This window comes from Cydia strobilella, chromosome 17, assembly GCF_947568885.1.
Source record: "Cydia strobilella chromosome 17, ilCydStro3.1, whole genome shotgun sequence".
Classification (NCBI taxonomy): domain Eukaryota; kingdom Metazoa; phylum Arthropoda; class Insecta; order Lepidoptera; family Tortricidae; genus Cydia; species Cydia strobilella.
The window spans coordinates 27,008-99,096 of record NC_086057.1 but is presented as its reverse complement, the minus strand read 5'-3'; the positions used below and the strand labels follow the sequence as shown (position 1 = coordinate 99,096).

Sequence of the window (72,089 nt, the reverse complement as noted above, 5' to 3'; positions counted from 1 at the left end):
TATCTAGAAAATGTCAAGATATTTGGGGTGATGTCTGGACTATTGTCAGTATATTCTGTTTTTTTTTTTCATTCATATGGCAACCCTATTAGAGGGTGTACTTTAAGGAGGGGATACTTTTGGTGCTGACTGTATCATTGAAATTATTATCGTAATATAATGTAATATTGTGTAATAATGTTTCTGTTTATTTCAATTTTCAAAAGGGCAGGTGACAGCTGCGGGATACAATTTTATTTTTGTTTATTCGTCGTAATTAAATGTTCACGTCCGTTTCAATGACAATTTATTTCGTAAATTGGAGCCGCTCCGATATATCTGACGGCGACTAGACGATGAACCGATATAGATACAACAGTCGCCATCAGATATATCGGAGCGGCTAAGGTGTTCACAAATATTTGAACAAAGCCTCAAGCCGCTAGAGTGCATGCTCGGCGGATATTTTTGACCACCTTGGCCGCATCAATATACCTGATGGCGACTTTACCTACAGAAAACGCTTAAAAGAAACACCACATCTACGAGTATAAATAAAAAAACTGTCAAAAAAACAGATAGCGTGTGTCAGAGCCGAAAATATTCAATTAGGCTTCAATTACGCAGATAGTATCGGATGAACATAATTCCCCCGTGATGACGCTATGGTACCGCCTGCGCCTGCCGGTGCCGATGCCGGGTAATCAATACGCTTGTGTGGACGCCGCATTATATTATGGTGCCCTATTTTATGTTGAGATTAAAAATGAATCTGTCAATTTTGCCTATCAGATTATGGTTGCACTTTGTCAGCTGTCATAACACTTTCCGCACTTAAACATACCTTCCGCACAGAACAATTTTATAAACTGTAACAGATAGTTTTGAACCCATCAAGTTGTTGAAATGTATCTCTAGTTGGAGAAGTATTCCAGGGTGGTAGATACTTTTGGCGCGTTGTCTCACTACTACTGAGACTGACTGTACTCCAGTCTAACTTTTATCCTTCAATCCTTACTTAGGTACTGTATTTTTTTTAAAACGGTGTTTATTGTGGAACAAATATGTAATAACCTATAGAAGTTTTTACATTTTAACCGACTTCAATATTTGGAAGTAAAAGGTTGTCAAGGTTGTTTAAATAGTTGATATAAATTGTCAAAAGGCAAAATTCTTCAAGATAAAACACATTTTGTAAGATGGCGGTGTGTCCGGGCCGGAGCTCCCGGCGCTTCGTTTTCTATGGAAAGCATCACGTTATCACCTGTCATGTCATAGAAAAGTATGCGCCGGAAGCTCCGGCCCGGACACGGCCTGGTCTAACGTGAGTCATCCTTTAAACGTGTTAAGAAATTTGATCGAAATGTGATTTTCATTGAAGATAAACATCCTTCTAATGGAGCATGTACTAGGATATCAGCATAGAGTAAGGTATCATCTTCCAGGCTTCTAAGAGCCATTAGCCTAAGTGGGGGCGTGGCGCCGGCGCCGCCGCCCGGGCGGTTGTCAATGCGAAATTAGTCTAGATTATAGCCCATAATACGTGACGTAGTAGTAGTTCTAGCTTTGTACAATAGGGTATTTGACTGTATTGAAAATAAATTATTTTACACCATGCATGAAATAAAGCACCAGAAGATTAATAGAGAAACGTAGACAGCAGTTGTTTATAGACACAATTTCTATTTTAAAACCCGTATAAAATTATAAAGAGTAGGTAATTTGATTGTGACGTCACATGCTAGTCGAATATAAACTGTTGTGAGACATACCTACTAACATTAAATAATGCATAACATGTCGCGCGAGTGACTTAAACAAGTAAGTCTAAACCGTGAAATTGTTTAATGTTCACATGCTAGTGTTTCATATAAATTCCATAGTAGCATAATGGTTTTCGCAGTTCCAAAAAAGAAACTGATTTGACTAGTAGTCAAATACCCTATTGTACAGGTACGAGTAGGTATTACCTACTGTACTGTAGACAATGTCTGCTACTGAAGTGGTCATTAGCTCAGATTCATGCGGGAATTGGAAGGCAATTATGGTGAGTGTCTGGTTGAATATGTGATTTTGTAATTATCTTAAATGTCTCCTAGCCTGGTCGGTAGTGACTCTACGTACGTAGCTGAAGGGCCTTGGTTCAAATCTCGGTATGGGTATTTATTGTGTGAGTGTTTATCACGAATATTTTGTTCCTATTTAGTTATAAATGTTTTCTTTGTAAGCATGTATTTATTATCTATTGAAGCATGTATAACATCGCCTACTACCCATATGTTATGCTGCGTCTTACGTACGAGTAAGCGAATAACTCGCGAACGCGAAGCGAAGCGGCGCGGCGCGCCGCTTACACTTCTATAGGTATCTAAGGATTGATTTACGTTCGCGTGTTGTTCGCCTACGTAGTACACTGCGTTAGTATGGGGCTAGGACGACCAATGTAATAAGTAGTCAACTGAGAAGTCTGAGAATATCCCCAAAATAACTATTTACCTATTTAATTAATTGGTTTTATTTTAACTTATGGAACAAATGGCCAATTCCAATTGAGATTGAATATAAGTACAGTCATGTAAACATGAAATATGGCTAGGTAGGTATGAGTAGGTAAGTTACTTAATCCTATGAGAGCGAGTATATTGTCTGAGATGTTGTCAATGTCGTCAAACACAGTGACTTGTAGTTCGTGACGGCTGCCTACTTCTATACTTGTTGTTATACCGCCTACTGTTATAGAAATAAAAAATACTTTATTTAGCTTCGAAGGATATCACTTAACGTTACTGTATCCCGGTAGAGTACTTACCAACAAATTTAAAATGTCAAATGAATACACACAGGTACATAACCAGGATATGGAAGGGAACCTTGCACATGCACGGTTGAGTTCTCAAACATCTTTACAATACAACGTTCCATAATAAATAGTAGGTATATTATGTAATGTTGAAGGCTAATTAGGATTGTTTAAGTACAAATTAACATTTACACTTATAATGAAACAATTCTGCTGAATTTATTTATTATAAAGTAGGAGTGTAATTTGAAATAACAATTTGCGTAGATTGCGTAGGTTTTAAGCGGTAAAGGTTCTCTTAATTTGACTCTGACTTAGAAAAAAATTGTTACAGACTGAAAGCTTATTAGAGCTTTGAAGTTTTTAGAGTTTTGGTGTTATAAGTCTAGTGAAAGCTTATTGGCAAAAAGTTATTGCGTTATTTTTATTTTGTCACCCCACCTCGGGTTGTTTTAGAGCGTTTTCACACTGGACATTCTCTACCAGCTGCTGTTCCGCAAGGATCATCGAGCTGACATCCGATATCGGTCGGACAGTGTATAAACGCTTTTACATGTAAAATGTAACTAATATTTGAAAGGCGTTTCGTATTTCCTTTCCAGCTAACGTCAGCATTTCTTTCTGACCCGCATCACCCTTGACACTTCATCAATCAAGTCATCGACGGCGACGGGAGATCGACGCGAAGGACGTGTTAATTGAAATGGCTGTAACATCGGGGTTAAAATGTCACGAGTTCAAATCTCACGATGTTTTATAAAGTGATATAACTGCTGTTCCCACACCGCACCATTAGATACAGAACATTCCCATACTAGAAGGGTTTGCATTATTTTGTTAGGTAAATAAGTTTTTATGAATTTTGATGATAATTTAACTTTAACTTTGCATTATCATTGAAACAACGTTTCCAAAATGCTCAAATAAAAATCAATTACCGTTTATCACATTTTATAGAAATATGTATATCATCTTAATGACCACTCTGTAAACTATACATCAGACATTTATTCAGCAAATAGGCCACAGGGGCACTTTTGCACGTCAATTTTTACAAGCATTAAAATTAACCAAAAATTACAAAAAACAATTACAAATATGGAATCAATAAAATATTAGATTCTTTGTTAGAGATGTATCCAGTCTAAATGTCAAATTACACAAAAAAAACTAATAATGAGATAAGTCTCTAGGTGTCAGTGATAAAATATATATAATAAAAAAAAGATCATCAAATTATCCTTAGAGGTGTAAAGGGTCTCCAAGACTTGAATTGTTATATAAGTATACCTACTTTAAATTCTATAGACGCATCCACGGAGAGACTGTGGAGCCACACTGTGCAACAACTAGGTAGGTACCTAAATACCTAAGTTATCTAATGTTACCGTGTTGCTCCACAAAAGTTAACTTGTATTATATTTATGATGTATTTGTTTTGCATTGTGACACTGAAAATTGACCTAAAATTATGTAGGCTGACGTAAGTAAACAAGATTCGGCTTTTAGCCCGCCCCGAGTATACAAAACAAACTAGAGTAAAGTAGGTACTAGTACAAGGCACTCACTGGGGTTTCAGTATACCCTGTGGATCACTAAGCTTTCTCTGAAACCGGCCAAGAACATATCGGGCTATGCTCATAGTAACAAGCTCTAACTAAATATTTAAATCGTCTTTTCGGTAAAGGGTACTGTGGTATCTAACACCTATAGATAATAATTTGACTGAAACAAAACGTTTAAAGCTAAATATTTAGCAACAACTGCATAATTTATATCGGGAGCTCACAAATAATACAAAAGGTAATCACGGTCTATATCCCGGTCAATATAAGTCTAGTGAAACTAACCGTGAATCATTCAAAACTCTAATTTATATGAATTTCATGTTCACATATATTTTTTGTACAATAAAGTGATTTACTACTGCTACTACTAATTTGCAGGTATCTACAACATTTTGATATTCCCTCTACCCATACAATTACCCCTGAAGTAGCGTATAATTACATTAATTACTATTTTACCCATAATTACCAGCGCAATGATTTGATTTCTTTCTCGTCAATCGTTTTGCGATTTCGGATTAAGTCCTATAGTAAAAGTAGTTTTTTTAAATGGCATAGGAGGTAAATGAGCAGACGAATCGCCTGATGGTAGGCGATTACCATCGCCTACGGTCACCTGCAAGTCTTGCAACACCAGAGTGGTTGAAAGAAGGTTGCCGGCATTTATGATGGGAGTACGCTCTTTTCTTGCAGGTTCTTTTCTTTTTCTTGTTTTTTCTTTCTTTTTGTTTATTATTACATACAATATTCACCTCGCGGAGTACGGCTAAGGTTTGAAAAACACCTTATACTCGAACGACCCATTATTTCAAAGATCTCGCTCACAGGTGTCAGGTGCGAGGAGTGAGTAAATCATGGTGATTTATCCGAGGAATAAATCGCAGTCTGACGCGCGCCGACTAGACTCCCAACAAACTACCTCCGTGTTATACTTAGTTTTGTACTTGGCTTGGTTATAGGTACACCAGTTATTTATTAGTCTACGTCTAGGGACTTCTCCAAATTATCGCTAAAGGATAAGGTTTTAAGTAGGTACGTATAAAATGTTCAACACATATCACACACTCTCTTAGATGCATTCAAAAACCGAAAATTACGGTCAACATGATAAGAGTGGGCTGCTTTTTAGCGTAACTACCTATACCCTTAATTTGTATCTCAATTATTGATCATTGACCTCAATTTGCTGCTTTCTGATTGATAACATGCATGGCTTATGGTTAAGGGTACTTAACATAGCGATGTTAAATATATCAATCAATAAATTCATCTTTATTGCAGATAACAAGATCCATATTACATTAAAATCACGAGCACAATTAAAATAACAATAAATAGGTACCATTAAAAATATTTAAATCAAAATAATTAAATTAAAATTTCAGTCATTAAACAAATAAAAAGTCATAAAGAGTTAAACAATTACAAAATATAACATTTAAAACTTTCGCAGTTTAAACACATATTAAATCACATTTAGAAACGGGTCTATCGCGAATTTATTTTGTTACCTTTATTTACCGACGTTTCGACACAGGTTTCACTGGTCGTGGTCGCGGCTAACTGACGTCCCAGCAAAATGTCTAAACAGAGATTTGTGTGACTACCCCACGAAAAGTGCATTTAAAGTTCGAGGTAGACATCACATTTTCAAACCACCCACTACACATAAAAGTTAATTATTGTCAATAGTCCGACACACAACACTCACAACATCCGCGCACACATCCGAAGATAGATCCCTTGGCTTTAACTTCTGGATCACTGGTCCCCAAGTTGCCGATAAGTTAAAACCATCTTCCCTATTAAAATTACAAAATAAATATTAATAATGGCTAAAATATGTAACTACCGCAAATATAGTAATTCAGTGGCAGCAGCTGATGATGTACTAACTAAAAACTAACATTTACCACTGCATTACCTAGTTTTTAGCAGTGAATTATTATTTATAAACAAAATAGGTATAATGTTTACACAGTTACTGGTGCAAAACAAAAATAATCAAAAAAGTAAAACGACCCGGTTATAGTAAAAAATGTTAATGTCTGGATCAAGCTTACATATCGTTATCTTCACCGTACGGGTATATTAGGGACATATGGAGAAACTTCACGAGCGACCGGTGAATTAAGCAATAAGTTAAAAATATAACCTTCATAAAGGCGACTCCTCGAGGTGTAAATAACGAATGAATATTGTTCCGGCTGTATTAATGGGCTCTGTTTAACGTTAAACGACCGGAATTTAAACAAAGTTAACCGGAATTTATGTTCAATGACGAAATGATTTTCGTTTGCCGTCGCGTTGATAATAGATAAATTAAAGTAATTGCTTTTCAGTCCACATTGTGTCCATCCATAAGAAAGAACAATAATAAGCTATACTAATATAAATGCTATAGGTTATACTCAAGGTAAAGAAGTGCCTCAGCCCTTTAGTGCATGAGGCAGGCTTCAATCTCAATTCGGTATTAGTGGCTAAGGCCACAATTTCTCTACCTTTTTCGTAATTCCGTCCCTGTCACTTGATTAATGCAAGATCGAAAAAAAATGAAGGTTTGGATACCTCGTGGATACCTCCTACCAGTGCAATTCCAACCACGCATTTTGTGATAAGCGGCCTTTTAAACCTACTTCTTGTCCAAATCCGAAACTCGAAAATAGTTTGGCAGTATTTTGCCTCCTGACCTGAAGTACTGAATCGTCATCATCTAGGTACTATTAAAATGAAACTAAGTATAATGAAAATTCCACCATTGTTCCTTTTTGTATTTATGAAATCTGACAGCAGTATTGCAATATATTCCTGACAAATCATCAGCATTCCTATTCCTAGTATATGAGGCATTTTTCATCAAGTGAGAGAAACCCCTGTTATGTGGTCACCCTACGCGTAAGATTTATACTAGCAAACAAATCTGCTCTCCGTTTAATCATACTCTATCATGTGAGCTCAGGGCGTCCGCTACCGCTAGCTGGCGCCGCCGCCGGTGAACGGAGCACTGCGGAAAAATAGGTTTGAGCAACGCCAACTGGTGGTGGCGCGGACGCGGACGCGTGCGACGGATTTTAGCTAGTTACAATATAATATAGCACCCGCGTGCGTGCGCCCGCTCCCTTTGGCTTTCATTCATTCTTTCTTCCAATTGGTACATAATTCATTAGTATTTTAGATATTTATAACGTACTTACAAATGTGATACTGCTATCCTGCTTTCTTAATAACACAAAACCATGCACAAAACTTTTTAACTTACCGTAAAAAGTATGTAAAGAATATTACATTGTTGATGTAAAAAAACCCTAACGTGATGTTATTATGCTCATTATTTGATTGACTGTTTTCTTTTAATAAGCAGGTTTGAATGAATTTTAGGATTTGTCGTGCGATTCGTGATTGCGAGCCGTGTCAAGGTCGTAATACCTACATATGTAATACTATTAAAACTTGACAAATTGTAAAATCGCGGTATAGTTTTTTTTTTGATGACGCTCGCGCGAAATGCACTAAATAAGACAAGGTCATATCACAACAATATCAAAACATGAAGAATTTGCAGTCAATACTCGCTACTGCTCCAGTATATGTGACGTTTTCAACCAAAAGGTACCACATTGTCGGTTGTCGATTAGGTTGATTTCAAATTGAAGCTATATGGAAATAGCGCCTTATTGACAACCGACAATAAGTACCCTTTCGATTGAAAATGGCAAATATGCGTCGTGGGCATTGTGGCATTCCTGGACCGGTATAACAAAATGAAATGCCGCTCGATTATGTTGGCCTCACATTTTCCTTGCATTCCAATTTTATCACATCAGGACTTTATCGAGCTCACTTCATTTCGTCACTGCAAACACAGGTTACTCATTTACTACCCCACCCCATACAACCAAAATGAACCTTGCTTGTTTATGAAACGGTTGAATATCGCATGTGCTCTTCCCGAGGGATGCGGGAAATCTCTAGGACCAAAAGGTTGAAATATAGCTAGAAATTTAAAAGTTATACAGCGTTTTGGAATGGGAAAGTTGTGAAATTTATAACAGTTGGCCGGGTTTTAATCAAGAAGCGAGTGCAGTAATAAAGGCTTGCCCACTTTTGTACAAATTAAAATATTTAGAGTTGAATGGACTAAGTTGGTAATCGTTGATGATGATGACAGGTGAAAAGTAATGATTAACAAAGACCTTTTATTCAAGCTGGATATCGCATATAAGTATTTTTATTGAGATATAAAATATGACCTTGGCTGCAGCAGAATCTATAATAGTAAATAAATAAGACTGACAACCCCTATATGTAACGCCGCGAGAATCCTCATAATTGTGTAGAGGCGCTAAATATTATTTATACATTTAGTTACCTATTTGTGTATGAAACCAGTCCCGTCTTACCCTTACATCATCTTGTTTTTTTATAATTTCAGAACGTAAAATTAGACTTGTTGATAATTCAATGGTCTCTGGCCGCAGGATGACTTTCTTAAAGGCAGATTAAAAATAGATATATTCTCTTGAATGCAGTTTCAAGAGAATCACTTCGCAGCAAGAGATGTAAAATGATGTTATTAGACTTATTGGGACTCAAAAGAAAGGCCTCGCCGAAACACCCAACTTAAATTAAAGGTCCTTGATGTAATATGGACCTAAATTAAAACCTGACAGACGTCAGATTCAGGACATGACATGATGGAGGTAACTAAGAGCATAGAGTAACTTATACTAGAGCGGTACTGTCATAGTAAATTTTGTAACCCCAGTAAATTCACTGCCATCTGTCGACACACTTTAAAACTAAAAATAAATATTTATAAAAATACGATAAAATGTATTTAAATATGGATAAATGATTTTTTTTATTTGCATTAATTATTTTTATGATTTTGACCCATGTTCTTTCACTGATATGCGTTAAAATTGTTAAATAACAAACGAAACCGTCAACGCCATCTATACGACTGTAGGCCAAAACTAGTAGCGCCCTCTGAACGAGAATCAAATTTTCTTGATTTTCGAGGCACGTTTTTTCCTTAGACTGTATCCATCTATTACGGAGTTATATATATCTTTGCTAAGAGGGTTACAATAAATTGTCGTAAGTATATCCTTTTACAAAAACATCGTATATGTCCAACATAAAGTCTCGTTTATGTTTGTATTTAAACACCACGTAACCCAAATTAATCGTCCATGAACCAAACTAAATTGATTGAGAATTTATTTGTATGGACAAGCGTAAATGTTTTGGTTTATCTGGCTATTATTTTAATAGAATAATATGTAGATCACGGTTGCTGCGGGACCAACCCAGACAACGAATGTTCTGTATTTATTCATTCTGTATGACTCAGACGAGAGGCGGCCGCGGCCTGTGCCCAGCAGTGGTACGTATAGAGGCTGTTATATTATTTATTTACGTATATGACATCTCTCTCCCGGCCGCAGTCTTGACACAATTACCAAAATTCAGGTATTTTGGAAATGTTATCGGAAAATTCCTGAAACCTGATAACCCTACCACTGGAAGGCTCCAGTGGTACTTACTAACGTCTATTAGTATAGGTAGTAGTAATAGCACTACTACCACCTAAAAGTGACCACTGGAGGGCTCCAGTGGTAGACTTAATAACGTCTATTTATTTGTAGTGCGACTATTAAAAACCCCAATCAAAATATTTAATAAAATAATTTGATTTGTTCCCAAATTTTAAACAAACAATACAGTCCGAAACGCCTCAAAAATATACCTATATATATTTATGGAAATATTATGGAAAATGATGAAAAATATTATAATTATGGAAAATATCACCAGTGAAACCGAATTTAGAACACATTGTATTGTGTGTTTTCCGTGCATAATCGCTTTGATGTTTCCACCTCAGCGATCTGATGTTGATACCTCTTTTTTGCGTGTTATGAGAAAAGGGGACGGCCGTTTTTCCATACAAACGTAGTCCCCATTTTCCTCTCTGGATATTGACATTATGGAACATAATGGATGTATATTAACCATAGTTATGGTAGAGCTAACGTAGGGGACGTTTGACTTTTTTCGATTTTTTGATTAAGGTAAAAATTTGAAGTGAAAAACAGATTTCATACAAATTTTTAAATGCTCCTAACTCTTAATTAAAAATTCGAAAAAAATCTAACGAGTATAGCTGTGATTGGTATACAACAAATTGTGTCAAAATATTTTCAATAATGTTAATATCCAAAGAGGAAAATGAGGACTACGTACGCGGCAGGTTCTCCACTTTCGTCTTAAGTACGCAATCATCCGTATAATCCGTCCGATTCCGTCCTAATGGAAATTCATCTGAACACAATTATATCTATATTACGTTTTTTTTAATGAAGTTAATCTTGTTTATAAATCGTTTCAAAAACGCGTTATTATTCTTGAAAATATGTCTAGATCCCCATTAAGCCCATGGTTGTCAATGAAATACTTATGCCTTATGGGAAACGGTCGAAGAGATAGTTCAGATCCGGAAACCGCTACCAAATTTTAGTATGTTGTTGGGCATGGTACTGGGTCTCCAAAACTGCCGGGAGACAGCGGCGCCGACCATCTACTTCAGCGGAATGACGTCATCAAAATGACTCCCGCCTCGTTGCGAATATTGCATTTTGCACCCAAACTATGCATTGCACATACACGTGTGTGGTATTAAACGAAAGCCAATAAAATATTATATATTTCATTAATACACTATGTACCAAAATATATAATAGTTTAAGAGAAATTTAAAAATAAATAAAAATTATGAAAAAAAAAATTCGATTATTTGGGTTTTTCAACCAAACCAAAAGTCGGAAGTTAAAGCAATGTACTACAAAATTTAAGCTGATGTCTCAAGCCATACACTGATATCAAAATAATCAAAATCAGATCAAAAATGTGAAAATTATGCATCAAAATGTAGGTATTTGCTAGAACAAATGCATTAAAGTTAAAAAAAGCGAAATTGGTCATTTTCAGGATAAATTGCATAAGCTTCTAGTATGTTATTAGCAATATAAAAAGGACCATAAAACTGCTGGGAGACAATCTCTATAGTGCCTGGGTAACAAATAATGGCGTCATACATGTGACCGCTGCCGAAATTTAAATTATAACTATACCACGAGTCATACATACACGTGTGCTATATCAAACGAAAGGTTATTAAATATATTATGATTCGTTAATACATTATTTATAAGAACATTGTATATTTTAGGAGCTACAAACAAAGAAAAACCACTTTTTTTGAGAAAAGTTCGTGTATATATATTTTATAGCTCAACTAAAAACGTTATAACAATGCTGCGTCTTATATAAAAGAAACCAGTTAGTTTCTAGTCCTAAAAAAAATTGCCCATATAAATTAAATTAAATTAATTTATATCCCATGTATTTTTTCATACTGTTAACTGTCTTTAGATAGAGTGCGAATTGAGGATCAACGTGAATTTCAGTGAATGTAAATTGTTAAATGATCATTTATTGGTCATACACAGATTATAAAACAAAGTTGTCTGCTCTGTAGACCAAAGCTGTTAACAGCTTGTATGCATATAAGTAATAATTTTTGATACAAAGGTGTATACGAGTTTCTAGCTTATTATCTCTCATTCCGAGGTGAAACTCTTAATTTGACCGGGTTAATAGATTGTGTCATACTTATAAAGGGTTACATATAAGTAGTTGGTTCGTGCAACCCCAAACAACCAAAATGTGTGTGAGTGCAACGCAACGCAGTGATAGTGGATTAATCCGGATTCGTTCACCATGCCCCATGGATTTCTGTTGCAATGTCTATCCAGTCAGTATCACAGAATATACCTATTTTGTAGTGTATTGTTCCATTAAGTAGCAAGTAAAAAAAATGTGAATATGTATACGTATAATCTTTTTGAAATGTTTCTTTAAGTACCAACTGTTTGGTATTAAAACCTTCACGCGCCTTATGTTATTCGTTTTCTACTTAAAACAATTAGTAATGTCACTTTTCCGATTCATTTTGTACTGAAGCACGTTATTTGATATTAATAAAGAAGCATTGGAAAATATGTATTTAAATCAATAGATTTCAATATATATATATATATACATAAACCACTTCACCAACTAATTGGTGCCAATTGGTCAAATGAAACGCCTCAAAATTCTGTTCAAGTAATTTGGTAACATCAACCTTTTAGGCAAATAATTACGTGTCTAGAATTATGCATACGCTTAAAGATAATTAAAGTGTGCAAAAAGGAAAGCCATCACGTAAACGAATACTCCATGAGTGCCGCTTACTACCGTTTGAATGTAGGCAGTGAACCGAAAAATACGGAAAACTGTGTATTCAGGAGATACGATGGGTATACAAAGGCAAATAATTACGCAATCACTTCCTGAATTCAATACTTCCAATGAGCGAATGACATTTGACATCATTCGGATTTTGGTCGCACTTTTGACAGGCAATCTTATACCTACATACATTTCAAATCTGTGCAAATTACGTAAATAATGGCAGCACGCGCCTGAAAATTATAATTATCATTGGAACTGGACAAAAAAGGACACCGCAGCAGCCGCAAAGCACTCGTTTCGCGGTCTCGAGCAGAATGGGGCAATTCCCGCCCGCTGCCGATGACTGCCGTAAAATTTAAACTACCAGTACGCCGAGCACATGATTGGCGCGACAGTATCTCGCCGCGAGATAGACTACCCGTCTTTTACTAACTGTATGAATTAAAGAGGGACGGGTAGTCTATGTCGCGGCGAGATACTCTCGCGCCAATCATGTGCTAGCCCGGCTGGAGTTCTAATCGAATTTAAAAAAATGTCTCAATCCGGAGGTATTCAGAAAATATTTTTATAGTTATTAATTAGTAATGGATACGATCAGTATCTGCAAGAACGATATTTGTAATAAATACAAATTAATAGCAAGAAATTACTATGAATGGATGTAGTCTCGTATAACTTTTGGCAAATACTCGCAAGTATTTAATGGGTTGTGTTGCTTCTCGTACTCGGTCGCAGATTTCAGCGCTCAGCTAATTGTGGCACAAACGCGACGAATTCACTGAGATAGTGAATATTTTAAAAGACTATTCCAATCGATTTCAGCTGTGTCTGGTTGTTGCACCTTGTTGTGTGAGCAGTGGAATGAATAACGAAATTTGAAACCCTTTCCTATCCATCTATACTTCTAAACACACACCGTAATCTCCAGAAAAAAATAATGCATAACCTGTAGCATTTGTCTTAATTTATGTTTTAATAATTTAATAAAAACAAAACTAAAAAAAGGATCTGTTCAGCTTCGCCGAACGACTGTGTCGCTTAACTTGAAACTCCTGTAATTCCACTCGACCCTCTTAGGCTTAGAACGCACTGTGGTTTTTTCAAAAGCGGTTCTGCAACCGCTAAAAATGTAACGTACGGCATGCTTTATAAGTGCACGCAGTTAAAAAACTGAAACCGCAAGAAATTAGACTGAAACCGCAAGAAAAAAACCGCAGTGCGTTCTTAGCCTTAGGAAGGAAATATCTACCCTATTACCTTTTCCTAATACCAAAATCGCTAAATCTGACAGTTGGATTTACCGAGTTTGAAGTTAAGCGACTCGACTGGAGTTTACTTCTTTAAGCGAGGTTTAGACTAGCAAGAACTTGCATGCAATTTAGGTTACATTGCTGACTACTAAGGTAAACTGCATTCAAAATGTTTATCAGATACCGCAATGTAAGAAAAATTGCATGCATGTTCTTGCTAGTCTAAACCTCGCTTTACGAACGATTATAAAATACATTATAAACTTCTGACAGTTGTTATTTGTTGACATTTCTAAGCTAGGGGACGTGCAAGTTAGGTAAAGCACGATAAGGTTTGATTTTATACTCCCCATAAATTGTCATACCAAACATTAATTCAAAATTTGGAAACTACACTTTTTTTAAATATTATACATAATTTTATCGCAATGTGAATGTGCGATGTCGCCAGCTACCGGACAAAAAACAAATAACCGAACTCTTGTCTGTCGCAGACAACATACCGTCGGAAATCAAAAATCCAATTGATGTGGTTCCTGCCTCCATTTCCTGTTAATTAAATACTTCGCTGTTCGAACAACATGCTGCTTTGCGAATGTTTTGTTTGGCTGCAGTTGAAATGGTGTGTATGGTTATTAAAACACCCCCACATTCATTTTGGATTTTTACCCACCTACGGCGAAGCCAAAAGGAAGGGTTATAATTTAAGCAGTCTGAGAGTGTAAGGAATATGAACTCCTTCTACGTGTGACAACATAGCATTGAAAATATTCAGACGATTTTGATTATAGTTAAATATATTTATAAGTTTTAATTTTAAATGGATTATGAGTATGACGATTAGACCGCGAGCTTCGAACAGATTTCTATGACCGATCGCCACCCGGGCGATAACTTCGTACAGTGGTTAACGGCTATGTATGATGATGTATGATGAACCCTCGTGGACGTCAGCTGCCGCTCCGTTGGTGGGTTGAGTAATGGAGAGAAGGGATTAATGACTAGGAAAAATTTAGTCATTGCCCTTGCTATGATAGTTTAGATGCTATTGTAAATTAAAAAAAAACGTCAGCCGGTTGTATCGCGATGGAAAGACCGCGATGGTCGTATAAACATGTAAAAAAATACGTCCCGTAGGTACCTCGTTATGATAGTGGTATCAAAATCATGGTTAAGGTCGACCATAGCGGAGACCGAAGTGAGTTGTGACAAAGGAGAGTTGTGACATCGTCGATTTTTGGGAATCTATTAACTAATAACGAGTTCGCAATGGCGCGCGTTTAATAATTCAAGGTACTAGCTAACAAACGCGCACTGTTGCCAGCTCGCTAACAGTTAATAAGTTCCAAAAAATCGTCAATGACACAACTCTCCTCTGTCACAACTCACCTGGGTCTCCCCTATACAACGTATCCTAGGCTATACAGTCCGTGTTCGTATACGTTGAGGCTTGACATGCGGGGCCGGAAATAGGGGCTATTCGACGCTCTCCGGTACGATGTCGGGGAAGTATATTCCGTTCCGGTATTTTACCGGCTCGTAATAATGAAGATAATTATGTAATAACAGCATCAATACTCGTAGTAGCGGATGTAACTACGCATCAGGCGGAAATGTTTACCTTGGCTACCATTAGTTTGTCCACCGATTTTACTATTATTGTTTCGATGTTGAAATTAATTGAAATTTTAATTGTTATTCCACTAATTGTAATTGTATTTTGACGTGTTATATATGTGTATATTATTAATAAATATGAATATGATGGACAGTTAAGAGTGTTGCTGTTTGCACTGACAGAGCTGTGATAACAACGTCACCGTCTGATTCACTTCAAAGTGAACTATAAATTATAAAAATACAGAAATGTCAACATATTTATTCGGCTTCTGAGAGAGTCGCTATCGTCGAATCATTATAAGCTCAGTTGAGTTTTATTAAAGACTGGCATCTGTCCAATGTGACAATTTAGCCAGTATCAAGGTTGGAGGAGCAAAATTATGCTCGTAAGTAAAACGTGTGTTCGTAGATCATGACGTTGTACGTTGTACCGTACGGTGCCGGTGGTAAGCTCTTAGTAAAGCAAAAGCTGGAATATACAAACAGTCACGATGGACTGCCGGGTGTTGACTTGACTAAATAATAGTTAAACGAGTTTCAATTTAAGACTAATTTAATTCTTCATTAGCTGCACACTTCCACATTAGTTTACTGCATAATAAGCTATCAATATTACACTTTAAATAACATTAATGAAGTAATGAGCAAAAAAACAAAAAACTATATATTGACGAGACGCCATCGCCATTGTTAATATCAACCCGAAATCTCATTTATACAATTTTTTAGTTTATAAACGCGCATACGTAAACGTTGTGAGCATTCCAATTCGAAAAAACTGATTTATGAAAATTCTAAATTAAACGAGAAACGCGCGAACCTACATAAATTGTCTGCATATATATATATATATAGAACCGAACTACAAAACCGCCGCAATAAGATTTGTACATTCCAACAATATTTAATGATAATTATATTAAGAGACCAAAAAAAGAACAGCACGGGATGTTCTCTAAAATACATAAAAGATTCTTTGTTAAATAAGAACCCCATTAGTCTCTAAAGAACAATAGGGGTCCTTTTCGCACGCAACTTAGTACCTCTTACTGGGAATCCCATCATTAACTTAACACAGTACATTGAACATTCGTAAACCTTATTACAAAGGGTTAAGGTCAATTTATGGTTTAGTTAAGTTCGTAATTACATAAAACCCGGTCTTTCCTTAGAGGATATAGCCACACGGAGACGCCTTGTCTGTAATTTTCTATGCAGAAAAAGTCTGTCGATTTTTGCGGGGGAGGGGAACGTCAAATCCTGCCGCTAGTGTTCTATTGAAAAGGCGCAAAATAGTACTTTTATATAACTTGTATTTTTCAAGAGTGTCGTAATATTTTTACGACTATTTTGCTATATGAAGAAACTTAAACAAATGAGAAACCTAAAATGAGTGATTATTACATAATATCCTGTTTATTTAAAAAAATATTTCATTTTAAATTAAGGTGGGCCTTATATGCCTCACTTACCTTAGGTATAGTGAATAGAATACCCTATTTCCAATATTACCTAGTTAGTCCCGTCATAATTTCATAAAAGTTAGGTCGGTTTATAGTTTTGATATTGTTATGGTACGTACATTACATACTGACAGCGAGATTCCTTGTGAGACGACACGCAGTGCATTTAAAGATAATCGTATTAAATAAATATTAAAACCATAACAGACAGTGAAACCTGAATACCGCTTCTATACACGTGCCCCGCCTCTGAAAGAAGTATCATAACTTTTAATTGAGTAATTTCTGAACAAGCTTAAGCGGATTGCCGGCGGGTCTCCGGATACCGGCCCGAGTTAAGTGTAAAGTACTTTTTTTACATAACTTTTGTTTTTATTTTTAGTCTTAAGCCGCGTTTCCACTTAGTGTTCTGATCAGTTCTGAGCGAGCAATCGTTCGTTCGTTCGGTTAATGGAAACACTTGTTCCAATAGTAAATGGAAAGAGCAAACATTTACTCAAAACAGAATGTTTGTTCGGTAGACTAAGTGAAAACGCGGCTGTTATATAATTGCGAGCCGCTTTATTCGAATAACAAGTCGTATTAAATAAATTTAGGACCGCTGCTAGGCTTCGCAAGTAATGTTTAACGTAGCTTATAGATGTTACTGCCGCAACTGATAACAATGTCATGAATCGTTTTACGTGAGCTGTAGCTGGTGCCATAGACATTAGACATACGTATGTAATACATACATATGAATGCTCGAAAAATGTATGTAACCCTTCGTTGGCGTGGCGTCAATGTCGTGTTAATCATTCCTCGAGTCCATTATTAAATTGTTGATCTGTTTTTACCCGTCTGCCTAAGGAGGGTCAAGTTTCTTGAGCAATATGTATGTATAAATGACTGTTTAAGCCTGGTGTAACTTTGTTGTCAACTGAGTGCACATTGAGTCGTATAAAAATGTAACCAGCAATATTTCCCGTCTTTACATTATAGAAACACTCGACATACAATTCTTTAACTATCAGCATTCCTAAAATACACATCACACCCAAATAAATTGTATTTTAGATTTATTAATTGTATTTTCAAGAGTGAATAGGCTGTTACTGAACCGGTGAGCTCCATCTTAGGCCCTGTCTTCACTTTCCATCAGGTGTAACTAGGGCCAATCGCCGATCAGTTTATAATAAAAAAAAAAAAAAAATATTTTTAAACAATACACTAATGTCTATTTTTATACAATAAGGCATACTTTACCCCCTGGGTTGTAAAGTCAGATGGCAGTCGCTTTCGTTAAAACAAGTGCCTACGCCAATTCTTGGTATTAGTTGCCAAGCGGACCCCAGTCACCCATGAGCCGTGGCAAAATGCCGGGACAACGCGAGGAAGATGATGATGGGATATTTTAATCAAAAATGAAATCAGGCAACGCGTTAAATGAGGATTTGATCATTGTAATTAAATTAAGCTAAATTAAATGGCATTTCAAAAAAATTGCTTTTGTGTAGTTAGAACAGGATATTAAATCACATTTACAATCGGGTCTGTCGTGAATTTATTTTGCTACCTTTATTTACCGACGTTTCGACACAGGTTTCACTGGTCGTGGTCGCGGCTAATTAACTGACGTCCCAGCAAAATGTGATTTAATGTGTTCAAAACGCGAAAGTTTTAAATGTTAGAACAGGATGTTTTATTTATTTTATGTGATTAAAATTAAGACTGGAAAACTAAACTACTTAAATAGTAAATAAAATTGCGACTAAATTAGTCAGGCTGGTATTGCTGTTCCTTTATTTAAAAAAAAATAGGTAATTACTTAAACTTTATGCTTTTAGCAAGTAATTAAGTGCAAGTAAAAAAACTTACCTTTCAAAATGAATTAGTTGACAATTGCAATTGAATTCCGGTTCACTGAAGTCACTGAACTTACATTTTCGAGTGAAGCGAGTTTTGAGCGAGGTTCGTAGCCGATTGCGGCGGGAGCGAGCGGCGTGCGTGCTACGCCGTAGGCCGGAGGAGACTGGGATACCTGTGGCGTCGTAGCGCGTAGCTCCAGACTGTCAGAGGTCGATTCTCATATAAAAAGTCAATTAAAAACTTGTGTTGTTTTGAAACTGGTTTTGATACGACCTTGACGGTCGCCTTGGTGATTGGCGTGAATCTCATGCATGAATTTCACTTCATTTCGCATGCACCAATCAGCGTGAGCGATCTTCAAGGTCGTATCAAAATAAGATTAACACAGACGTAACAGGCATAAGCTTGCATAAGCATTTGGTCTGTATTTGTTATGACGTGATCAGTCAGTGTCATAGGTTTAATCAGAAACGTCACGTTTGACACTGACAGATCATATCCGTAACAAATCTAGTAAAAATTCATAAGTAACCTTTTATTACATTCAAAATACGCCTCCCGGAGGACTTATCGAATTTTAAAAATAACAACCTTATTTTTAATATCATTCGACTTTTTTAGACTTGGAGGATATAACCGACGGAGACGCCATGTCTGTAATTTTCTGTACAAAAGTCTGCCAATTTTTGCGGGGGAGGGGAACGTCAAATGTATACGTATAGCCATGTCAGATAAACGTCAGTCCATGCATTATGTATGACCATTGGCCGACTATTTTCGACAGAGGGGAACTCCTGTTAATGGCTACACCGTTTGGATATATCCTCTAAGTTTATAGAGCATCCGCCCGCCCCGGCTGCGCACGCGCACACACACACAACCTTCACACATTATAGAGCACTATGAATTTTTCCATTTTATTTTACTCCATATAAAATATAATGAAAAACAAAGAAAACAACAAAAACTATTCAAGTTTTACAAAATGTGGTCATCGAACAAGGGGAAATAACTTCCCACCAGAAATCACCCCCTGCCACTTACCCAATCCACTTGTTACATATTTTTTCTGAATCTAGATGTCAAACTTACCTACCTATAAAATCGACCCCAGTTTCTCATCGCACAAAATAGATGCTCTGTCATAGGCGGGCTAGGAGCGTAACCTAATTAGTAAGTATTTGAAATTTTCCAACCGCAATGATACACATATCATCACACGTGTCTTGTCTTGTGAAGTTGTGACAGTTCAATAAACAAAGTAGTGCTGAATTATTTTGTAAGGAGAAATCAAAGTCGTTAGGGTTAACATGAAACATCGTTCATAAGGCCAATATGAGGCCAATACTAACTATCCTTTAAATATCAATCGTATCAAAAATACACGCTGTATAAGCAAATCTTGACGATTATTATGTAAATGCGTATACATTTCCTTGTTTTTTTATCCGTGCCTATCATAGTTACAGCCTGCATTAAAATGGTAAGGAAATTCAGGAAAGTCACTGGGAACTCGATTAGGGCGAGTTGAAACGTGTCAGCTGTCGTGTTCCAATTTGCGACGCGGCGGAAAAACGATTCGACTATTCACTTCCACCGGATATCCGGATATCAACCTGTCAAAATGACAGCTGGCGAGAATTTCTTCTGTTTTGTGGTTTTGGGTTCCGTTCCTAGAGGGCCATTCGAATTTTAAAAATCACGCATCAATATTTACATCTCTGTGTAGGAAAGAATAGCTCCATCAAGCCTCTTTTATATCGCGAAGTGTTAAGACGTTCCATGTTTGAAATTTGTAATATGACGTAAGGGCCGGTACAGAGGGACTGCAACCCGACTGCAACTTCAATGTGAACTGCACGCCAACGTTGCAGTTGGCGAGCAGTCGGTTAAGGTTTGGGGAGTCTTTATTTACTTTGTGAACAAGTTTGATAAATACTATAGTAAAGATAGGCCCGTTCAATTAATTCCGACCGACCATTCTCGTGTGGTGTGCCTGGGTTTCCACCCATAACGCGATTAGTTGATGAGTTCGCATCACGCGCGCGATTGGTCGCAAGTCGCGACTCGCAACCAGTTGCGTTCTTAGACAACACGATTGGCTAAAATTCGTGCGTGACACCTAAAATGTCACCGCTGAACTGACACCATTCTTAGTGCCCGTAAGGCCCGTTTTTACGAAGTAACCTATAAGTCAATGATTCACTTATGTTCACTTATGTCCAGTAGGCTAGATAGCAAGTTTTTATAATGGTATCAGTCGATCCGGTATGGGACCCATATGGCATAACAAAGGGAATTAATTATTTTCCCACTTGAACCAGTTGGACCCTGCAACTTCAAAGGACATTTATTGGACAAAGCAATAGTTTCAAACAGTATTTTGTATGCTAAATAAGTAGTACCTATATAATATATGATAGTGAATAGCATGTTTTGCCATACCCTTCCAGGGTTCATTATGTACCTGTATGTAACATACTGGTATGCAAATAAAGATCTTTATCTCTAAACAATAAACTTAATTTTATTACCTAATCGGCTAATTCTTTTACTATGAATCCGGAGACATCGCCTACAAACACGGTTTTTAGGGTTCCGTACGAAAAAGGTACAAAAGGAACCCTTACGGTGCGACTGTCCGTCCGTCCGTCCGTCTGTCTGTCACATTGCTAAATATCTCGAGGACTACTTTGAAATTTGGAATAGTAATAAAGAACGCTTACCAACCAAAAATTATGAATTTTTTACACAATAATAACATTATCATAAATATTACAGAAAAAATAAAATTACACCGCTATCTTAATTATCAAAATCATTTTGTAATTTAATTTGCATTTTAAGCCCCTTTGCGGGTGTTCATTATAATTGAAATATCTATGAGATTACACTAAAACCACAATTACGCTTATTACTTATGATTCTGGTCAAAAGTCTTTCATGATTATAGTTACATGACAAAATTTAAAGTTTCTACGGAACCCTCGGTGCGCGAGTTAAACGAACTCGCACTTACAATATTTTCACCACTTGTGACTGACATTGACGTTTATTGACAGATGAAGTCTGAGTAAAAAGTGTTGACAGTAAAATAAATCTAATATTTACCAAGGGTCTAAAACCGTATGGTAAGATTTGTTGAGTGTTGCTATTTATAAACCCCACCCGGGTTACCCATCCCATTTATAAACCCCACCCGGGTTACCCATCCCATTTATAAACCCCACCCGGGTTACCCATCCCATTTATAAACCCCACCCGGGTTACCCATCCCATTTCGATAACTGCCTAAAAAGGCCTGAAATAAACAAACGTTAAATTGTTTAAAAATATACATCGATTTTATACGAATAGACCAAGTGGGAAATAACATCCCCTTGTATTGATAAGGGTTAAGTTTAATTTAAACGTTTCTTTCTAAATCGTTTCCTGGCTCTCAAACCTACGTCACGCGGTTTTTCTGATTATATTAATACACGCTGTATACGTACCTACACATTTATTTATCCTGTATAAATGGATTACGGAGGCCAATGATGGAAAACAGTAAAAATTACTAATTCCCGGTCCCATTGTACGTTGAACATTGTACATTGTACTTTGAAATGCGATGAATAATTAAAAGTAATTGTAGTTTGAGATAAAATAAAATAATTTACAAATTAAACTTTTTCCCCAACCTGCTTGGTTTCTCCTGCCACTATTAGACGAGCAATATTTGTATCCTGTGTTTTTTATCGGGTTTATAAAAAGGCGTTGTTTTTCCCGCGTTTTAAGCTAGAAATCCAGAAATAAATATGATTTTAAAATCAAACGTCAATATGTCTGTACGCGGTCAATAAGTTTGAACGTTTTCTAATAATTTGTTAGACGAAGTAGTGAAAATGTTACAGTATGTTATATATTTGTGATTTACTCACAAATCCCTTTCATTTGATACCCCACATGTTATGATAAAAAAAAAGTTAAAAACTTTTTACTGCCGACTTTTTGACGTCACAGTAACTACCCCCACCACTTTTGCGCTTGCCATCTCATATATTTGTGTTCAGGACATCACACTGAATGCACTGATAAAAAAATGTCCATGTCTGCGACGACATGAGCGAAAAGTAACCTAAAGCCTGTTCCGTCAAGCCACTATATGTATTTTTGTAGATTTCCAACTTTGATGTTTTCAGCGTCGTCCGGCAACATTTCTGTTGTAGAAGTGATTGGAGAATCTGGCGTTTCTTTTCAGAACAAAAACCAGTTACATTTTTTTTTATTAATTTAGGCAACAAACAGTTATATACAAAAAAATACCATACACATACACATACATTGTACCATAATTCTACACTGCATTGGGTACGGTCTTGGTGGCTCAGACGGTAGAGCACTGTACTAGTGATCTAGTGGTGGTGGTGGGTTCAAGTCCCACCCAAGACAGTGAATTTTTCCACTTTTAATTTAAGTGAAGTAATTAAACTATCGAACTCGAATGCAATGGCAAGGTTAGCCACTCGATAATGCCTGCCGGGCGCCGGGCGGTTGACTAAGTGGCCTTCTATCATTTAGGTTAACGCTTAAAATACTAGCCATTAAATAGGTACAGGAATAACATAGTCATGTACACGTGGAAATATGTCTTAAAATCTTCACTTCATTACTTAAAGAACCAATCAAAACCACAAGAAACTGCGACAACAACCAAGGGTGGTCTGGCCAGATTCGAACCCGACCCGGCCGCGGTCGGCCGATTCGTAATTTTTATACACGACACACACGACTATGGACTAGTATGGACCAACAAATTACTCATTACCAGGGAACTAAGGGCCCATAGATAGATTCCTTTAAACTGGAATTAGATACCTACATTATAAAAAAAATTAAAACAAAAACGAAATTACATCACATTATGGCTGCGATAAATTATGTAGCTGCGGTGTCATGGCGTCATGGGGCGGCCGGGATCGTTGAAACTACTTAGACATTAGACACCCTTGCCGTCAAAACTTTTTCTTGGTGAAAATAAGAAAAACCAGCGAGAAAAACAAATGTAAATAACGGAACAAGAAACTTTTCCTTATAATATAACTCTGTATAATATTGTGAAGGCAACAGAGTTGGGCACTAACATTGACGTACGCGTTGCATTTGTAATTTTGAGAATATTGAGATTTTGTCTCTTTTGAGCGAAGGCGGGCCTCAACCCAATGCTATCGAGGTTTATAATATTGTCTAAACGAAGCTTCAAAGAGGTGAGTTGAATGACGATACATATTACGTTACGTTATTATATTACGTTATAAATTTTGCCCATTTTGCGTTATAAGGTTATAAATTGTATGGAGGTGATAGCTGTCACCGTACCCAAGCTATGTGATTAAATACTATAACAAATCTGTTATATTTTTACTTTTTTTAAACTTTCTATCGATTGCCGTTAGCCACCACGCTGTATAAACTTTGCTATTGGCACTAGTCGTCGACGAAAACATTTTTTTTTCAACCCCAGTGCTGCCCTCTTAAAACAATTGGCGGTAACTCATTTTTAGACATTTCGAGATATTAGAGAAAACGTGAAAATTGATTTCGCGTCACCTTAGAGTAAGATAATTTTAACTGCGAAGAATTATTCATATAATAATTTGTCTTTATTTATTATATTTAGGGTTGTTGTCATAAAAATATTATTTTTTGTCGTTTATTTGAGATACCGCTATTACGCTACGTAGGTACCATTATGGTCAATGACGGAACCTTTATCTTTCGAGGCAAGAACCCGCGTCAGTGCAGAGTCCGTAACTTTACTTCAAGGTCAAATAATATTTACAAAAACTCTACCGCTGTTAAATAGTGTGAAGTTAAAATATTTCATAATTCCCATCCAAAACACCAAATGAATTCAAGTAATCAAAATACATAAGTTCAGTTTAAAAAAATCGGCCAAGTGTGAGTCGGACTCGCGTTCCAAGGGTTCCCTACAGTACACGTTTTAATTGGTCCCGTTCTACCCTATTAGACGTTGTTCTTTTTTGATTTGGAGCATAGTTAGTACCCACCGGGTAGCAAAGAAGGACCATTGTACGGTTGTCAAATTCATGCAGCAACAGTCATATATAACTACCATTGGAAAACCACTTTAATTTTAATTTGTTGCACGACAATTCGGTAAAAAATTAAATAAGTTTTCCTAGCTATGGCAGTTTCCTATGTGGACACACTGATATAAAAATCTGAATATTATGACTATAGGCTAGATGACAATTTTTTATTAATGGTAGCAATCGATCAGGTTTGTTTTTGGGATCGAATGTCTATATGGGACCCATTGCAATAAAGCAATACACAAGTCAGAAACGATAGTCAAAGTCCGACAGTCGTACTTCACTCGCGAAACGCTTCTAACAAAACGATAAGTGAACGTGACGTCAAGGTTACTGAGAGTCCATCTTGATTGTATGGAAAATACGTAAAATTGCGATTTTGTCGGTGTAATATGGCGTTTATGCACATAGTTGCCATACAATCTGTTTTTGGATTAAATCGAATGGTATCTTTACTTTATTCCTTTTTGGAAGTTAAAAAAAGTTCAATTTTGAAACTTTTTAGATCCTGTATTTTACCTATTGTTACTAACATATTTAGTTTTAATTTAAGATTAGTTATTTCATTTTAAATGTTAGTGTAATTGTATATGGAATTTTTATTCTGAAATAAATTATTTGAATTGAATTGGATTGAATTTTTTTATCATTTCCATAAATTTATTTGTTATATCCACATTATTGTGGTAAGTTGCTCATTTGTTATTTGATATGTATTTTACTAGATTTTGTTATAAAATTCAACATGTGTTATCATCCCTATTAATGAGTATTAAATCGTACCTTTCTGAATAAGCCTACCACTGGTCGTCGAATCGGTCAAGGCGCCGGCCTCGCTCCGCGCCGCGTCCGCGACACCCGGCACCCGCTACACGGCGCGGCGCCCATACCTCTCACATACACCTACCAACATAACCTGTCCTCGCAACACCTAACAACACTGCGATAGCAGAGCCCACGCTTACACTGGTTGTTATGAAGTGGTCGGTTTGTGAATATTACGTGCGTTATAAAATCCGTTACACAATTTTCGAGCTTACTCTAATAAGAAGCGGCTTAGTTCTCTTTCGGTCAAAGTCGTTTGGTTGACATTATGAGATTAGACTGTTTTCGTATAATTATAATTATATTAACTGCTATTATTATATACGGACGCAATTTTTACATTGCAACATGTTTATTTATACAATAAATTTCATGCGAAAGTAAAAGTGAACGTAGTGTATTGCGATACTTATGACTTTGGGTTAGATGCCGGAAAATACAATGAAAAATATTCTAAATCCAGTTCGGAATATTTTGTTTAGAGATATTGTTGTAGAGAACCTACTAATAGTCGTAACATGATTGTGTACTTTGAAATTTAATACTTAAGACTCATTTTGTTAAGGCGATAAGACTTCTATTGTGTAAGTACTACTATTAATTTATAATTAAGTGAATAATTAAAAATTGATTAATTTTGTCCTTCGCTGCCTGAAACACAGGAACTCCTAGTTCAGGCATTTGTAAACCACTTTCCTCTACTAACAACTCTTAGTCTTTAAGATGAACCTCTGTACAATACTTTTTTCAATAAATTATTTGTATTTGTATTTGTATTGTTTTGACAAATACTTATTTACACTGCATTAAATATTTTCGTCATATTATTCTATATTTTGACATTTAAAATTCTTTAAACTAGATATGTTTATTTCAACAATTTGACAATTTACATATAATGGGAAGAAAAACATCCGTCTTTGTTGACCTAGGTGGTTTAGGTTTGTCTAAATTAAGAAGATGTCGCTAGAGCCTGCCTAAGGCTCATATACTCGTATGGTGGAAATATTCGCTGTATTGGGTAAGGTGTTGGTAGCTCACATGCTGCCATGCCAGTGCCAGTGCTGATCAGATGAGCCCTAAGCTGGGCTAGCGATCCCGTGGTCGTGGGTTCAACGTCGGTCGTGATTTTTTCCACTTTTAATTTGATTCTAAGCTTAATACATCGTTCTCAGATGTGTCTGCTTAATACAAAATTAATTTAAATTAAGAAATATCTAAACAACCTACTTATATATTATGTATATAAAATGTGCAAATAATACAAATATAAAAAAAATAAATAAATAAATAAATAAACGTTTATTCAAAGATCTTACTTACAACTAAATACCTATTTTCTTCTGCCAAACCACACAGTGGTTTGTTGGCAGACGAGGCTCCTTTGCGTTTGTGCTGTTGATATGCAACTTAACTTTATCTTAAACCTAAACTTACCTACTTAACCCTTTACTGCACGCGCAGCCTTATATGGTTGTTATGTTTTTAGCTATTAAAGTTTACTTTTAACCAAATACTTATTTTATTTTTGACATGAAGTAAGGGGTTAACTTTCCAATCTGAGCGTACAGTTTACAAATGTAATGTATTATAAGGGTTATGTATTGTAATGTATTTGACCCTTTATTTTATTTAATAAAAAGTAACTTAGTTTCTTTTTAAATGTTTGTTTTGTCATCCTTGTGGTCTTTAAATCCGACGGCAACTCGTTACAGATCATAGGGATTAAATATTTTCTACATCTTTGGCCAAAGTAATTCGTAAACCTAGGTACCAGCAATTTATTACTATCTCTGTTTCTCGTTAACCTTTGGTTGACAATAGGTATTTTAAACTCATCATTACACATTTGTTCCAAAGCTAATAATAATGTGACTTGTTCATGGACTGTTAAAATTTTACATTCTAAGAAGAGTTGTTCATAGGTAGTACTTTTACATTTAAATTTAGTTTTTTCGTCAACCATTAATTTCATGAATCTAATCTGCAATGCCTTTATCTTATCTAGATACGTTTTAAATGTACGGCCGTAGCTTGACAGCCCATACGACAAAAGTGAGTCCACTAGAGCATAGTACACTGCATACATAGTAGCCCTATTTAAAACGAACTTCAGATGGTGGAATTTTGCAAGTACTGCTCTTAGTTTATTGCATAAGCCATTTACATGTGGCTGCCACTGGGGGCAGCTGCTGCTGGGGGGTCGATGTTACTCTGCGTCCGTAGGAAATACCTTAGATAACCCTACACGTGATCCCCGGGTGGTGCTAAAAGAGTAACAAACTTGGCAGCTGCACTGTCCCATCAGGACCTCGCAGCGCTCACTGGATTCCTTCATATGCTTTCCCACTACTACCCTCCGAGAAGATGCCAATTAAAGCCGCTATAACCAATACGCCACAGAACCAGTCGACAATGGATATAGGACCTTCTGTCCGAGTCTGTTCCTTGAACATAGAAGGGATAAGTTTATCAAAAACAGAGTGCATGCAAAAAATCCTGTTCGACCAGGATATCGACGTTGCCCTTATTCAGGAAACCCATGCCAAAGATGCCACTGAGTTGTCACGCAGAGGAGCACTCCAGGGCTATGATATGATTGCTGCCACATACCATGGTCAATACGGCACGGCTATTTATGTCCGGCAAATGCTCGCACCCACTTGCTCCATAATAACAAACGACATAAGTACAGACAACATCGCCACAACAATCATAAAACTTAACGACATGCAGATCTGCAATATCTACAAACCACCAAATAGTAAATGGCCAGACCCAGCCCTCCCTAAACTCGCCCACCCTGCCCTTTACGTCGGAGACTTCAACAGCCACCACACAAGTTGGGGGTACAAGAAAAACGACAGCAACGGTGATAAAATCACAGAATGGGCTGACGCCGCAAATACATTTCTCGTGTTCGACAGCAAGAGTAGGGGGACTTTCAGATCCGCGCGCTGGGAAAAGGAATACAATCCCGACCTGGTCTTCACCACAAAAGATGCCCTAGATAACCCAGTGCCAATTCGCAGAACTGTCCTCGGAGAATTTCCCCACAGCCAGCATCGTCCAGTCTTACTCGACATTGGCCTTAAAGTCCCCATCGTGCCATCCTACCCTGCCCCCAGATGGAACTTCCAGAAGGCGAGCTGGGAAAAGTTCAAAAATAAACTGGACAGTAGTGTCAGATGGATTCCACCAATTCCAGACAACTACGACCGTTTCAGAAAACTCATCCTAGCTACTGCGAAGGAATTTATTCCTAGAGGATTCCGTCGAAGATACATACCCTGCTGGAACGAGAACACGGAAGCACTCTGGAAAGACTTCCAAGCCACTGGAAATCGCGACACAGCACACGAAGTCATCGCATCACTTGACCAGGCACGAAGAGATAAATGGGAAGAAACCGTCCAGAAAATGAACTTCACACACTCTAGCAAAAAAGCATGGCACTTGGTGAGAAAGCTGACCGATGGCTCTACCACGACGAAGGCTAAACCTATTGTGAGTCCCAACGCTATCGCTGACAGGATGGTCAAGCTGTCTAAGGCACCCAACCACAAGGCCCACTCGAGGAAGATACGGCTAGAACTTTCGGCACTCAAATCCAGCGCCGCGCCTAAGAGTGATTACAGTCGACCTTTCTCCGCAGATGAAGTTACCCGGGCATTGAGTCACATTTCTGCAGGGAAAGCCTGCGGGGAGGACGGAGTCTTTCCCGAGTTCATGATACACAGTGGACCAAAGACCCGTGCATGGATGGCAAAATTCTACACGGCTATTATGGACTCTGGTAAGATGCCTTCTACACTCAAACGGTCTAAGGTTATTGCCATTCTTAAGCCTGGCAAACCTAATGATAGAGCAGACAGCTACAGACCGATTGCCCTCCTCAGCGTTGTCTATAAGCTTCTGGAGAGATTGGTGTACCACAGGATCCACGACACCATAAATGCAATAATTCCGGACGATCAAGCTGGTTTCAGGCCGAACCGAAATTGCTGCGACCAAGTATTGGCACTCACAACTCATATAGAGAACGGGTTTAACAAACAACTCAAATCGTCAGCGGCCTTCATCGACCTAACGGCAGCGTACGACACAGTCTGGCGCCAGGGATTGCTCTACAAGTTGCTGAAAATTATTCCTTGTATGAAGATATATCGGCTTATCGAAAACACTTTAACTAATAGGCCAGTCCAAGTCTTCCTTGGAAAAGAAAGTAGCAGTGTTAGAGTTTTAAATAACGGCCTTCCACAGGGCTCCGTTCTAGCGCCCCTACTCTTCAATCTCTATATGCATGACCTGCCTGATACCTCCTCCCGGAAGTTTGGATACGCCGACGATCTAGCTCTTATCACACAACACCGAAACATAGACGCGTCAAAACCAATCCTCGAGAAGGACCTGGCTGCACTGGATGACTACTTCAGCCGATGGCGCCTGTGCCCTAACCCAACTAAAACGGAGGTGTGTTGTTTCCACCTGAACAACAGGCTAGCTGGCGAAACTCTTAGTATCAGGTTCAAAGGTGCAATCTTGAACCACAACCCGAACCCAAAATACTTGGGAGTTACGCTAGACAGAAGCCTAACATACAAAGTTCACCTACAGAAAGCTGCAAGCAAACTCAAGACCAGGAATAACATAATCCAAAAACTCACGGGAACCACTTGGGGAGCCACTGCATCCTGCCTTCGAACTACGGCTCTGGCTCTGGTTTACTCAACGGCTGAGTACTGCGCCCCAGTCTGGATGAACAGTGCACATACTTCAGCTGTCGACACGCAACTAAACCAGACACTCCGACTAATTACCGGATGCTTAAAGCCTACCCCAGCCCACTGGCTCCCTATTCTGGGCAACATAGCTCCTTCACACCTCCGTAGGAACAAAAGCCTTCACCAAGAAGCCATCAAAATGCACAGTTGCTCTAACCTTCCCATCCACCGAGACCTCAACGAGATGAGCATAAAAAGGTTAAAGTCCAGAAACCCTCCTGCCCTACAGATGCCCAATCAACAAACCACTTGGAGTTTGGCGGAGGCGTGGCAAGCGGAATGGGAGCACCATGGGGACCAAATAAACCCTCTCATCCATCTCTCACCTCGAACACCTCCTACCGGCTTCAAAGAGCCCCGCCGCGTATGGTCCGCCCTTAACCGCTTTAGAACCGGAATTGGTAACTGTGCACACCACTGGCACAAATGGGGCTGGAGCGCCTCGCCTGCCTGCGACTGTGGATACCCAGACCAGACCATCGAACACATAGTGCTGGAATGTCCCCTCACAAAATACACGGGCCATGTGAGTGACTTCAATATCCTGGCTGAAAAAGCGGCTGCTTACCTGAGTAGGGCGAAATTTTAATTTTAAGTTTATTTTTGTATCCAGTGACATATAACGAAGCCATACGATAAATAAATGTGGCTGCCACGAGAACTTATAATCTATAAGCAAGCCCAAGTACTTGTATTGTTCCACCACCTGGAGCTCGGCACATCCGCACGCGACCCCAGCCGGCGCCGGCCGCGCACTGTGGAGGCAGTCGAAACTGTGCCCCACAATGCACGGCGGTCTGTACTTATCTCTAGAGTAGGGCGACCGTATACACATACATTTTGTTTTTGCAATGTTAATAATAATCCCATTATCATGTGACCATTTAATAATGTTAGTTAGATCTTCCTGTACTCTGTTTTCTATTAGGCCTAGGTCTTTATCCGCGTATATAAGGCAGGTGTCATCTGCATACATGTAGACATTACAATTTTTGACAACATTACACATACTGTTAACATGAACTATGTACCCAACAGGCCCGGTTACCGAGCCGGTCGGCACGCCGCAGGAGACGTGAGCGGGCGCGCCGCACTCGCCTCCTACGGCCGTGCGCAAGGTTCGACCCTCGAGGTATGCGCGGAGCCACCCGTGGAGTGGACCCGCGATTCCACACTCTTCCATTGCCTGAAGCAGCTGATTGTGGCCCAGAGTATCAAAAGCTTTTTTGAAATCAATAAAGACCACAACCACCTGCTTCCGCTGGTCCAGAGCCTCGTTGACCTCGTCAGTAAACCGAGCCAGCGCGGTCGCCGTGCTGCGCCCTCGACGGAACCCATGTTGCGACTGAGTTATTATATTATTATTTTCTAAAAAACTACTAATTTGTGCTGTCACGTACTTTTCTACTATTTTATTAATGACTGATAAGATGGCAATAGGGCGATAATTTGTATAATCAGTATATGATCCTTGCTTATATATAGGCCTTATTATTGCTGTTTTTAATAGCTCTGGGTACATAGTTTTCGTTACACACAAGTTAATAAATTTCGCCAACACCGGACTAATTTTTTCACTTAAATATTTTACATCTCGAACCCTGATCTGGTCTAATCCAGGCGACTTTTTTTCACTTAAATTATTGATAATTTTCTTTATATCGTTAGTTTGCGCCTTAACAAACCTTAGTGATACTTGACTATTGCTTACGTACTGTGACCTATCTAAGAATTTCACATTACAATTATGCCTTATATCTAATATTTCCTTCGTGAAAGTTTCCGAGAATTTATTACAAATATTCAAGATGCTATCATGCTTTGCTAAATGTTTTTGTATTATTCTATCTATGCTCAATTTTTCCGTCCCTGTCCATAAATTAATTTTTTCCCATATTTTTCTAGGATTGTTATTACAGTGTTTTAACTCTTCCTGTCTAAACTTATTTTTAGCTTTGTTTATACATTTGTTGACCCTGTTTCTATATCTATTGTATAGTAATCTTAAGTTCATATCGTTAGGACTATTTTACACTTTTTAAATAGCTTATCTCTTATTATTAACATTTTTTTAATACTTTTATTAATCCACGTTTTATCTTTGCGCCTACCAGGCAGCGTTTTTTGTACTTTAGTCATTGTAAACACAAGAAAAAGCTGAGCATAACTTATCATACAATTGTAATGGACAATCGCAGTAAGCCAGTTCGTTCCAATTAACACTATCAAGTTGGGTTTTAACTGTTTTTTCACATAAAATAGTCACAGGTGCTCGCTTACCAGTCTGTGCGGGGTCAACAACCTCGATGCTCACTCCAATAGGATAATGGTCAGATACCTTGGTGGTGAGGACGTACGCGGACACCGGCCGCCCGCGCCGGGTGCGCACCCACGCATGGTCGATGCAGGTGCGCGTCACGTGGCCGCCGTATACCTCCTCGCGGGTCACGTCGCTGATGGCGCATTCTAATCCTAACTCACACATATTGTCCCTGTACTGGCTAATGACGTTGCCTGAACTGACCTCATTCATGAGATCTATATTTGTATCGCCGATCATTATTAACTCCTGTCCTGTAGGTATTCTCGAGAGCACTTGATGTATATCTGTCACAAATCCATGTTTGTTTGTTTTCGGCGGTCTATATACGACGAATAAGTGGGTCAGCTGTTTTTTACCCTGGGAGAGTTCTCCGTATATTATCTCACTGTAGTTAGATTTAATTATAGATGCCGTGAAGCTAATACTCTTCCTTACATATACCAGTATTCCCCCTCCCCTGGATGTCTCTCTTGTCGTTACATATGTATCATAATCCTTCAGTTTATACATCGGCAATTCTTGTTCTTTTATATTCACCTCTGTAAGAGCAATAACATCTATTTTCTCCATACACCCGCTTAGTAATAATTGTAGTTCGTTAAAGTTTTTTCTTAATGACCTTATGTTGATGTGAATAATATGTAGACTTAGTTTATGTAGGTTTATTTCATTGTTCCATACTTCTAAGTTCTCGTACTTTTTGTAACTTATGTTAGACGTAATATGTGTAGATTCGTCGTTGAATTTAAAAAAAATACATAACATCCTAATTACATAATGTTAAGATATATGAGAGGAACCGTTTCAGATATATGCGTAAGTACGTCACTTCTCATCATTTAGAAATGAATCAATGTCGTTTAGGGAACGGACCACTTTTATCTTCGCGTCAGCTGGGTCATCTTTCCTTATCAGCACCTTGCCGTCCTGCACCCATACGTATTTATAAGTAGGTTTTAATTCATTCTTTGCCGTCCACAACAAGTTACGTGTATACTTAGTTAAATCCTCATTTATGTATATAAAGTCTTTGTTGCCATTCTCGAATACGTCATCATTGCATAGCTTAACTGTTTTTCTAGCGGCCAGCCACTGGTCGCGAGCCGCCCGCGTTGCCATGGTGATAACAACGGGCCGCGGGCGCGGCTTGCTCGAGCGACCCTCAGTTTGCTTGTTGGCGGTAGTTGTTTTAACCGCGGCGGGTTTCATGCCTACCCGCTGTATCTCGCGAATTTGCCCGTCATCTACTCCAAACTTGCGGGCTAACTGCTGTATAGTGTTTTCCAGCATGACGCCGTCTTTCTCCTCCAGTCCAGCTATCTCCACATTTTTCTCTTTCTCTTTAGTTTCTAACCAGGTTACCCGATCTTCCAGAGCCCGATTGCATGTCTCCAGGTGGCTGTTCCTGTGCTCCAAGGCCTTTATTCTGCTGTTCGCTTTTTCCCTATCCTCGATAAGCTCTTGACATTTTGCGGAATAAAAACTTATGTCGTTAGACATTTCTTCAAGGGTTTTTTCCATTTTGTGTACGACAGACAGCTTTTCGTTGACCTCTCTCAACACTTCCTCCATCGAGGGTTTAGAGGAATCGGTGCTTAATCTCGACTGGGGTTTTACAGGTGTTTGGCAGTCCTCGCATAGTTCCGTCTGATTGAAGCCTTTTAGCTTTGCGGCACACTTTTTGTGAAAGACACCCTCACACACCCTTACAACGGGATATACCGTCGTTCTTGACTTTAGCTAATGATAGCTTGCACTCCTTACACTGCACCATTGTCACGGTATTATTTATACACTTCACTCAAGTTATTACGCAGATTTAATAATAATTTCTACACTGCAATCCGAATACACGTGCTTGGGTAGGTAGGATAATTAGCACAACGCGTTATCTATTGCTTGCAACGTCCGCTCGGTAGGAGCTCGACCGGCTGACTGTATAGTTTCGCCATGTCCGCCTGACTGTCTGTATGTCTGTCGGTCTGTTCTTCTGTCCGTCCAAGGCTTAGCTCACAGACCGTTAGTGCTAAAAAGCTGCAATGGGCATGGGTATATTGGGTATATAAATCAATCACGCCGATAAAGTGGTAAAAAGATGTGCCCCCCTCCTTCCTCTTACTTTTGAACCATGGGTCCAAACAATATGAAAAATTGTTAAAAGTAAAGCTTTTTTAATAAAGACTTTCAATGAAAACTATAAAAATAAAATAAAATAAAATAAAAATCATTTATTTCAGAAAACATAGGTTTCATAATATGGTTAGTAACTCTTTACTTAAGAACTATGTTAGAATATTTTTAAAAGTAAAGGAAAACTAAACTAAAATTAAATTAAAATTACAAAACAAAAACATATAAGATAAAAAAAAAAGATATAAAAACATATACCTCTGCCGCTTCATGCATCCCGTGAACTTCTTCTCATAACATGCAGATCCATGAAGCGGCCGAGGACGGGCGAGTCCAGCCTGTCCGCTATCATCTGCAGGATGCTGTTGCCGCTCCCTCGCACACGTCGTATAACGGACGCCGACTTTTTGCGTATTATAGCATAAAAACCGTCGACGGCCGCGTCTGCAAACATGCCCGACTACTATAGCGCAGATTTTGATTAAAAAGTACACTATTACTTAGCTTATAAGTGTATCGGATTAGTCTGAGTCAAGATAAGAGTCATGTTGCATTGCATTTGACTCATGACTCATGACATACCATACTAATTAATAGGCACGATTAATACCTATTAATGTTCTAATACATAATGCATTATACTTACGACGAAACGGAAAGCGCTGAAGTGGAAAGAACTACTTTATTCACAAATCCCTTTCGCTCAACCTTCAAACCCAACATTACTGTATCCCAACCTCCGTTACAACTATACGTAGTCGTAGTGACATGTATAGTGGTGTAGTGTAGGCAGGCCAGGGTTTGATTGAGGAACCTAGCTTGATATGGCGCGGCGGGGAGGCTGATACGATTAAATGCAGTATTTGTGTAGTGACCGGAGTCAGGGCCAGTCGTGTCGACGATGCTGTCACCTTTCATGGGATCCTACTCCTAGTCACGTCGTGGAGTGGAGGATGTAAGTCGATGTTGTATTAATTGGGTTATGATTGTGTGTGTGTTGTGTGTGGCTGTGTGGCAGAGTTACAGTTGCAGTGACGAATTATATATTATATGTAGAGGTATCTACTATATATTATCGGATCTTATTAACATATTTAAAAACCGGCCAAGTGCGAGTCGGACTCGCGCACGAAGGGTACCGTACCATTACGCAAAAAACGGAACGTTTGTTGTACAGGAGCCCCACTTAAATATTTATTTTATTCTGTTTGTAGTTTTTGTTGTTATAGCGGCCACAGAATTACCTAAATCATCTGTGAAAATTTCAACTGTCTAGCTATCACGGTTCATGAGATACAGCCTGGTGATGGACAAACGGACAGCGGAGTCTTAGAAATAGGGTCCCGTTTTTACCTTTTGGGTACGGAACCCTAAAAAGGAGGGGGTAAGAGTGGCAAGACATCATTATGTGGCAATCAAGTCTAGACTTTTATTAACGAGGCCAAACCGTGAAAAGGTGACCAACAGACAGACAAGGTTTAACTGTACGGCGCAATTAAAATATTAGAATGAAAATATTAGTATAAAAAACAAACAGTCAAACACATTGTAGCTAATATTCAATGCGCTTTTGACTTTCATAATACTGTTATTCATTTTATAATGCATTTCACATGGTATATTTTCAAAATTTCGTTTGAAACTTGAAACACTGTAAATAAACTAGAGCGATAGCGACCCGCCCGCCTTGGCTTCGCACGGGTAAACCTTAACATCTAAACCGTCAAGAATCACTCTATTGATAGCTGAAACCCGCATGAAAATCCGTTCAGTAGTTTTTGAGTATATCGTACATACAGACAGACGCGCTAATTATATACGAGTATTCAATGATAAATAGATTATACACAACAATGACGTCCTGTGGACATGGGTTGGAACCACATTATATCTATCAGCATCGCGCCGCATTTTGTCTGTGAGAAATCACTTATAAGTATGAAGACGCGTACGCATCGGAAAGCTGAAAGCATGCGTATATCATATACGCATCTTCATACTAACGAGCCATTTCTCATGGACAAAAGGCGGCTTAATGCTGATAGATGTGATTTTGCAAATGCAAAATTTTACTATTTTTAATTTGAACCTTTTTGTATAGTAAATTGGGATAAATATCGTTTGTTTGACAAAGCAATGAAACAAAAGAAATGCTACTTTATTTGGTTTATTAACCCCCGACGCACTAGTACTATGCCTTATCTTATGGGAAACGGTCGAAGAGATAGTTCAGATCCGGAAACCGCTACCAACTTTTAGTATGTTGTTGGGCTTAGTATCGGGTCTCCAGAACTGCCGGGAGACGGCGGCGCTGGCCAGCTACTTCAGCGGAATGACGGGTGACAAAGAGGGGTGTTATACGTTTGACGCCAATGTCTTTGTGTCTGTGGTGTCGTATAGGTCGTAGCTCTCAAACGGATGGACCGATTTCAAAGATTTTTTTAGGTGAAAGCGAGTTTCCTTGAACTAACTAACAAGCGAAGTAAACTGGATGGCCTTAGGTTTTAAAAGGTTGTGTGATCAAATTTACAGTCAGCAAGGTTATTTAGTAGTCACCCCTTCACAAAATATTAGGTTCCTAAGTAAATATTCTTTATTGCACCAATAGTAATACATTTTACATGTAAAACTATTAAGAAATTATAACTAGGTGACAACAGGCGGTCTTTTCGCTAAAAAGCGATCTATATTAGACAACCTTTGGGTAGCGGGAAATATTGTATTTAGAGAGTATTTACTTTTCTTTGTTGCTGATTGTACATAAATAAAGCATGACACCTTGGAGGAGTTGGATGATATAACCAAACGGAGACGCCTTACCTGTAATTTTCTGTACAAAACAGTCTGCCGACTTTTGCGGGGCGGGGAGGGGCACGTCACATGTATACGTAACGTAAAAATAGCCATGTCAGATAAACGTCAGTCCATACAATGTGTTATGACCATTGGTCATAGAGTTTCGACAGAGGGGAACGCCTATTAATGGCTACTCCGATGACACTAACTACATAGGTACAGCTTTAGAAAAAGTATACTCAAACCGGCTAATTTTTATAAATTAATTAACCACATTGATATTTTAAGATTGTAATGTCAAGAGGACAAATTAGGTATTATGCCGCAAAGGAATCTTTACATTTCATTCACCTGGAACCAAAATCCATTTATTGTCAAGTCGGAAATTGCGTAACGCAAGCAGTTGTTGTAAAGGTGAAATCCAAGTGCAATGACTCTCAAATTCGGGTAATGCACTTTCCACAGATCGTTCAAGTTTGAACCGTAAGATTAGGGCCGTAAAAACGTTCTTATAAAAAACGGTGACCGTTACGGTAGAGTCAAGCTTGCTTTTTAGAGCAGTTCAAAGAGTTTTAGCGGCTGTTATTTTAGGCAACATTTTGTTTTTTCTTTGAAGTATAAAATTTCTTTAGGTGCGACTAGAGGGTAACTCAGATTTTTATTCTGACGGAAGTAACGCTCAGTAGTGACACACGCACAATAGGACACACGTCAAAGTGCCAACATAGCGATAAACGTCATCGTCAAAGAACTTTACTTCAATCGCGCGTAAAGATTACACGCACACACTTTTTTTTACATACCTACATGGGTTGAGGGGGAAAACGCACTTTTGGTATGAATGTTAAGTCAACTAAGACTACTAGTGTTAAGTGATCGATGACAACTATGAAATGAAGATTTCTTCATGTGTATTTGTGATATTATTATGGTTCAGACGACTGTATCATAATTACGAATGGCGAAAAACCTTCATTGCAAAACAGTGGAATTAAGTAACCTATTCGGTAATTGACTTTAATCAAGTTTAATTTCGATCTTGATTCGTTAGAACACGGTTAAATTTGGCTTGGCTCAGCCGAAGGTCACAGTGAAAGGTACATTATATGGTTTGTGGTTGTAGTTAAGTATCAAAAATATTTCGTTTTGTTTTCGTTATGACGTAACCTTTATAAGATCCGCAGGATTCGTTTCATCATCAAACCTTGATGACAATTATACCATAAGTATGAAACTTCCCAATCCTTCATACTTCGTGTTATGTATCTATCGACATTTTCGCAACTTTGTGCCTCACGTTCACACCAGTAGGTAACGGTCCGGATGATTTGATATGATATCATTAAAACAAACTTACAAATTTCCATAAAAATATTAGGAACCGAAACACCTCTTAATAGCCTCCTGACGACCGGCGCGCGGCGTCCTACTACTACATATTTTTAGGCCCCAATTAACTTTTAACTCTTTGTCAACTTGACAAAGTTAAATTTAAGTGATTCGTTTATTCTACGATGCAATGTATTGCGAATTTATGGTTGCAATAAATAGATATGAAATATGAAATTTTGTTATGTTTAAGGCGTGACCAGCAACGTCAATTACAATGATGATGGCGTACATTATGATTACATTTAATTTGTATGAGAAATATATAGGAAGTCTATATAAAGACTACATAATTTTTAAAAGTTATTTAACGAAAGTGTCACCGCTTGATTAGTACAATCTACGTTTTAATTATTTGTTCGTGTTACAGTTACAGGCCACACCCGGTATTAATGTGCTTCAGGAAGAGAATTACCAAGAAATAAGCCAGTTTATTTTAATAGTCGGCAGCAAAAAGTGACTATGTCATGCGAGATGATTGCTGCACAATAGGTTGCGCGGGCGCGGTCACAGTAGGTGATATCCAGTATTATAACTTCAAACAGTTTTCAGCCCCTTAATCTAAAAGATTTACGGTCTTAAATACGGCGAATGTTGTTTATAATAGACATTATTAAAATAAATTTTGAATGATTAGTGAAAACTAGTTTTCACCGAGGCACTTTGCGAAAACTAGTTTTTACCTAAATTTCCCAGTTAAAACTAGTGTTGACTAGTGAAAACGTGTCCTTACGGAAAACTAGTTTTACCTAGGGAAAACGCGTTTTCACTAAAAACGGGGTTTTACGGTAACACTTATATTTTGACTGAAAATGATCACCAACATTTTTAAGCTTCATTATGCGCGATTAAATCCCGTTTTGCATTTGCTGCGCACGTCATTCATATATCATTGTAATAGTATTATGTGCGCAATTAATGCTTTTATGTAAATACATATATTGGGTCTATATTATGTAAATACTAGAGCCTGCAAGAGCACAAGTTAGGGTACTGTTGAAGTTCAGTAGTAAGTAATTATTGCCTTGGCAACCTTGTATATGACGTCGCGCTGTTTAAATTTTACTACTATATAATATTTACTAATACAATAACTGTATAAATAAGCCCCTAGTCTTAAGCTTGTATTTCGCTTTCTGTGTATTTTTTTTAACTTTATGATGCACAATAAAAAATATTTACTTACTTTTACTTACTTACTCTATTACGCCTTATTGTACAACCGTTGTTACATGCACCTCCAGTACCAGATCAGAAGCCCCGGCATTAAACGTCACAGTACTGTTGGTTCAATATAAACTATTGCCCTTACAAGGAAACCTCACACTACAGATGGCACTGGCATTGGCAGCCTGATCTCCGCCCTCACGAACGACGCACGTTCTCATGACGTTGCGTTGTTTTTACCACTAGGTACCTACTGCATACCTACTGCCACGCGACAAGCACTACATGCAACATAAGTAAACGCTGCAAAAACACAAGAACCTTGTATATAACCCTAACTACAAAACTAAAAGAACACACACACCAGTACCTTTGCGAGTTCGCAATTAAATGTAAAATCGGCTCATGTATGCAATAGAGTTAACAAAACACTGGACATTTATTCAAAACTGTACTATGAATGTAAGTCAATCATCACAAAATGGCTAAAAACCACACATCTAACTGGTGTTACTTAATCCTTGTGTTGAAAATTACTATATAATTTGATTTAGGTTACTTTTGTTTAATTTAAATGTTAATGTTTACTTTAATTTAATTTAAATAAGCAACACCACAATCTGTACACAATAATAACCTGTATAATAACCTGTAAATAAAACCCTTAACTAACTAAGGAAGAGCGGTGTCACCCAACAAACACACACACATGCAACAATTTGCTTACCGGGAGGCATCATTCCCTTAGGCTTAGATCATAAACATTGTGCATTTTATTATGAAATAAAGTACCATTTTGTATTTTAATAGTATAGTTATAGTTTAGACTCACTTGTTTTAGTCACTCGCACGACATGTTTCGGAGAGCCTAGGTCTCCTTTCTCAAGCACTAACAGTGCGAGCAGCGTTCACGACGGCCGTGTATCGCGTACAGTACGTGTGCGAGTGACGTTAAAACAAGTGAGTCTAAAGTCTAAACCGTAAAATTATTTAATGTTAGTATGTCTCATAACAGTTTAAATTCGATTATAGTGTGCAATGTTTTTTTAATCGAATTTCCTCTGAGGAACGCTCCGACTGTGGGAGGAGCAGAGCTCCCTGCCGAGGCTGCCTCGAGGGAACAGTCCCTCAGTTAGTACAGTACAGGCTAATGGCACACATTAATAAATAGTTAGATGGGTTCTTCAAAAATTGAGTGTAGGCACAGGTTTTCAAAGAGTAATAAAAATAAATATTAAGGCAAATCCCATTATTAACTGTAAATTAAATTTGTTCAATAATACTTCAGACCTTCTTTTTAAAATAAATCCCCATATTGACCTTTTCTGGTGGATGGAGGACGGGGCAGTGGACATCCACCAACCCGCTGGGTAGACACTGTCAAGAAGGCCTGCCGGGGATCTGCACAGGCGCCTATTATCAGGAAGGCGGAAAATCGTGCAGAATGGAGAGCATTGATGCACAAAATAACGACCTCATGTGGTCGCGACCCTCAGCCATGAGAAACTGAGGAAGAAGAGAAGAAGATGGCCCTTTTTATCATCCGTTTTTGCTTAATAATTTACATCCAAATTCATGTTAATACTCCGGAGTTGCCCAATTTATAAATTTCCGTCCATCCTGTTTTCCATCGACTCCTCCCTTCAGGCAACTCTTTCCAAAACACTCAACATTTATCTCGAAACTAGTTCATGGACCCAAGTGGTTCTCCCCATTAGGCATGGTGGACTTCGCACTTCGGCCAGTTCGGCCAGCTACCCGCGTTCCTGTGGCTTCTGTATATGGCTCACTCCTTCCTCAGATGCCTGACGATGAGATAGCGCACCTAAATCCTTGCTTGCAGGCGGCGAGTGTAGGTATAATTTTATACCAAAATCTGGCTTTTGTGAAGGAGTGAATTTTCTGTACGGTAGTACTATTAGTTATTCTGTGCCTAAAGGAGGCCAGGGAGGCCTGGTGTGAGTCGTGTCTGGGCCTATTTATTAATCTGTGTCTGGGCACAGAATAACTAATACTCAATACTCAATATTTTATTGCAAATTCACAAAGTAATTGTACAGGTGGTAAACTTATAAGCTAGGTCTTTGTGAACCCTGTTGGGCACTGCAATATACTATAACTACAACTATAACTATAATTTACAATTCCAAGGAGAGGAGAATTTTTGATTAATTATTTTAATAGTATGTATGTATGTAAACACTTTATTGTACATAAGACAGATTACAAACACAATAAAAGAACATAAATATATACAATGTACAAAGGCGGACTTATCCCTATAAGGGATCTCTTCCAGTCAACCTTTGAGCAATTGAGAATGAAACAATAAACAATAGTAGTCTGGGTGCGGACATCCCAGTCGCCCGTCACATTCAGCGGGCTTGGGATTCCCCCCGCATAAAAGCAGCCCATACCACACTTCTTCAGGATTGTCCGGACGACCTCGAACGTTCCCGAATTCTGGCCGTGTCAGCCCCCGAGTCGGGCCATTGGCTGCGGGCACTTCCTTCCCGTCTCTCACTGTTTAGGCACGTAAGGCAAAAAACTTATGGCAAAAAATATCGGCCCATGTTAATCACACCTTGAGATAAACTAAATGTAACTGAAAGATACCTATTATAACTCAAACTTAAGTAGACACCTACTTTTAAAATTATTCGAGGCCAGCACAGTGTCAGCAATACATTATAGCTGCTTCGAGAAACATTACCTAAGTAGAAAGGTTAACTTAAGTTTGACCTTGCTTGCTTGTTAACATTAACGCACATCACAGACACGATTAAAAATGTAAATAAATTAAAGCCTTTAAACATTTTCTGCATTTGATGATGCTTATAATGCAGAAACAGCTGAGTCAGCTTCAATCATTTTGAAGGGCAAAAATTACAAGCATTCGTTGAGGCTAGCGAGAGAGAGAGACCATGATATTGATAACTCAGGCAGATTGCGCATTGGATGCGAATTCGTACGCCGCTCCAATGTGCGAGTGGGACATTGCTGTTTTCTGTGCGCTGCCAGTGCCAGCGTAATGGGGACATTTTTTTGAACCGGGTACGATTCGTGACGGCTATTTTATTTAATAGTTTTTTTTTTTTTTTAAACCTGACCTGTTGCGGATATCATCATTGGTATTTTTGGGACGAAGCATGTTACTGATTTGCATTTGTAGGCACCAGACGTAGCCTGCGTTGCGGATTTCTTACATGTAACTAGATTATTTTTTAAGAGTTTTTTTATGTAGTGTGCACATTAATAAATAACAGTTTTAATCTTGAATTGAATTGACTATTGAATTAAATAGAGCCCCACTTACACGTACAGAGACATACACACATACATACACATTCATACATGTTGTACATTTAGTCTAAGATACGTTATATATGGTCGACCTTTACCCATTCGTCTGACGGATGAAACTTATATTTTATGAAAGAAAAATTATGTCCCTGAACATAAATAAATAGGGTTGCCTAAAGAAATATGGTCAAGGCTATTTTTAATAAATTTTTGAAAATAAATTATTTTCTTCAAATTTCACCGATTGTCTGACGAACGAAATAAGTTCCAATGGAAAGTATACAACTTCTACAACATGAATAAATTAGGTTGCCTATGTTTTTCCGGTCACTAATGAGGTTGCCGTGTTTAAACAGGAGAGTTAAAATCGATAATTGCACCCATCTGTCTGACGCTTGAATTATATATCAAAATAATGGTAATTTTATTGCGAATACATTGGTATAGGGTTGCCTGCAAAAATCCGGTCACAAATAAGGGTCGCAAAAACACCTTTATTATGGGTCTGAAACATAAATTATACAATTTTCAATTTAAGTAATTCAAGCATTTCCTTGTACAGAAATTTAAAACAAATACAAATTAGTAATAAATATTATCCCATGATATTCGGCTCGGACACCAGATCTTCAATCTTCTGGTTCTTGCGGAGTCTCCAGGTTCCATCCTCTCGACGTGTGGTTCCCAATATCTTGCGGTAGATCTGTCCGTCGGTCCGCTTTTGGCTTGTAATTTTTATAGATTGTGTGGCTCTACATTAATCATTATTGTGCCAAATTTGAACACCCTAAACGTTATAGTTTTTGTTTAAAAAAAAAACGAAAATTTATGATAACTGAGGTTGATAGAACTTTTTATTTTACTTTGAGTAAAAAAGGCATAAATAACTGTATACCAACATGACAAACATAATTTAGGTCAAGAAATTACGTCAAATAATAGGGTATTTGACAACATTAAAAATATATAACGAATTGCTGTCATCCTGAAAGATAATAAACTAATAAAGTATATTTCACTATATTTATTGGAAAAATAAACGAAAGATTTTTTTTTTTAATTTCATCAGGGGCGTGAACGCTCTGTGATTGGTCAACGCTCGGATGACGTCACACGCGGGTAAACATTCTTGATTGTCTTGAGTGTTTTAACTGTTTTTTACCCTCACTAGCTCGGAAAGCCGTCTTTTATCCTTTAAAACAAGCGGGGAAAAACGCATTTTATCCACTAGTGGGGAAAGTAATTTGACCTTCGATGGAGCGTGTTTAAGTAGCTTTTGACAGATAACAAAACGTAAAACGCTCATAATAATGGTTTGTTCGATATTAATTATCATTAAATAAATGGTTTGAGTATTTAATAAAAAATACCAAATTTAGCTTTATTTAATTATTTTAAGTCATAAACCTTAAAATTCCATAAAAACCTTTGTTCTTTTATAATGATGTTGATCATAATTCTGAACGCACAAGTTGAGTCGATGCAATTTCAAAACGCATCATTGACATTTCATACGTCAGAAATGTCAACATTGTCAACATAAATTTTACTTAAAAACTTCTTACGTAAAAGTACAGAATTTCCAGAGTTTTTTGTTATAATATCGTAAAAAAATGAGTGATTCCAGTCGATGAAGATGATCTAACGCCTGTGGATTTGCACTTTCCTCGCTATAGTGAGGGGAAAAGTTTTGTGTTACACACGGGTGCAAATGTATTTTACTTCTCGTGTGTTAAAACACTCGCTACGCTCAGGATTCTATTTTAGAACTATAGAATCCTTTCGCTTGCTCGTGTTTCAATTCCACACTCGCGGGTAAAATACAACTTTGCACCCTTGTATAACAAATAACTATATTTGTATTGTTAATTTTAGTTATTGTTCCACAGTTTTCTGATATATTCCGATTTATCCGTATATCTAGTGGCACAATATTCATAAGAATCTTAAAATGGAGTCGAAATATGTGAAAGCTGATAGCGGCAACCTACCACACAGACGCATTAATGGTTGCACTTTTCTTTAATGATAATCCGGATTAAATACTATGCTGCGGAACTTGAACTTAGAAATGTAAAAACAGCTGTGTCAGTAATATACGTAGAAATTGTTTATTTACGAACATTTCGATTTCGATGATAATACGATGACGATATATATGTATATAGAATACGACGACGAGAATAGTATCTCCATACTGTACTTTAGTTTGAAAGAAAAAGTATGTTGCTAACTACCTACTAATGCTGAAAGAGCTATTGTTATGAGGTTATGTAGTAATACATTAAATAACCAGATCTTGTTTCGTTAAATACAACAAAATCCGTTGCTTTAATTACCATATTTATTTACAGTTAAATATTACTTACATCGAAGTGGTCTTCACACATAAAAACATTTGTATGCGTTAAAATGCTCTTTGGGTCTCTTCGCGCTAGTTTTAACCACATTTTTCTTTTTTTGGGATTCTTGGAATGGAAACAAACGATTTGTCTGGATTTTTTATAGTCGTACTTGAACATTGCGGCACTATACACCATTTATATACCATTTTACAGTGAAATAATGAATTCAATGCACATAAACCATAAGATTAACTAAGGGCATTGACTGAGTTTACTCGCGTGTGACGTCACACGTGTCACGTGATTAGCACCTTTGCAAAAACAGAGTTTAAGGCGCGTTCAAAATAAATAAACTTTAACATTGTTTTTTTTTATATTTAATACAGGAAATTTCACGGAAATATCAATGTAGTGTAATTATTAAGTCATAAACAATACTATAAAACCATTTTCAAAAATTAGTCAAATAGCCTATTGTGTCGTGTCTGTAGCACCACCGAAACGAAACCAACCGAGAGTTGCCGAAAATGGCCGATCGTCGTAAAATGAAGATTGTTATGAAAATTTCTTTTGCTTATTGCAAATTAAAAACGCAGCGAAAGCGCTATATAATAGTTTTTATGCTCTAGTTCTATTTTCATATTTAGATAATAGATTTGAACAGTTTTTTCTTATCATACGTGCGTCGTATTCGAGAAAAATGTCAAAACTTTTTTAGTGTAAGGCGCCATCTCGCTTCTTCCCTCGTTTTTTATCCCGTTCTGGTTTTTCAATTTTATATATATAGATAATATAGGTCTATGATAAGACTTCATAAGACCGCGTTACCTTAACCTACGATAACGCCTCGGTGCAATGGTTTATTAATAGCTGATTAATAGTTTTTGCAACAACATTTTCCTAGCACGACATAAGTTTATATACACCTACAGACATAGGTATCTCTTTTTATTAGGGTTCCGTACCCAAAGGGTAAAAACGGGACCCTATTATTAAGACTCCTCTGTCCGCCTGTCCGTCTGTCTGTCACCAGGCTGTATCTCATGAACCGTGATATCTAGACACTCGCTCGGTGGGCGAGTTCGACTCGCACGTGTCAGGTTTTTATGCTATCAGAGAATGGTAGATACTTTTGAGGCTTAGTCTGATACGATACTTTTGATGCCACTCTACAATAATTTCAGTGGCAAAGGAGAAGAAGTATATTAGATAGGTTTAACTTTTCACTCCGACCCTAAACAGTATACATGTTACAAATAATCATTTTGAGTTGCTTTCTAATTGTTAAATAATGATTTGCAGAGTGGGAGCCACCAGAACCACACCAAGATGTTCGAGTGCTTCCAGGAAATAGCCTTCGAGGCGGAGGTGCACACCGAGGAGCATCCAGAACTACAAGAGCTGGCGCGGCAGCTGGTCCACGAGGACCCCGCCACCAGGCCCGCCGCCATCCAGGAGCTCCGGGACATGGTATTCGGTAAGGACATAGCTGTGTCTGCGGGGTGGAGGGGGACACGTGGCAGCTGGCGCACGATTACCCGGAGACCAGTCATGCCGCCATCCAGGAGCTGAGAGGGACACAATATACGATAAGGACACAGCTGAGTATGCGGGGTGGAGAGAGACACGTGGCAGCTGGTGTACGAGCACCCGGACACCAGGCCCGCCGCCATCCAGAAACTCGGGGCCATGATGATATACGGTGAGGGGTTACCACTAACCTGTTTAATTCGCGATAAGAACAATAGGTTTCAACCATTCCACAGTGCTCATCAAAGCCTTTAGCAAAAAGAAGTCCTCGTATGCCTTGGCGCCATCTAGGAACCAAGTGAACCAACTACGTAGGGATGCTACTGAGTTATACGAGGCACTGCTGCAGCGCTGGGAAATAAATTTTGGGCATCGTAAGCCACAAACATAAATTATCTATCCTAGTAAATAGTAGTAGTAGTAGTTGGTAAATAAAAAATGTTTTACCTTATAATTTTATCTGATTTTGATCTCCTGTTTCAGAAATAATGACCCAGGCACAATATGTATACCTACACGGAGACGTTACTGGTGATACGCTGATACGAATGCTCGGTAGCATGCTATTATCTTCGAACGACGGGTTCAGCGCTGTAATCATATCATTACCGCCTCCCAGTGGCATAAAGAAGTCGGTTCAGTTGTGTATATTTAAAACTTTAACGGGACTTCTGCAGTTAGGCAGTCCGTTAACTCTGAGAATGACCTTCGGAGTTCGGATATTAGGAAGATACATCGGGTATCGGCGGTAACACGCGAAGGTGATACTGCTGTTCTGCTTTCTTATTAACTCACAAAAAGTTTTAAACTTACCGCAAAAAGTTAAGGATACCTATTGTCTCAATGTAAAATAAGCCCTAATTTAATGACATTATGCTTAATATTCGGTTGATGACTATATATTGCAATTTGACTTTTTGTCATAATCTATAAAAAAGAGACAGAATTTGAAATTCGTCCGGAGGTAATTTGAAAACAGAACGTCACACCGTCATTTACTACTTCTGGCGGAAATTATATAGAGTTGTTCATACCAGTAGTGATTAATTCTCTTTTCATATTGACGTCTTTCGTTAAAATGCATTTATCATTGGCCCACCCTGTGGCCTATATTTCAATTCATCCAAGTAAAAAATACAATTTTCAAATTCGGGAGATCTTTGAATCTTAATATTTTTCTTAATGTATTTTTTGAAATTCCTGTTACTTCTATCACCCGGTCCTGAATTTAATTAAAATATTTCCAATTTTCACTTTTATTAAAAGTTTTTGCTTCTATTCAAAAATATTTATATACTTTATATATGATTTCTCGTGATTGACCATTTACAGAAATACCCTTTTTGAGATAAGTCCCCATTAAACTAATTGCCGAAAAATATGAAATTAAATATTTATCTACTAGTTATGGTGGTATTAACTACTCTATATAGTTTAAGGCTGAAAAGTCGACTGCAGTCTTTGGGTGTTGGATTGCCACTAAATCAGTAAGACACTCTCATTTTCTATTACGCGATTACGTCCGATTTTAGCCGAAAAACGAATGTCATACTGAGAGTTAACGGACTGATTAGAGTATTAGTCGCTGTGCTGCTTTAACCGTACCGTTTTTTTTAATCTTAATCTTTTGTTGGTAATAGTCGCCAGATTTATAAACTTTTTAGCGTTAAAACAGCTTTACTTCAAATTGAACAATGACTTGCAAATCAAGATCAGCTAAGACCTTTTAGCATAATGTAACTTAACCATATATAAATATGAGCGTGACTCATAGGATTCATTTACTGATTTCCCATTCAAACTTCAACCCCCTTTTTCCCCCTAACGCTCTTTTCCATCCCCTTACGGGGTGGTGAAGACTGTTCTATATCCTTTCCCATAACAAAAACTATGTACATACCAAATTTCAACTAAATCGGTTCAGTGGTTATTAATTCCCCATACAAAATTCCACCCCCTTTTTCACCCCCTTAGGGGCTAAAAATTTCAAGTTTTTTAATTTTTCTGTTGTTTGTGTACTAAGACGGTCTTACATACCAAATTTCGGCTTCCTAGTATTTCAAGAAGTACCCTAAAGGTTTTGATGATCATCAGTTGAGTGAGTGACGAAATCGTTTTTTTTAAATATGAATAAATAAAATCTACAGTATAAGAGCTATATAATTAAAAAAAATTATACTTATAAGTCCACTAATGACATCATATACCGAGAATTTTGTTTGGTATAATCCGAATCCAACTTATGAGAGTTCAAAAAAACTACTATTAAGCGCCTCGAAAAAAGGTAGGTTAGGTGCCCTTGCGCTTCGCTTTGCTCGTCTTGGCGGGGGCACTACTGTGCCCCCAGATATCCAGGGAGGCAAATGAGGACTACGTTTGCATGAAAAGGCGATTTCGCGCGGGTCCTCCACTTTCGTCTTAAATAAATGTAGATGTTAAACTGCCAGCGTGCAACGTTATTTTAGGATTTTTTTCTGTGCTATTTAGGTATATTTATGTGTGATTTCATTTGCTTGATTCGTCTCTCAAATTTCAAAACTCCGAATTTTGAGACCCATTATAGTTGTGTATGTTCAGATGTTGTGGTGAACTTCCTACTAAACGTTGTATAACTATAACTAGGCCGGTGGGTGGTGATTAGAGCATTCAATTGGTTAAGTTAATATGGTATATTTATATGGAAACTAAAGCGTGTCAACGAGCCGTAAATTGTAATAATTACTTACTTAGCTGTTTACAATATGAGAGGAAGGAGTGGCTAGATGGTTGTAAAGTCCTTGAGATTTTTTTCCTATACCTACTGTATATGCTGAGAATTTGAAACTATATTTATATTGTTTTAGTTACAATCATTAGTTACACCATTCAAATATAGATATGTAAAAGGATTTTGCAGGCTAATAAATCAGTGGATTTGACTGCCCGTAATCATATTTTTCAGATAATAAATATTTGACAAAGCATTTAAAAAAAATGCATAAGCGAGATATTTTGAATTTCCCGTTTGCAGTCGCAATCCGAATGTAATTCATATGATATGAAAAAAACAAAGATAATGATATAGCATATAATACGTTATAGCTTATAAACGTATTACGTCACTTTCTGATACCGGGCGTTTGTATGTAGGATTGCCACAAGTCAGGATTTCCCCTGACCATGACAGGATTTTTGGTCCTTTGTCAGGATTGCGGGGTTTTGGCGAGGTTCAGGGTTTTTAGAAACCTCAACTTACCACTTGAAGCTAGCTAAAAGTTTGGAGTTGGCCAGAGGAAAGGAAAGGTTAAGCTGGTGCTACAGCATAATAATTATGGTGACGAGTAAAGGGGCGAGTACTCACTCTTTTTTGAAGAAATGACCGTCCATATTCCATTGTTTCATATTCTGACAACCCTGTTTGTAGGAGGAGATGAGGGCTTTATTATAAGTGACGCATTATAAGTCTGTGACCATGATACGCTTGATGTTTCGTAAAGGCGCGTCAAGACTTCCCGAACGAGCCGCAAAAGTGCTGCTCGCGTGCTGCGCGCGTATTTTAGCTGCGCATCGAATTAACGCAACTCATGCAAGGTTCGCTTTAATCGCGCAAGCTTGCTTTAAGCTGCCATGCACGCAAACGGTGCCCGAGCAGCCCAGCGGGCAATCTGAGGGAATCTTTCGTTCGTTCGTCATATCTCTCTCTATCTCTCTCTCGACGCAATTGAATGGTAATTTTAATGATTGTTTTAATAATAATATGTGTTCCAGAGCGCGGGGAGTGCGCGCCGCGGCGCATGGACGACGCGTTCCTGCTGCGGTTCCTGCGCGCGCGCCGCTTCGTCGTGCGCCGCGCGCACAAACAGGTTCATGTTAATACCGACGTTATTACTATCGGGCCAAATCGGCAATGCTAATCTGCCAGTGTCTTCAACCAAAAACGTCACTTTTGACACTGACAGATCAGTATCGTATCGGAAACAGATCGCATAACTAAAACTCCAATTGGCCCGTAAAGGTAGTGGGTCTGTCTGTAAGCTGTACACCTCGCTCAAATGCAAGACTTTCCTTAGCTGGAGATAATGTAATGGTTACCCGCTGACTGACCTAAATATAGCATTAATCACATACTGTCAAATCTCACATAATAATTATAATTACCGCTGATAATTATATGCCCCTATCCGACATTTTGACAGTTGTTATGTGTATGTTACAAATAGACATTTACCAATGGTTTTATGACGACATGGCCCATGGCTCATGGTTGAGCCCATCAGTATCAGGGCTAAAAAAGCTTATCAATGCAGGCGAGATGTATGCGCGGCAGCACGTTTTAAAATAAAACGCTGCCAAAAGCGAGTTCATAATTTTTAGGGGGTAAAATAAAGTATCCAGCCTACACGCCCAAAATAATGTTAAACGGAGTTCCTTTGAATCGTGTCACTCGATTCAAATACCTTGGGCATATTGTGACCGAGGAACTGAAAGACGATCTCGATATCGAGCGGGAGCGCGGGGCGTTGTCGGTCCGAGGCGGGATATTGGCGCACAGGTTTGCATGCTGCAGTGCCCAAGTGATAAGCTGACTTTACTTCGAGCTTACTGACAAAGTTTTTATACGTGTGGTGTGGCCTGTGGGCCAGTTTCAGGCTAAAGACCTATAATACCCTGCGTATTCAATATAATAACATTTTCAGGATGCTGTTTGGGCTTCCTCGATTCTGCAGTGCCTCTGGGATGTTTGCCGATGCTTAGCGTAGAGGACTTTTATGCCATACTTGCCATAGTAAGGAAGAAGACGGCATCTGTAGTGCTGCGGATGAGGGGGAGCTCAAATAGCATCCTGAGAATGAGCGCAGAAAGGTGGGATTCGGATATACCGACCTTCATGTCGTACGACCTAGGAAATAAGTATTTTTATGTTTTTTGTAATAGGTAGTTTACTAATGTAGTTTTATATTTAAGTGCCTTGTAACTAACAATTTATGGATCTTAGCTATCTAAAAATAAATAATTTTTATTTTTATTTTTTATTTATTTTTTATGATGCTAAGTTTTATGAATAAGTGGGCTTATATTTAGTCCTAAGTCTCTAGGTATATATATTGTATTTTTGTATTAAAATTTCATCAAATGGTATCGGGGCGCGCGTGGTTACGCAGCAAATAGACTAATGATTTCTATCTACAATTATATTACTATGAGTAGTATACTATGTGAGTGTACTATGCATATAGCCTGGAGTCGGTGTGTACACCAACTCAACTACATCCAACACAGGTGTTTTAAATAAGTACACGCACGCGGTGTCTTATTAAAGTGTACTCATTCGACTGTACAGTCGCATTGATAAAGTCGACATACACTTTTACGGCTGATCCTGCCTGTACACGCATTTCGACTGTACAATTTTTGAGACTAGCCCCGGCTACAACGATTTTATCCTTAAATGTAATGTCCCACAGCTGGTGCGTTACTGCCGGTTCCTTGAGCAGTACCCCGAGCTGTACTGGGACGTGGACCTGTGGGGGCTGGCCCGCGTGGACTGCGCGTACGAGGGCTGCATGCTGGACCGGCCGGGAGTGGGCCGCGTGACTATACTGCGGTTCGGTGAGTGTTGCCCAGTTGTGGGCCTGCGTGGGCTCCGCGTACGAGGGCTGCGTGCTGGACCGGCCGGGAGTGGGCCGCGTGACTATACTGCGGTTCGGTGAGTGTTGCCCAGTTGTGGGCCTGCGTGGGCTCCGCGTACGAGGGCTGCATGCTGGACCGGCCGGGAGTGGGCCGCGTGACTATACTGCGGTTCGGTGAGTGTTGCCCAGTTGTGGGCCTGCGTGGGCTCCGCGTACGAGGGCTGCATGATGGGCCGGCCGGGGGTGGGCCGCGTGACTGCAGTTCGATGAGTGTGCACTCATCGAACTGCAGTCACGCGGCCCAGTGCAGTGGCCCCGTAGTAGGCTATAAGTCTAGGAAATCCATAGTGACTAAGGTAAAGATTATCTATGGCAAATTATCGACTAATAACTATACCACCTAAGACTATATACATAAAGTTTCTAAATTATTTAAGTAGATCATAAATTTTCGGTATTCGTCAATTTCGATACTTTTGACCGAGAACTGTACAGATTTATCTTTATTTGTAAAAGTATTCCATCAGGGAGGCAGAGAACGCACGGCACGTTGTTTTAACCGGTACTATTGACGTAGAAACTTACAACATAGTTCCAACACTTTATTTTGATAAAGTCGTCTATTAAGTGTTCGTAAAAAAATCAAACGTCACGTTTACTATATTAATTAAATTATTACACTCGATCGGTCGCTTGCATCCATACATTGCGTAACACGTAAGGTTCGAATCTACAGACAGCATTCAGATTAAAGAATATAATCCCAATCAAGATATTAAGTAAACTCCTATCATATCCCCATCGCATCGCATTGCATTATGTTTTTTTTATGCCTATGTTTCTAAGACAACATCTTAACCTAAACCTTATTAAATTTTCTAACGAGGTAATTAATAACAAATCAAAAATACATTCTCTGCGTCTTTCCTGTTTACGAAGGAGTTTGGAAGAAGGATTGGAATGCGTAGGGAAAATTGTAACTTTTTACTTAATTATCTTGCAAAAGTTTTAAATAAAGCAGATCGTTTTTGACAAACCAGGGGAAATTAAGATACATTTTGTTTTTTTATTATTATTAGTAGATTTAATAAAACTATTATATAATCTATGGTTTAGTAGCAAATTTTGTCCGATCGTTTAGTAGCAAACTTTGTCATTTTAGTTCAAATTGGACAAAAACTTGGGTAGTTAAGCACACCGAACCGTCATTTTAATATCTTGGATTTCAAAACAAGGTTTTAAGTCAAAACTGCCGCAGTGCAAATATTATGATTTCAATACATTCTCAATCCATGCGCCGGCACCGGCGCCTCGAACGCGAACTCGGCAGCCAATCAAAGCGTGTGTGCCCCTGCGCCGGTTATGCATAACGTAATATAACGTAACGTAACGAACCGGTCGGCCTCTGTGACCGGCCCGGCCGGCGCGCGGCGGCGGGCCAGCGGCCGCTAACACCCGCATGGAGGTCATGCGACTTCCATTTCTGCGAAAGACACTACTTTTTTATACATTGTACCTGTATGTATGTGTTGATACATTTATGAATTGATTTTCTATCAAGCGAATTTTATGTAATCATGCAGGTGTATTCATGTAGCATGTCATGTCTGAATGTAGTTTAAGTTAAATTAAATAGAAAATTAGGCACGTTTTCCTCGGTCCACCTCACCTTAAATGGTTGGTACCTACATGCACCCTACACTACACCACACGGATTAAGAAAAATCCAATAACTGTTTACAGTAGACATGCATCCGTTTAATTGTAATGTTGTGTTTCTCCAGGAACATGGGACCCTGATGACTACCCCGTGGAGGAGCTGGTGAAGGCGGCCATGGCCATGATGGAGATCGGGCTGCGCTCGCCCAAGATGCAGGTACTTCATCATATTTTACAAGTAAACGTGTTTTATGACAACCAAACAACACTTCCAAATTAAATTAAATGTATGTGTCAAATTAAAACACAAGTTTAGTGGTTTAAGGCCTGCATGTGCACACCGGATGCGTGTACGCGTTGTAAATACACACACGCTATGCACACCTCTTGTGTGACGTGTCAGACGTGTGCGTGCATGGCTCCAACATTTAAGGCCGAGCCACGCCGCTTGCATGTGCAGCATCCCTACGCATTCGGTGTGGCCTGGCCTTTATGCGCACGTGCACGAGCATCTCTCTCTCGTTGTATAGAACATAAGCTTCTCTCTTTCTCTGAGATATCATCAAAATGGCATGTGTCATAATATGCATGTATCACTTATGACATTTGTACATGTTATACCTAGGTGGTCGGCGGCACCGTGATCGTAGACATGGCCGGCATCACCGTAAAGCACGTGGCGACGCTCACGCCCACCATCGCCTACCAGATCGTCTGCCTCATGGGGGTAAGTTCTTACGCTTTTTTTCAACCTTGACTGATTGAGTACTTAATACAGGAAATAGATGGCTTTATGAGTAGGTAAATAGTTAAAGAAGGCCTATGCTCACTCAGCTAGATTTTAAGCAAATTTAGTCTGATAGATACTTAGCTCTATCATTCCGTCAAATTTGTATGAAAAATTACATCGTTTCTGGTAAATTTAAAATGCATATAAAATCATAAAAAGCTGAAATGGAGTGAGTTATGACCGGAGTCATTAGTGTTATTACTATTTTTTGCGTTATATTAAAAGTAATGATATCTTTAAGGCCAGAAACTTCTCGTTCCGTATCTTTTTTGATTTATCCTTTGCCTTAGACCTTCAGATATGGCGCATTACCTAATGTAACTGTAGGTATACTTTTATTTGACATTGTATTTATTATGCCAATTTATATTTTTAATGTAATTATGAAAACCGACATGTAATATGAATTATTATATGAATGTGAATATATGAACAAAGACAGTTCTCAATCATCTGTTGCGAATAAGTTAGAGACACGATTACATAACAGACATCAATCTACTGCGAAACAATCAGGCTACTCCGGCAACTGCACTGTCTAATCTGAAGAAATACCTACCTGATGGAGCAATATGCATGATTATAGTTTCATAGGAGATGATTGTGTTTATGTACAATTCCAAATTGTTTAATGTCTAAATAATTGCAAAAATTATGTTTTTCTTAACTAGGTCTTGCGTTAAGGATTTAAGGTATGAGTGTCTAAGAAATTCCTTATGAAAACCAAGTTATTAGGTACCAACACCAACTTTATGGTGTATATATTCGGCTCCGCTCAATATCCTATTAATTCACACTCCATAAACAAAGAAACTGGTATTTTTCCAATTTTAAACCTTTATTGCAACTTTAAGTTATAAACCTACAATTTAAACACCCAGAAGCTGGAACCGAATACATTGCAACGCCATCTGCACTTAGCTTTGCTCGTTTATCCTCATTTCGTGATTTTCCAGTTGGCGATCCCCTGCGTGGTGCACTCCTGCCACATAGTCAACTACAACTGGCTTCTCAACACCTTCTTCTTCCTCTTCAAGCGCTTCATCCCCAAGAAGGCGTGGAAGATGATCCACTTCCACGGCCACGACCTGGAGTCGCTGCGCCAGATGGTGGACCCCGAGTGCCTCCCGCCGCGGTACGGGGGCACGTGCCGCCACCACGCCACTATTGGGACCTGGTTCAACAAGATCAGAAAGTACAGAGACGAGGCCTTCGATCGGGAGATGAAGGAATTCGGCTGGGTGATAAAGGAGTGATGAACAAATAACTATTATATAAGGGTCGGCACCATTAACGTCGTTCAATTTTAGTGTATTGGAAATTACATAGTTTATTGGAAATTTGATCGCCGATAAATAATCCGTCAATTGTGGTTGGTGGAATATGGAATGAATAGTTGCATTGCACAACTATTTTAGATTTTTTTTCATTACTAAAGAAAGTTCTAAATACAATTCGACTACTTAATGACTACCTAATGACTGCGTGTAAATTGATTGCTTATTATGTGTAAGAATTGAGATTTTGAAAACAGACATAAGACATTTACTTATGTTCGGCTTCATGTATAAATCAAAATGTCTTTTGATTTCTATAAAAAACACAGCTGTAACATTTTACATTATGTATGATGATACTAATACGATCTCATCTTTTTAGTTAGTTAATTGTTGGGAATTGAAAGTACCCTTGTAACCTATATTGTCATCCTACTAGTCCATAAAAATAACTAGTATCAATAATGCAATGTCTATACACAATAATAGACTAAATTAAAACAATTTTTACCGAATACAGCACACTTATGGTATTATGTAAGAATATATAGATAGATAGATAGATATATAGATAAAATACTTTATTCTTCTCATGGCTCTTATTATAAAACATAATTTTAAATTTATAATAAATTACAAAAATGCAGAAATAATTGGTACAAACATTCTTTATACAATAATAATGTTTATTCTACTTAATGGGCCGATGATGGCCTAATTCAGTAAAGAAATAATACAATCCCACCGAGTTGGGGCTCGTTAGAATCGTCTTAATAAATAGAAAAGTACAGTCGGTAACAAAAGCTTGTGTAATGTTGACCTGTTTTTGGCAAACACTTGTTTTACGCGTAGCTGTATTTATACCTACATATACATACGATTTTTTTACGCATCGACATTTACAAAATAAACACGTTTCGTTTGATGTTTTGTATTATTTCACTAATTCAGTATTTACTACTGTTCCTTCATTTTCCGCTAATGAGACCCTTAAGCAGCTGCGATAAGCGAGCAGTGAATTTTTTTTTAAATTAGTTTCTTTATACAATAATATATGATGTCGATATGTGCTAGAAACGAGGAAAACGGGTGATGGTTTCTTTTCTTTTTTTTATGCTTATATTATACTAGCTTGTCTTCGTCTGCGTGGAATTAGTTCCAGCAGTTAGAGCAAGTATAGCGCCTGGATAAAATCTAATGTCAATAATTTTAAACATAATAAGCTTAATTGCTATTATTGCTAACACCAATTAACAGGCAATTCATTAATTTTCTCATTTCCACCCCCCTTTTCACCCTCTTTAGGGATGACTTCCGACATAAAAACCATCCTACTTACACTACCGCTCAAAAGTATTTAGGCACCCGCAATTTTCAGCATAGGTACAATTGTATACAAAAATTATTTTCAAAATCATACTGTTCGATCGCAGGCAAATGACTCTCTTACATGACGTTGGATTGAATTTTTATTGGGTGGAGCCGTGGTCATAACAGTAGTTGTGAGCGGTATTTATAATGAAATTCGACAGCCGGTAAAAGCTGAGGATGCGGATGAGGGTATTCAACTATTCACCTGCGATCGGCGATGTATCGCCGCGGCGCGGTCTGACTGGCGCCTCTGTTTTTAGCACCAACCACACACATCTAATCAGCCTGTTCTGTTAAGTACAAACATTCGTTAATGTGTTGTTATGTTATTCAGACCAGTCTGTGCCTAGTTTCCCTTCTGCAATGCTGCAAAATGCCGGGACAACGCGAGGAAAATGATGATGGCATTAAATTTTTTCCAATTTTTTATTCAAATTTCAGGATCATTTATACAAACAAATATTACATGCTATTACTAAACAGAATATTGACCATGTTCGATTCCCGGTTATGTATGAGAGTTTAAAAAAATAGTTTGAATGTCATTATTATTAAATCTAAAATCGACGCCATGGTTTCAAGAACAGATTTCGCTATCTCTCATAGTTTCTACCTTCTCCATACTGACCCATTTGGATTGATCACCCTGTATATTACTATGTGTAGGCTAGATAAGACTCAAATAAATGATGAAGGTATCCAGGTAAGGTAAGATATCCAGATAACGGATCTACTATATAGTAATGAAACAAAACTGCTCAAATTCTGACATCACGTCACGAACACAAACACATACTTATTTCAACTTCATTCCAACAAAACACGAGGCGTTATCCTCGCGCCGCGCCGCTTGTATCGTATTTTACCTAATTGAATGGCAACTATTTTTCGACAATGCTCTCGCTTCCTCCTTCTTTGTAAGAGCACGCTGTAAACAAATGGCATAAATATGAATTACTCAATATGTGGTGTGTGTAATGTTGTTACTGTCAAGGTAACATTGCTGATTCAGCTTGAAGTCACTAGCGCCTCCAGTTCGGGCGGAGCGGTTCAGGCGGTGGTGTGATCGGCATTTAGTATTTACTAGGCAATCTAACTAATCTAATCAGACGCAACAGCGATCTAGTGTGTGTGAGAGTGCTACCTATGGTGTGTGGATAAAAGTTTTACTTCGTAAGTAAGTACTCATTTTAATTCGCTTATCCTGGCCGGCCGCTCATAGTAAAAACTGCCCTGGGCTAAAAATGTAAGCTTCTTGATTACGGGTGTTGACTTATCATAAAATAAAATAAATAAAATGAAATTTAATCAAAATTAGTATTAAAAATTAAAAACAATAAAGAAGATTTTGAAGATTTGAGATTTAAAATATTCGCTTTCAACCTACCTAAGTAATAACTAACTTTGATTTCTTTGTATTCTTTATAAGATGCAATTGGTTTCAGCCAGAAGAGTTTTTGAAAAATCGTAGCGCTTTTTAAGGTCATTTGAGATATGAATAGCAATTTTGAGGCCTTTCTCTACGAACTTCATAGATTCGAAACCTGATTAAAACAACTTTCAAATTTTTAATTTGTAGTAGTGGGTATCGCTCGCAGACGTTTCTGCTTCATAAAAATTAGTATAAACAACTTTCGCTCGATAGGAAAGAAATCACGAAGCTAGGTCAAAAACGCACGATTCTTTTTTTTTTACTATTTTTGCACAAAAGCTATTGACATGAAAATTGCTTCTAAAAATGCGTAATTTTATTTTTTATTAAACTAATGATTCGCTCTTTTTTCGATAGCGTTTTTTTGTTAAAATAAACTAAAAATATAAATATAAATTTAAAAACCGGCCAAGTGCGAGTCGGACCCACGCACGAAGGGTTCCGTACCATCAGTAATCAGTAATCAGTAATTTATTGCTTTCATAGGTACAATAAGGTCTTACATTAAAATGGTGATCTAGCTATGAACCCTGTAGGGCACTGCAAATTGAGCACGTATATAACTTAATACTATAATATTACATAATATATCCCATATATATAAATTTAACATCATGAGAGGGGGGAGGCCTTTGCCCAGCATTGGGACACATTAGGCTCACACATGAACACAACATTACACGTAACATTCATAAGATCACAACATAACATTAATGAGATCTTTAGATTTCTATTATATGTTATATCTTCTATCACGAAAAAAAAACGGCAAAAAATCACTTTTGTTGTATGGGATGTTCCCCACTTAAATGATTATTTTATTCTGTTTTTAGTATTTGTTGTTATAGCGGCAACAGACACACATCATCTGTGAAAATTTCAACTCTCTAGCTATCACGGGTCATGAGATACAGCCTGGTGACAGACGGACAGACAGACAGACAAACAGACAGACAGACAGACGGACAGACAGACAGACACCGAAGTCTTAGTAATAGGGTCCCGTTTTTACCCTTTGGGTACGGAACCCTAAAAACAATGATATCTGCGATCCCGCTCACGGCTCAGTGCTCAGCCACATGTTTGGAGAAGGACCTGAACTCACGGCGTCTTAATTAAATATTGCTTCATAAAATTTTTTTGGCTTATATATTATTCTTCCTTTGAATAAACTTTATAAATAGTTACCATATAAAGCACAGCCAAAATTCAAATTAGCACCCTGCAGTAGGCGGAAATTATCACATGTGACATGGCTCTACTAGGGTTCGTCTCAACTCTCACACCACTGTTCACGTGTTTACAATATTGCGATTGCTCACCCTGCCCTGCCCTGCCCTGCCCTGCAGCAGTACCCGTTTTTCTTCTTGGGTATTGACATTATAGGAAATGTTTTTACACAATTAAATGTATATTGACCATAGCTAAGGCCCCTTGTTTGTTTTTTTAAATTATTATAAGAGTTCGGAGGTTGTAAAAATTGGTCTAGAATTTGCTTATCGTAAAAAAAACAATCAAACGAAGGGACAAAGCTATATTTAGTTAATAAACATATGATTTTATAAAAATATGTTCTAATTCTAAAACATCAGTATCTATGGGGCTAAAGAGGGAAATGGGGCTACATTTGTATGGAGAACGGTTGTCCCCTTTCGTCTTAAATGAATAATTATAAAACAAATGCTATAGCAAAGTATAGCATGATCGAGGGCAGCGAGAGCGAGTGTTACACTCTGCTATGCTCCTACTGCTACCAGAGCAGCTAACACCCCAGCTAGGGCTGCAAGATGCCGGCGCGGCGTGGTGGCCAATTCTAACTTACATTTGACATCAAAATATCTAAATGATGCTATTTATTTAACGCTCTTAAGTACTTGTCCTTACTTGTAACCACATTTTCAGTTTACGTATCATTTCGCTCACCGTACTTGTCCTTAGGTACTTGTATTTAGGCCTTTAGGGGCTTAAACAACCACCTCCTTAGTATTTGTATGACATCTATTTCAGTTTATCATATTTAAGTTATTAAGCCCATCACAGACGGAGCGATAATATATCGGCAGATACCGACAGATACGGCATATCTTTTACGTACTATTTGACAGGGCCCCCACACGAAGCTGTAATATATACTTCGGGAACTGTCGATATCCTATCGCAAGGCATCTGCAGATGCCTTAAGATGCCTTGCGATGTATCGGTCGGTATATTTTGTCTCTCTCACAATGTAGGTGCTAGACAGGGAGCGATATATATTTTGGTATCGTTGCGTGTGTGGTGCTTTAGCGATACTCGCAGATATCTGTCGGTATCTGTCGGTATCTGCCAGTATCTGCCAATATATTATCGTCTGTGACGAGCTTTACCTTTACCGTAAAACTACCAGATGTGAAGTGTAACGTAACTTTGATTTGATGGTACAGTCAGCTGCAGAGAAAAGGACCCTTCCTGCATAGAAATTATTTGTATGCAGTAAGGGTAGGTACTTTTTCTCTGCAGCGGACTGTAGGTACCTAATAGTAGCGCTTAAGATAAGATAAGATAAGATACATTTATTGATAAAATTGTACAAATTTTACGCGTCAATTCAGCCATACTATAATATACCATACTATGTCAACCATATAATTATAATAAATTTATACTACATTACAATATACAATTTGTGTTCGTAGTTCTATTGATAAAGTTCATTATTACAATTATTATATCTATATCTCAGTTTTTTATCTAATGTCAGGGCTTATTACACTTCCTTAAAATAAATTCATTCACACTGTAGCAACACAGGTCAAGCATCATTTATTTAATCTTATTGTAAAATATTTTATCGCTCGCCGAGGTAATTATGTCACTAGGTAGGGTATTATTTATATTCATATTTATATTTATATTTATTTATTGCATCCATGGTACACAGGTGTTACATATATAATAGTTTCACACGGGCCCTGGTAGGGCAAGGCAATTATCTTAAATCTAAAGATTAATTTATATATGTACAATATATTTGACAGTGTCTTATTTAACTTTTAATAATTTCATAGTTGTATTATATAATATATAGTTATTTCTAAAGTCCATAACTGATTTTATTTTACCAAAATTTATAAAATTAAAATTAAATATACAATAATAATATACATGCTTAAAACGATTGTAAGTTTATGTCAAAAATATCGATACCTATATAAATAATAATAATATTATAGATCTTGACACCTAGGACAGCGAGTGACTTTCGAGCTTTAGCGAGTCTGCGGTGCGGGACAAGTAGCAGGTGTGCACCACGGGTATTTTGACACTGACCGCGCGTTGTGTATTGTTTAAGATTAGACCTCACGTGTTGGCAGGCCATCAATATGAAGATACAATTAAGGCAGTTAGAATTTTATGCTGCTTAAATAATGCTTGGGCTGGATGATCGTAGGGCTTACCAGATATAATTCTAAGAGCACGCTTCTGAAGTTTAAACGGTCTGTCACAGTCTGCTGACGTACCCCATAGTTCGACACCTTGGGTTAAGATTGAGTGAAAGTACCCGAAATAGGCAGAACGTTATTATTATTACTCACGAGAATGACGTAAAACTTAATAAATGTATGAGTCCGTCGTCAAACTCGTGGTAGCCGTAGGTATAGCCCTAATTTGCGAACTTTGGTATTCGCGGTAGGCCCTCAGACAGTTTGCTAACGTATCATTTTACGTTTCACAGGATTGAAGCCAGCTGTACAGCAACATGCTCGACCGGTTCATCGACCTGTGCTACGAAGCCGATCTCGACACGTCCGAGCACCCGGAACTGCTGGAGCTGGCGCGTGAGCTGGTCGACGAGGACCCTGACTCCAGGCCCGCGGCCATTCAGGAGCTCCGGAACATGATATACGGTGAGATCATCTTCATCATCATTTTAGCTTCCTGCCGCCCGCTCTCTTCGTGTACGGCACTTCTTCCGGTCCCATGACCGGACTATATTAATCCAATTATCATTGAAGATTTAAAATCTGGTGTTGTTTGTTTTGCAGAGCGTGGTGAGTGCTCGCCGCGGCGCATGGACGACGCGTTCCTACTCAAGTTCCTGCGCACTCGCCGTTTCGTCGTGCGCCGCGCGCACAGACACGTAACTATCATATCACCATGACATTGCCATGCCGACTACTAATCCGACTTAAATGTTCCATTTTATATATATAGGTATATAATCATCCGACAATCAACAATGATAATTGCCATGCAGGTAGCTTTTACTATTAAGTAATAATAATATGTATTAAATACTAAATAGACATAAAAAAAAATTGCAGTCCCTTTTTGAACCAGTACAGCTAGATTTCGGCACGAAAGGTGGGTGCGAGACTAATAGTAAGCCTTCCTGGCCTCAAGCGTCCCTCCCTATTCGGTTTGGAGGTTTAGGAATTCGCAAAATATCCGGTGTGGCTTCCTCAGCCGTTTTGGCGTCCACTTATAGCACATCTGGTCTCATATAGTAAATATCTTAGGTAAGGGCTTTGCCCATAAATGCTTTTAAAATTGCTTGCGCAGAAAAACAATTTCCAGACAACCCAAATTCACAAAGGAGTTGGGATAATGTTTACTGTGAATTAATAATAATTCGTTCGTCTATGAGCCGACGCCGGCAACGTTATTTTGTCTTGAGAAACATATATACTTACTTTTATTTACAAAAATACTCTTGTGATCGATACTATTATTACTTAACTTAAAAAATAACTTCGGTATTGTAAGGAAACCCAATAATTATTATGTCAACTATACAGCAAAGAGGATATTATAGGATAGAGGCGATAGAGGGGTACTGTCATAGATACCTATCTATTTTTGGTCATAGATGGTCATAGTAAAGTAGCCACAGTAAATTCACTGCCATCTATCGACACACGATTAAAACTAAAAATGAAGATGTATATAAATACCATAAAATGTATTATATCTATATATGGGTAAATGATTTTTTTATTTGCATTAATAATTTTCATATGATTTTGACCCATGTTCTTTCACTGATTTGCTTGAAAATTGTTAAATAACAAACGAAACCGTCAACGCCATCTATTCGAGAGTAGGCAAAAAGTAGTGGCCCCATCTGTTCGTGAATCAAATTTTCTTGATATTCGAGGCACGTTTTTTCCTTAGACCATAGAGTAACTTATACTAGAGCGGTACTGTCATAGTAAATTTTGTAACCCCAGTAAATTCACTGCCATCTGTCGACACACTTTAAAACTAAAAATGAATATTTATAAAAATACGATAAAATGTATTTAAATATGGATAAATGATTTTTTTATTTGCATTAATTATTTTTATATGATTTTAACCCATGTTCTTTCACTGGTATGCGTTAAAATTATAAATAACAAACGAAACAGTCAACGCCCTCTATACGAGTGTAGGCCAAAACTAGTGGCGCCATCTGATCGAGAATCAAATTTTCTTGATTTTCGAGGCACGTTTTTTCCTTAGACTGTATCCATCTATTACGGAATTATATCTATCTTTGCTTAGACTGTATCCATCTATATACAGCCACATACACTACACTACTACTAGCGCCATCTACCGAGGCGTAGTAGACCTAGACCCGTCTCCAACGCACATAATAGTCAAAAAAAAGATAAGTTTTTAACAACACACTAATCCTGAATAATTCAGAGCTAATTACTACGTAACGGTTATGAGCACTTTTATTTATTTATTTATGATAAGGAGAACCAACAGCTATACACTTACAATAAACAACAAGATTAAAACAGGAAGCCAATTACAGGAACTCACAGGTAGTTACAAAGTATTCAATTTTAAACTAATGCTAGCACTTACGCACACACACATGCGTACAAAAAGGAGAAGAAAAAAAAAAGCATACCTAATTGAAAATTTATGGCAATAGAAGCCTTACAATAATCCTAAGTTTTAAACACTTAGTTCATTAGCCCCTCTAGGGGCTTCTAGTTATAGTTAGTTATTCTAATAACAACAGAGGTCTCAGAGTTCAAGATGAAAACAAACAAAAGTAAAATTACTCCGATTCAAATGAAGTTACAGAATACATATATAGTGACAAGGCGCTAATACACTAAGTTGACACGTTGTACGGAGACAACGTAAAAATTAAAGCAGAACACGAGCACTAGCAACCTCTAGCAGCGAGCGGCAAACAACAAGAAGTACATCCACTGGGCAGTAGATGCCGCTAGCGTTACCTATTCAAAAAAAAATATCTTGATATCCGGTATTCCTAACCAAATAAATAATTTCTGATTTCATGTTTCCTGGCAATAGAACCCAAAACCAAATTTTACATCCGGAAAATAATAGAATTATTTAAGTATGTTACTTAAATAAAATTAATTCTTAAGGAAATTGTACAGGGTACCACAATTCATTAATTTTAATTTATTTCTATTGCTACAATTCATACTCAAGAGACTTTTAGTTACAATACAACTATTTGACCTAGAAGGCACCAAATGGTTTGCAATATATGCAAGAGTCTGGCACTGATTCGCTTCACACGACACGAGTTGGACTATGAGCTGGCGCTGGCGCTGGCAGCGATATTTTAGTGATAAACAAGTATCTTGTGGTCGACGCTATTATTTAGTTTAGTACTACGATTGTATAATCTCAAATTAAATTTTGAATTGTGTATTTTGAGCTAGAAACACAAACTACTAGCGCCATCTACCGAGGTGTAGATCTAAGGCTGTCCCAAACGCCCATAAAAGTCAAAAAAGATTGGAAATTCAAATGTTAAACACTAATTCCAAAGATAGATATAACTCCGTAATAGATGGATACAGTCTAAGGAAAAAACGTGCCTCGAAAATCAAGAAAATTTGATTCTCGTTCAGAGGGCGCCACTAGTTTTGGCCTACAGTCGTATAGATGGCGTTGACGGTTTCGTTTGTTATTTAACAATTTTAACGCATATCAGTGAAAGAACATGGGGTCAAAATCAACAAAATAATTAATGCAAATAAAAAAACATTTATCCATATTTAAATACATTTTATCGTATTTTTACAAATCTTCAATTTTAGTTTTAAAGTGTGTCGACAGATGGCAGTGAATTTACTGGGGTTATAAAATTTACTATGACAGTACCGCTCTAGTATGTTACTCTATGCTTCAAAATCACGAGCGCGCGCCGGAACTGTAAGATATACATCCGCTGGGCAGTGGTAGGTACCTATTCAAACTTAGATACTTATTCATAATTAAAACATAAATATTTCCCCTCTTGAGTCTACGCACAAAGAGAGCGATTATATTTATTTTTGTGGTGGGAGCCTGGGAGGGCGCGGCGGGAACGGGAACATTAAAAGCATGCAAAAAATAAGAGCACGTAAGTATAACGGGTTAGGGAGGTATTCCACCTTTACAATATCATGGTCCAATGTGTATTTGCGTCTCACATTTTACTTAATGAGAGAGTGAGACGCAATGCACATTGAAACAAGAAATATTGGACAGGTGTAATACCACCCTTAGCACTGATTCACTAGCAGTCTAGCACGTTATTATTTCGCGGATGAGCAAACTTAATATTTAGCCTCCTTGGGCTTACCGTGGGACTTAGTCAATCTGTTTAAGAATGTCCTATAATATTTATTTATTTATTATTATCTCAACTATACAGGCAGAACTACACTACTAGCGCCATCTACCGATGGGTAGAGCTAAAGGGTGTCTCCAACGCCCATAAAAGCCAAAAATATTAGAAATCTAAATGTAAGACACTAATTCTGGATATACATAGCAATATTGAATTTTTATTTTGTATGTTTTTGGTATTAAACTGATATTTAATAGGATTATGCTTACTAGGTAAGGGTTTTTGTAGGTATCCAGTCTGACATGTAAATTAGAGTGACGAATAAAATGACTATTATTATTGCTAGGGGAAGTAGTATATATTACCAAATATTACGCTAATGACAATTATTGTGCGGCAAAACACCACCAAACACGAGCACTGGCGACCTCTAGCAGCGAGCGGCGGAAGTACTATAAGTACATCCGCTGGGCAGTAGATGCCGCTAGGAACCTATTCAAAATTAGATATTGTACGAGTAAATAATATAAGTACATTAGAAAATTCTAGTTAGCCTCTCCGCTTAAATAAAACAAGCTTTCATTCAACTTCCGCTACGTTATATTTATGTTATGTAGATATGCTACATATTATAAATAAAATAAAGCAATAAGGTTTTCTCAATAAATTATTCTTATTCTTATTCTAATAAAAAAATCTCAAATTGTATTGAATTATACTTATTTATTCTATAGTTTAATTTCACAATTATTTTACAGTAAGTACATTTTATACATTACAACAAAAAATTACTCTTACTCAAACCAAAGAGGATATAATAAGATAGAGCGGTATTGTCATAGTAGATTTTGTAACCACAGTAAATTCACTGCCATCTATCGACACACTTTAAAACTAAAAATGAAGATTTATAAAAATACGATAAAATGTGTTTAAATATGGATAAATGTTTTTTTTTATTTGCATTAATTATTGTTATGATTTTGTCCCATGTTTTTCACTGATACGTATGCGTTAAAATTGTTAAATAACAAACGAAACCGTCAACGCCATCTATACGACAGTAGGCCAAAGCTAGTAGCGCCCTCTGATCGAGAATCAAATTTTCTTGATTTTCGAGGCACGTTTTTTCCTTAGACTGTATCCATCTATTACGGAGTTATATCTATCTTAGATATTATAGAGCGGTACTGTCATAGTAAATTTTGTAACTACAGTAAATTCACTGCCATCTATCGACACACTTTAAAACTAAAAATGAAGATTTATAAAAATTTGATAAAATGTATTTAATGCCCCCCCGATGCAAAGGTGTCCACCACGCTCGCCGCGTTGCCACGTTGAACCGCGATATACAATCTTTGCATCAGGAAGGACCCAGAGCGAGGATCAAAACCTCTCTCCCGCATGCGTCTCCCCACTTCCCCGAAAAACGCCTTGGCCTCCGCACACCAGCACCCCGTAATTTCAACGGCAAGAGGGACAAATAAATAGTTATTTAAATAATTAGATTATATATAGACAAAGATAATGTACTTATCGGCAGTTGGTGCGGTACTGCAACTTCCTGGAGCAATACCCTTACTTGTACCGAGACGTGGACTTGTGGTCGCTGGCGAAGGTGAAGTGCGCCTACGAGGCCGCTATGCTCGACCCGCCCGGCGTTGGCCGCCTGCTCATCGCCCGCTTCGGTGAGTACTAGTACAGTACAGTTCACCGACAAGTGACGACCTCGTAGACTATAGTCGGTCGGTATTTGACCCTGCCTGCGAAGTAGGAGGTCCCGGGTTCGAATCCCGGCAAGTGCATTTATTTGTGTGTTTAACACGAATATTTGTTCCTTAGTTATGGATGTTTTCTATGTTTCTAACTATGTATTTATCTATATATCGTCGCCAACTAGTGCCCATAACTAGTACAAGCTATACTTAGTTTGGGACTAGGTCAATCTGAGTAAGATTGATTGTCCCCAATTTGTCCCCAATCATTTATTTGTTTAACTTGTACAGATATAAGGTTCACCGATGGTAACTTAAAACTGTTGCATTACTAATCAAGGGCTTTAAACTCAAGCTGAATGTCCTGGTGTAAATCATTTCATTTTGTTGGGCGAAATATTGACCATGAATGCGTTTAGCATCTGTACCGGTGATTGTCTTGGAAGTAACTCAAAAGCTGCTTTGAAGGGAATACAATATTCCACCTACTTTTAAAGAGAATCTGAAGAAAGAGACGAAATTAAATGAAATTACTTAGATGGGATATGAAGCTTAAGTCAAAGGTCAACTATCATACTGGTACTCATTCATCGTAACCAGCCGAAAATGTCCTGTCCTGAACAAAGGACCTCATGGAATTAATCAAATGTTCAACGGAACACTCATTTAGTCTACTTACGCGTCGTCTACTCATTGCATATGCGCAGTCCAGAACACTAACAATCTAAACACATTATATGATACACAACACAGAAGAAATCTATTTAGTTGATGTTATCACAAGGAATATTTACATTGGAGGATTGTTTGTTCAAACACACTGATCGTACCTATCGAAATCGGAAAAAAAAATTTTTTTTCTCTTATAAGGATTAAAGCAGTTCGTGATCATATGTAGAAATAAAATAAAAAAATTTCGAATAAAAAAATGGTGTGGCCGAGTTCCTGAAAATTATCCTTCGGAAAAATGTTTAGTAAACAAATGCATAGTGATTTTAATATTTTCTGTTATAAGTAGATAGATAATTCTGATTTGTTTCTCCAGGTACATGGGACCCCGACGACTTCCCCGTGGAGGACCTAGTGCGCGCCGCGCTGGCCTTCATGGAGAGCGGTCTGCGCTCGCCGCGCACACAGGTGCTGGGCGGCACCGCCATCTTCGACCTCGAGGGCATCACCATGAAGCACATCGCCACGCTCACGCCCACCGTGGCCTACCAGATCGTCTGTCTGACCGGGGTGAGCATTCAACCTTCATGGAGATGGGGCTGCAGGGCTGCACCGCCATCTTCGATCTCGAGGGCATCACCTGCCCTGCCTTCAAATCGTCTGTCTGACCGGAGTATGCGTTAAACCCTTGAGTTCCTTCCACTGACGCGATATCGGGTCAGTAATGCCAACAAATTTAAAACCTCAAAGTGGTTTTTAGTCTGGCAAAATTAGATCCCTGGGACTAAAGGACTCAAATATACTTGCACGTTGGTGCGCTATAAAAGAGTGGTTACACCGGTTGCACGGTTATAGGTAGACTTCAATTCGACGAATTTGCGGACTAAGTGGTCTCACTTCTTACTTTCCACCCAGACAGAATGAAAATAAGTTTTTGACAAAAATTAAATTTTTGGTAGGTATCTACAAGCTTTTCTCGCTGACTGTACTTTTCTTACCACAGGCAACTAATACTCATCGAGACAATTCTAAAATCCCCAATCACAATTATATAGGTTGCGTTGTTTCATCACAGAGTTCCTATAGCCACCTCCTGTCCCCATCATCAGATCAGCTCGATGGTAACATAATATTGCATTGTCACCTGATTTCTGATGCAAATTTTCAGCTTAATCGGAAATCGGGAAGTGGGTCAAGTTTAGGTTCCAAGATTTGACTCACACTAATAACTAACAAACAACAAACTTACATGGCAGGGCAGGGTTTACAAACAAGCCAAGTTATATAAAAGCTTGTAATAATAAAGCCATATACATGAATATAATCTAACCATCAATAAAACTTCAGTACAGATGTACCTAGTGCATAATTGTATTCCATCGTATCCTCTCGGAAACGTACGAACGTATCTTGCTATTTCAGTCAGTCTCGGCACAAAAAGTACTGAGGTTGACTGAAGTAGCATGACAAATACAAACGTTTCCGAGAAAATCTATGGAAAACAATTCTGAACTACATTTGTACATATTATTCGTCCTAGACTTTATTTCCATTTTCATCAATGACATAGTGGTTTCCAGTACGCGCTCCCCGGCATCATGCACGGCTGCCACATCATCAACTACAACTGGCTGCTGAACACGTTCTTCTTCCTCTTCAAGCGCTTCATCAGCAGGAAGGCCTGGGCCAACATCCACTTCCACGGCAGCGACCTGGAGTCGCTGCAGCGGCACGTCCCGCGCGAGTGCCTGCCGCCGCGCTACGGCGGCACCTGCCGGCTGCACACCGACTTCGAGACGGCCTTAAACAAGATCAAGCAGTACAGAGACGAGGCGTTTGATCGCGAGATGAAGGAGTTTGGGTGGTTGATGAAGGAGTGATGTGTAGGGGACCTTATTAGTCTTGTTTTGGTGGTTCATTCATTTTGACGGTCCATGTATTGTGTACGGTTCGTGTTGATTTCTCGGTCTAAGCTTTAGCAAAAAGCAGTCATTGTGTTTGATGTGTGTTTTGCATGATTAATATAACGATAGTTTAGGAAGTCCGATGCCAGTATTAATGGTGACCGCCAGGACATGACTACGCACCGCCTTTAAACATCAGTGAACTAAGTAGTATAAAATCGGGTTTCTTGTTGCTAACAGAGATCCTGCAAAGGTACCTATTAAGGCCTTGGCACACCTACCAGGTGCGTGGGCGTAAATGTGCACGTATACGTGCGCGTTGTAATACACTGATTATGAAAGACTACACATCGCTTGCGTGCCGTGTGCGTGCCGTGTGCGTGCCGTGTGCGTGCGCGTGCGCGACTCAAACATTTTAGCGCGTGCATGCGCAAGTGTACGTCTACGAACACGCACCTGGTAGGTGTGCCCAGGCCTTAATAGGTACCTTTGCAGGATCTCTGTTAGCAACAAGAAACCCGATTTTATACTACTTAGTATAAAATCGAGCGGTACTGTCATA

General features: G+C 38.1%; 2 protein-coding genes across 2 annotated transcripts; both read left to right on the top strand.

Moving 5' to 3' along the window:
• The first annotated feature begins 35,856 nt into the window (after positions 1 to 35,856).
• LOC134749136 (clavesin-1-like) lies at positions 35,857 to 56,867 on the top strand. Its single transcript, XM_063684040.1, has 7 exons — positions 35,857 to 35,930; positions 47,292 to 47,466; positions 51,267 to 51,361; positions 52,964 to 53,108; positions 54,913 to 55,004; positions 55,413 to 55,514; positions 56,534 to 56,867. The coding sequence occupies exons 2-7, from the start codon at positions 47,319 to 47,321 to the stop codon at positions 56,831 to 56,833; spliced, it is 882 nt and encodes a 293-aa protein (XP_063540110.1). The 5' UTR covers positions 35,857 to 35,930; positions 47,292 to 47,318; the 3' UTR covers positions 56,834 to 56,867.
• Positions 56,868 to 63,358: 6,491 nt separating this feature from the next.
• On the top strand, positions 63,359 to 71,535 carry LOC134749137 (alpha-tocopherol transfer protein-like). Its single transcript, XM_063684041.1, has 5 exons — positions 63,359 to 63,544; positions 63,683 to 63,777; positions 68,783 to 68,927; positions 70,000 to 70,193; positions 71,204 to 71,535. Exons 1-5 carry the CDS (start codon positions 63,397 to 63,399, stop codon positions 71,501 to 71,503), a joined length of 882 nt encoding a protein of 293 aa, XP_063540111.1. The 5' UTR covers positions 63,359 to 63,396; the 3' UTR covers positions 71,504 to 71,535.
• The last annotated feature ends 554 nt before the right edge of the window (positions 71,536 to 72,089 follow it).

Excerpts from the sequence above, each read along its gene's own strand:
- LOC134749136 (XM_063684040.1), top strand. The coding sequence starts at position 47,319 with ATGTTCGAGTGCTTCCAGGAAATAGCCTTCGAGGCGGAGGTGCACACC. Across the intron at positions 55,005-55,412 it reads TGCGCTCGCCCAAGATGCAG|GTGGTCGGCGGCACCGTGAT; the intron begins GTACTTCATCAT and ends TGTTATACCTAG. Across the intron at positions 55,515-56,533 it reads AGATCGTCTGCCTCATGGGG|TTGGCGATCCCCTGCGTGGT; the intron begins GTAAGTTCTTAC and ends GTGATTTTCCAG.
- LOC134749137 (XM_063684041.1), top strand. The coding sequence starts at position 63,397 with ATGCTCGACCGGTTCATCGACCTGTGCTACGAAGCCGATCTCGACACG. Across the intron at positions 68,928-69,999 it reads CCTGCTCATCGCCCGCTTCG|GTACATGGGACCCCGACGAC; the intron begins GTGAGTACTAGT and ends TTGTTTCTCCAG. Across the intron at positions 70,194-71,203 it reads AGATCGTCTGTCTGACCGGG|TACGCGCTCCCCGGCATCAT; the intron begins GTGAGCATTCAA and ends AGTGGTTTCCAG.